This window comes from Ailuropoda melanoleuca, chromosome 5 (genome assembly GCF_002007445.2).
Source record: "Ailuropoda melanoleuca isolate Jingjing chromosome 5, ASM200744v2, whole genome shotgun sequence".
Classification (NCBI taxonomy): domain Eukaryota; kingdom Metazoa; phylum Chordata; class Mammalia; order Carnivora; family Ursidae; genus Ailuropoda; species Ailuropoda melanoleuca.
Genome location: NC_048222.1, coordinates 100,852,829 through 100,924,917, shown reverse-complemented (window position 1 = coordinate 100,924,917; position 72,089 = coordinate 100,852,829). Strand labels below are relative to the sequence as shown.

Below are 72,089 nucleotides of genomic sequence, written 5' to 3'. Positions count from 1 at the left end.
TTACAAAGGTGTTTCAATCAGCTATTGACAATATAAAATAGCATATGGTTTCATTAAGATTCACTTGAAAGATTTTTTTTAAACACTGAAGTAGAGTTGGGGCACCTGGCTGGCTCAGCCAGTTAAGCATATGACTATTTATTTCAGCTCGGGTCACTATCTCAGGGTGTTGAGATTAAGCCCTGGGTCAGACTCCATGCTGGCTATAGAGCCCTGCTTAAGATTCTCTCTTTCCCTCCACTGTGCACTTGCTCGCTCGCTCTCTCTCTTAAAAAAAAAAAAAAATTGAGGTATAGTTGACACAATGTTACATTAGTTTCAGGTGTAAACAGTGATTCAACAAATTTGTATGTTCTACTCTCACCACAAGTGTGGCTGCCATCTGTCATCATACAACCCTATTACAATACCATTGACTATATTCCTGTGACTTATTCATTTCATACCTGGAAGCCTGTATCTCCTACTTCCCTTCACCCATTTTGCCCATATTCCCACCCCTCTCCCCACTGGCAACCACCACTTTATTTTCTGTATTTCTGTGTCTGTTTCTGCTTTTTATTTGTTTATTCATTTTATTTGGTTTCATATATAAGTGAAATCATATGGTATTTGTCTTTCTCTGACTAACTTATTTCACTTAGCATTATACTCTCCATCTATCTACAATGTTGTAAGTGGCAAGGTCTCATCCTTTTTTCACGGCTGAGTAATATTCCATTATATATATATATTACTTTTACCCACTCATCAATCAATGGATACTTGGGTTGCGTCCATATCTTGGCTATTGTAAGTAATGCTACAATGAAAGAATTTTTAAATTCATAAACCCTCATATTTGAAAAATGTCTTAGAAATAATCTACTCAATCTCCTCAATTTACAAATTAATAAATGAAAGAGCAGAAATCTCAAAGATTTATCAAGGCCATACTTCTTTTGGGTAAATAAGCCAAAACAAAACAAAACAAAAACAAAAACAAACAAAGGAAAAACCCAAAAACAACCAGCCATGTCTCTGGTTGCTAATTTAGTGTTTTTCCACTTTAGTCTGTTATTCCAATCATTGTAATAATTTTCTTCATTCACTGTTGCAGGAATTTACAAAATGGTCTACTTAAAATGGCTTTGTGATTTTGTTTTCCATTACGTAAATGACTACCATTCAAACTGTCAACACTCTCATAGAGTAATTATTGACAAAATTAAAAATCTCCACGTAGTAGCTGTCCTTAGCAATGGCTTACCTACTTATAAGTTGTAGTATATAGAACCCAATTAAAATATATCCCTCCTATATAGCCTCCTATATATCATTATCATCATAATAAATTACCATTGAAAACTTATCATCTTCAGAATATAGTCAATTTATTTAAAGATATTTTTTTGGGAGTCTGTATGAAAATTTTAGCTTTGAGAATAATATTGTCTATGAAGAGAGAACTGATTCTTGTTCATTGTTTCAGTGACCTGAAAGAATTAATACTCTTGTATTTAGCCAACAGGAAAAACATTATGAATCAATATCTTAGAATATAAGAGTAAGAAAGGATCTTAAAGAATATCTTGGCCCAATTCCCTACTATTAATGACAATAAATTAGGCCCTGAGAGGAATGTATAACACTCGGTGCTCAACACTAGCAATTTCATGGGTTGTAGTTGTTGCTTTTCCTTCTCTTTCATTAAAATAGCAACACTTGCTGTGGCCCAGTCTTCTTGTCTGGCAGAAATATAATCATAAAAAAAACCCTTAGGATAGCACAAAGAAACTTCTCCACTGCTTCTCTGACATGTCTTTCCAGCCACATATCCCACCCTTCTATGTTCTACTAAGGATTGCTTTAAAGTTCAACATGAGGGCACCTGGGTGGCACAGTCAGTTAAGTGTCTGCCTTCGGCTTAAGTCATGATCCCAGGGTCCTGGGATCGAGCCCCACGTTGAGTTCCCTGCTCAGTGGGGAGTCTGCTTGTCCCTCTCCCTCTGCCTGCAGCTCCCCTTGTTTGTGCTCTCTCTCTCTCTCAAATAAATAAAATCTTTTTTAAAAAATTGTAAAGGATAACGTTCAGCATATTTTGAGGAAATTATTAACCTTAATAATAGAAGCACAAAGTTGTACAAATATGTAAATATTAATTGTTCTTGTCTTAGGTAAATGTATCTTAATCTCTACGATTTTTTAGGAGAAGGTATATATGTAGGTGCCCAAAATACTGTTGCCAAAACTTAAAAGGTGCAAGGGTAGAAGTGGGGACCAGTAGAGTGCTTATTGCATTAATCCAAGTAAGAGGTGATGGCAGTTTGTACTAGGGTGGTAGCAGTGGACCAAGACAGCCTCAAGGAGTTCTCAGCTTGACTACACTGGAGACAGGCTTCTTCCCGGCTCCAGTCCCACATCTCCCTTTTCTTAGAACATTTACCTTTGAAAACTCATAATTACAAATTATTTCACTGCCCTTTTGAGATGTACTTCTTTTAAAAGCTTCTTGTTAGTTCTATAATCCAAAAATGTCTTTCCCTAGGATCTGAGAACCATCCTTTGAAATGAAATCAAGGAAGATGGTGTTCTTATCTTCGAGTTTCCGTGGATAGGAGCCTAACTTTGGGGATGTCTTGTTCCAGGTTGTAAAACTACTCCTGGTCATAAAGATATGAGAAAGTTTACTTTTCCTTTGAGTAATGCATGCCAATTAGCCAACACAGGTGGCCTACAATCCCATCCTTTCCACCCCAGCTCTTAACCACTCTCCAGCTCTGTCAAAGTTTTGAGCTTAGACTGAGTTCTAGACTCTTTTCTCTAAAAAGAAAAGTAGCTTTGAATAAAATCTTCCTTACCTGTTTAACTTCATCCAGTGCAATTTTTGCTTTGATATAAATGTATCATCGGGTACATTTTATTTTATTTTTAAGATTTTATTTATTTATTTGAGAGAGAGAACAAGAGAATGGCAGAAGGAGAGGGAGAAGCAGAGTCCCCGATGAGTGGGGAGCCCAACATGGGGCTTAATCCCAGACTCTGGGATCACAACCTAAGTTGAAGTCAGATGCTTAACTGACTGAGCCACCCAGATGCCCCTCATTGGGTACATTTTAAAGATAGAATCTTCTGATGAAATTGATGTGGAATATAAGAAAAAAGGAAGGGTTAATTAAGAGAGATGTCAAAAGAGTCAATGCACAAATGGAAGAATTAAACTGTCATTGACTGAGATGAACACTGTGATTAGGGCGTATGTGTTTGGGGGCTGAGAAGATCAGTTTGGGATATGTTGAGTTTGAGATGTCTATTAGACTGTATAGTAAGCAATTGGATGTTGACTGTGTGAATCTGGAGTTCAGAAGGGAAGTCAGAGCTGAAGATATAATTGTGGGGGGCCTTCAAAATACAGAACATATATCAAATCAATAACTGGATATAAAAAAGTGTGGATAGAGAAGAGAAGACTAAAGATTGAACTCCAAGCATTACTTCAGCTGGTGGTTGAAAAAAGAATTGCCACTCTAACTGAGAAAGTATGGCCCAAGACGAGGGAGAAATCCAAGAGAGGGTAGCTCTGGAAACCAAGAGGAGAAAGAGCGAATGATCATCGCTGCCAGATGTCGCTGAGAAAGTTAGGTGTTGAATTAAGAACGGATCATAGGATGCAGCAACTTGGAGGTCATTGATGACCTTGGCTATCACCATTAAATGGAATACTGGGAACAAAAGCTGGATTGGAGTAAAGTAAGGAGGATTGGGGGAGGAGCTTGGGAAAAGTGAATCTAGTAAGGAGTTTTGCTGTAAAATTGAACAGAGGAATGTGGCAGTAGATAAATGGAAAAATAAGGTCAACAGGTTTTCTGGGTTTTATTTGTTTCTATGTTAGGGATGAGACATAAAAGCCCAGTTACATTGATGGGAATGAGACAGGAGAGAGAGTTTATTGATGACAGTGGAGAAAGAGACAGGAGGGAACTGCTAGGCAATGCGGTGATATCCCTGAGTAGATGAGACGAAAGAGAATACAGGGCCTAGTGCACAGGATAAGAACTGGTCAGTTGATGAGGAGTTTCATCTCCGTAACAAATGGGAAGGCAGACATTTCATCTCAATAATAGGAAGGAAGGCAAAATATATGGGCGCAAAGCGCTGGCATGCATGAAGGATGTGGTAAAGGGAGTTTACAGAAATTTTCTTCTGATTGCTTATAATTTCTGTTTGACGGATTTTTTAAAAAACCCATAGCACTTTAAAATATGTTATAGGGGAGCAGTAATTAGGGAGGTTTTAGGATATAAATTTCCTCTCACTTATAATGTAAATTGTAGATCACCTTGAAGAGTATTTCCCAAAGATAAATTTTCACTTAATTTTAATGACACATCTGTGATTTATTCGTGGAACTCTCTCTTCTTTACCGACAATAATAAAAAAGCTGTCATGCAATTTATTTCCCAACATTTCCATTTTTTACCTTTATTCTATTTGCATTTTTACTGTTACCCTTCATACTGCAGACAAAAAGAAGATAGACTACCTTATCTCGATACAAACTACATTTCAACAGTTTGGATTTTAGCCTATCAATCCGTACACGAGGCAATTGCATTCTTTTAATTGATATGAAGAATAGTATTGTTGTATCTTTGAAAGAAAGTAAAATTAATGTTTAATAATAATAGCAATAGGAGCTAGCATTAATTAACTACTTACTGCTACACACTTTACACTTACATGGATTACATACATTTACAAGGATTACATTATTTAATCTTTACATCAGTAAATCTGTAAGTTAGATACTATTATAATACTCATTATTTAGATTAGGGACTTGAGGTTTTAAAAGGTCAAATAACTTGCTCGAGGTCATACTTATTAAGTAACAGAACTGGGATTAGAACATAGATATTCTGGGGCGCCTGGGTGGCACAGCGGTTGGGCGTCTGCCTTCGGCTCAGGGCGTGATCCCGGCGTTCTGGGATGGAGCCCCACATCAGGCTTCTCCGCTGGGAGCCTGCTTCTTCCTCTCCCACTCCCCCTGCTTGTGTTCCCTCTCTCGCTGGCTGTCTCTATCTCTGTCGAATAAATAAATAAAATCTTTAAAAAAAAAAAAAGAACATAGATATTCTGACTATTCTCAATAACCACATTAGCCCTACAGGTGCCCTAAGGGAAGAACTCCACCTTTTCAAACTGGTTCAGTCTACATGGGTTCCTCGTGGTAGTGTTATTGGCAGAACTGTGTGTTGGGGGTAGGGGGTGTACGTGTGTATGCTTATGTTTGTTAAATGTGGGTAGTTATGTTCTCATATATAGTTTCTATTTATAAGTGCATTTTCAATGGTTTGGAAAACATCATTTTTTGTTTTACACTTTCTACTTGTTTTTTTGTTTTTGTTTGTTTTTATTTTTTTTAATTTTTTTTTGAAAAGATTTTACTTATTTATTTGACACAGAGAGAGAGACAGCCAGTGAGAGAAGGAACACAAGCAGGGGGAGTGGGAGAGGAAGAAGCAAGCTCCCAGCGGAAGACTCGATGTGGGACTCGATCCCAGGGTCTGGGATCACGCCCTGGGCTGAAGGCAGACGCTCAATGACTGAGCCACCCAGGCGCCCTTGTTTGTTTGTTTTTAACACAGCTTACTTGAAATTGGTTCTCACAACATTAGAGGAGTCCTTTATATAAAGATTTTTATTCAACTATCCAGGCATCTCTTTAGCTGTTACAGAAAGACATCACATTCGTATCAGTCAGTCTCCAGAGGAATAGAACCAGTAGGAGAGTTAGACAGATGATGATAGATAGATAGATAGATAGATAGATAGATAGATAGATAGATGATAGATAGATAGATAGATGATAGATAGATAGATAGATAGATAGATAGATAGATAAGAGTTTTTGCGCTTAAGACCTTCAACTGACTGGATGATACACACCACATTATCAAGGGTATTCCTTATCACTTGAAGTCAACTGATTGTTCATTCAGTTTTCTCACATAAATGTTAACGTGAACATGTGTGCATGTATTGATAAGGAATGTGAGATCGTTTTTGTTAGTTCTCTTACTTTTTATTTAACGCCAGCCTTACTGAAGCACTCCTGATGTTCCTACGCTCGTACCATCTGCCCTGTCTGATGCGTTGTTAATTGGCCCCCAACCCTGAATTTTTGCCCAGGCTCTTATTTTTTTGTTTGTTTGCTCTGATTGGATTTACTGCTTTGCATCACTTCCTTACTACATGAACCAAGTCTTAGCTGTGACCCCAAATTATTGACTGCAAACTTGTCTCCAAGCATCTCTTGACTTCTAATCCTATTCTAAGATGCGCACCTCCACTGGTCCTTTCTTTTAAGGATGTGTGTCCTTACCTATCACCTACCGGCACATCATTCCCAGTGTTGGCCCTAATTTTCAAGTTGTCCTCTTGGTACTGTCAGTTGGATGACTCATGATCCAGTGCATATTTTCCTTGCGTGACATTAGCGCTGGTCACCATGACTATATTAATTCTCTTAGACAATTAGATTGTAAGGTCCTGTTTTGTGTATCAGTACATCCTCTAGAATATTTTGTACATAGTAGACATGCATTATTTATTTGTTTAATTGAAACTGCAACAAAAATAATAGCTTTATAGGAAGATATTGTTTGTCTTTTAGATTCTGTGATACACTGAGTATGCATGCAATTTACATGCCAGTTAAACTGTGCCTAATTAGTCCCTGTATTTATGGGATCAGGGAATCCTTCTTGAAACTTTTGCATGCTGGTCAAGAGTGTAATCTATGTTGAATCACTATCTCCTACACCTGAAACTAATTTAACACTGTATGTTAAGTATACTGGAATTAAGATAAAATTTTGAAAAAGAATGTAATCTATACTACTTGACCATTAAAAAACAATACTAAAATTTATTGAATACCTACAATGTGGCAGACAATCTGCTGAATGCTAGGAATTAAAAAAAAAAAAAAAGACATAGTCTCTGATTGTAAAGAACTCAATGTGTAATGGGAAACAGATAAGCCAGGTCTTAATAACCATGAGACATTATACAATAAAAATTGGAGGGAAGTGCCTTCCAAGCAGAAAAACAAGACAAAACAAATCAAAACACAACACAACAACAAAACAATAAAACAACAACAACAACAACAAACAGCATAAGAAAATGTTCAGAAGAATAAAGAGCATGACATTCTTAGGGCATGGAAATCAATCAGTATGGCTGTAGGGTAGGAAGAAGGAGGAAAGTAAAGAGAGATGAATAATTCAGATTATGAATTCAAATTATACATGACCTTGTGTACCCTGCCACAGAATTTAGAATTTATTCTAAAAAATAGGCACTGAATAACTTTACCTGTGGGGCAACATGAGCAGACTTGTATTTGACAAATATTTTCTCTGGGGCAGGTGGGGAGAATAGATTGGAGAGGGAGATTGGAAATATATATCATAAGAGCCCAAAGAAACATTATAGCAATGGAGAAGTGGACTGATTGAGGACTAGAAAGATAGTAGCATCCATTTGACTTGGAGACCTATAAAGCATGACGGAGAGGGAGCAGTTGGTGAGGCATTTGAAGTATCTGGCTTGTGAAACCTGGAGGCTATCATGCCAAGTTATTCCCTGAGATAGTAATTGAGAAAGAGAAGGAGGTCTGGGTCTGTCTTGTGATGGTAGGTGAGGAAAAATGGGTCTGAGGAGAGATGGGGAAGAAGGGAAGAAAGTGTGAAGGAGAGCTGATCTTATAAGACATGGGATTTTGTATGGGCCTTGAGATAATAGGGGAGCAAATTTGCCATCCCAAAATATGTTCTTTGGTATGTGGAATGTTTTAGGCTGGGCATTTTTTTAAAAAGATTTTATTTATTTGACACAGAGTGAGAGAGGGAACACAAGCATGGGGAGTGGGAGTGGGAGAAGCAGGCTTCCTGCCAAGCAGGGAGCCTGACTCGGGGCTCAATCCCTAGACCCTGGTATCATGACCTGAGCCAAAGGCAGACACTTAGGGACTGAGCCACCTAAGCGACCCTAGGCTGATTATTTTTAAGAAACAGAAGCCTCAGAAAGAACCTTTGACCTTCCCCCTCACTGCCTAAAAGAATTTAGATATAGGGCTTGCCCTGGGAAGTGAGCGGTGGCCACAGATAACTAGTATAATGTAAATCAGGGGTGGTAGACAGGGAGCGATTTAGCAAAATCTGTTTGTTAAAATTCCTATCTTGGTCCCATTGTTACTGTATGGCCCAGCAAATGTTTGTTCACTCTTTTCTCCTCTTTCAGTGAATTGCCTTCTTTTCCTTTGAAGTCCCAGACTCTTCCACTGTTCCCCTTAGCTGAGAACGGCATATAAGCCTCAATTGCCTGAATGCCTGTGAGCCTCATATTATCATGGAGCCCCCCCCACATACATAATTAAATTTGATTTTCTCCTGTTAATCTGTCCCATGTAAATTTAATGCTTAGGCCAGCCAGAATCATAGAATCACTGGCAGGAATTTCTCAGTATCACCATTCAAAGTTCGTATTTCAGGTAGCTCTCCTCCTGTCATTCTAGAAACTTTGCGCTGCTGTTCCTGCCTCCACAGATCTACATCATTTGGTCCTGAGGAGTTGGCCCCTTCACTAGCCAGCCGTCTTCTGCCTGGTCCCTGCCCCAGCGAAAGCACGCTCCTTCTCTGCAGAGTGGCACAGTGGCCCTGCCTTTCTCTCCCTTGACAGTCTGCTCTCTGCTATGCTTCCACAGTGGGAAAGGAGCATTTTATCTTTCTTCTATTTATGGGGAAAGATTTCCAGAGTAAATCTGGTCTAAAATTGGCTTCCTAGTTGCATACTGCGCTGATAAAAAGGCTCTTCTTTATGACACCCTGAAATATTACCTCTGGCCGCAGCATGGCGTTTCACTACTTACACACGCCTTCAAACCTGCCTTCTCACTTTCTTGTAGGAGAAGATTTCTATTCCAGCTAGCGAACCACGTGTCACGGGGGTGCGTGGAGGCGGGGGTGGTGGTGCTACTCATTATTCGAATTGGGATGGGTCCAGGCAGACAGATGATCCTGTAAAAACATGATTGCATCACTCAGAAGGCACAACCTAAGGAAGTCATGCTTCCGGGAACGTTGCCACACTGCTTAATGAGCTTCAGCTCGAACGCCTGGCCGCAGTTTGCAGGCCGGCACACTCTTTCATTACGCCTGCGCAATGCGCGTGCTCGCGCTGTGGGATTCCACGCAGTCACCTCCATCACGCGCTCTGTAGTTTGTTTCCTCAAATCTGCCCGTCTCCATTTTTTATTTCTATTTTTAGCTTCCCTGTCCTTTTTTAATTTTTTCTGTCCTTTCCCTTTTTCCTGGACTTTTTCTGTTATCTATTTTTGCATTTATAAAAGCATGGACTTTCTTAAATGTCCGTATGAACTCCAAGACCACCAGGTAAAAATATAGGAATAAATACAAAGGCTCCGTATATTGCTAAGGCTTCACAAAATACTAATATAATCTCTGTAACAAGTTTATGATATCAGGGTACTTCTATTTCCCCCATTTTACCGAGGTAAACTGAAAACGAGAGGGACTAACAACTTGTTCAAGGTCACATAACTAATAACAGACAGGATTGAAAGCTTGTTCCAATACACTTTGGAAGATGATTTGTTGATCCAAGAAGCGATGATTGAGTGCCTTGGTGCTAGAGATAAAACAGTGACAAAACACACCAAGTCACTGTTCTCATGGACCTTACCTCCTCTTGGAGTATTAAAGAAAAATTGCAGGGGACAAAATAAACAGGCAAGGAAGTCTTTATTCAAGGCTATTACAATAGAGGAGAGAGACTGAACTCAACAACTCTGAAACAAGGTGGGAGAGATTTTAAGCACCGAATGAACTAGTCGGAAAGTATTGGAGGGCATTAGGGGGTCAGTGTGATTAAGCCATTTTTTTTAAAGTAAACTCTCTGGCCAATGTGGGCTCAAACTCATGACCCCAAGATCAAGGGTCACATGCTCTACGGACTGAACTGGTCAGGCACCCCATAAGCCATTTTGTTTTTTAACTGATACTTGTCAAATTTAGGCTTCTGCCCTCCCACAGACTGGGAAATAGGGTGCAATCTTCCTTGATAATTATATCTCAAAAAGATAGCTCATAGTTCCTTGAGAAGGACATTTCTGGGTTGTAAAACTGGCAGGAGGCTGGGAGAAAACTTAAAGACGAAGAGAAGGAATTTCCAATAGTAAGTTTTCTAAAGTAAATGCTTTAAGAAAAGAGAGGTCAGAAGTCTATTATCAGGAAGAAAGCACTCTAAAGTTTAGCCAAGCTGAGAGGAATATTAAGTTCATCTTGATCAAGGGATAAGTAAAATACAGTAAGTGTAATATCAAAAAAATAAGGGTGCTGGGTTGGAGATGCTATTTTACATGATTTATATGACTTTCTCCCAATTTGTTCCTAGAATAAAGGTCTTAAGCCCCCAGTTCCTAACTTAGTAGAGGAACTAGTTGGCATTAGGGAAAAATATCTAATGTCAGAAATATCACAACTGACCTGGTACTTGCTAGAAACATGGTGCCGGCTGGGTCTTCTGGTCTAGCTCTTGATCTCAGGACTTTTTTAGCCATTATTCCTAATGTGCGTCATTAATTGCAGGCACATGACCTGGCATCAGCAAATAGGCAATTCTCTTCTCCCACCCCAAGTTTCCAGACCCTTTAACCCAAAGGCCTGACTATAACCATGTGATGGATAATGTGGCCACATCCTAATTTTCCTGAGGGAAGGCTTCCTCAGTAACGTTAGCTTCCTCCCTTTCACCTCTTTTAAATCTGGCACATTTGCCTAATAATTCTAAACATGAAGTGTTCATATGTTCCTTTTTCCTGGTTAATAGCATTACACATGCAATCTTCAGGGACAAGGAAGTCACCTCAGCACCTCAGGAGTCATCCCCCACCCCCCCACACTCCTTGGATAACCAAGGAGACTTTTCAGCAGCTCATTAGCAGAGGCAGGAAAAGCAAGTGGTTAAAAAAAAAAAAAAAACAGATTTAACCTCTAGCAGGACTCCTCTATCCCATTATATGGCCCCTAGTATTTTTATGTTCTTGCAAAAATGTGGCAAAGCCTTGACATTTTGTAGATAAGAAGACTGAGGCTTAGAGATTCTTGTTCAAACCACATGAGTGTTAAGCAGAAGAGTTGAGATACAAATGTAGGTCATTCTAATTCCAAAATCCGTGTTCTTTGCAATTTTTATTTCCACTGTTACAAGCTACTACTAATCAACTTTTATTCTTGGGGATAGGGGAGAATAACCTAGATTCTACGGATTTTTCCTCCAGGGAACATTTACGTATCTACAGTGAGATCAAAACAAAACATGTAAGAAATATTATTCTAGCCTGTTTTAGAGTTTCTCATGAAGTTCAATAATTATTACAGAGTTTTCTATTCAAGTGTTCTTTCCAGGAATAGATCATTAGGGAAAAGGCTAAATGGTATGGATGATTCATATTTATTTCAACATTAAAAGGAGCTGTTTTACTAGCTTATTACTTCCCTTTGCGGATTCATAGACTCAATCAGCTTCATTCTCTTTAAAGATAAGAATATTGCAGAAAACAGAGAATAGCACAGGGCAAATTCCAGTTAATTTGTAGAATATGAACTATTTCACCTCGTGTTGGTTGTTTGCTTAAGAAAATTTTTTCTGATTAAAGAATTATAGTTTAAAGTGCAGGAGTAGATTTTCCTTCCACATCATTTCACAATTTATCTCTTTTCTCTTTCATATCCTTATACCATAAGGCTGATTCCAGTCTTGACTTAGGGAATAATAGTTGATGCTTCCCTTTGAAAAACTAACCCATGCTTTTCTGTCCTTCGACTTCTCAACCTAGAATTTATTCTGAATATCTCAGAATATTCAGACTACATCTGTAGAAAAGTGGGTTTGAAGATTGAAAATCCAAGACACAGGTGACAAGTGCACTCACAGAGATGGGAGTGTGGCTGCTGTGTTCCTGTTGATGTTCTGTCCTGCTACTGTCATGAGCCTTCTGAGGCCATGAGCCCTTCTCCGTTTCACTGGCTCATTCCTGCTCAGATGGGAGGCGAGAGACGTGAGAACATTAAGGTCCCATGTAACAGCACAATTCTCCATCACAGCACCAGCTAGAGGGAAAGTGTGAAAAGTCCCCATCTTAGGAACTATTTAAACATAGGTATTAGAACTGTACATTTGAAAGGGTGACCTGGGGGTTATAGAATTACATTATCTCACAGGGATAAGGGGGCATAAAGGACCACATAGTTCACTGCTTGTCACACTTAGAATTCCCTACGAATCATGCAGGGATGATTGTGGCGCACTGTTTTAGATTGTTGGATTCCTGTGTCCTATCCCAGTAACATTACGTTTCTCTGAGTTGCTAACAAGCTTCCTGAGTATTTCTTAGTTAGCTCCGAAACTCAAAAAGGATATGAGTAGGTGGTTAAATGGCGCAAGGCACCTATGAAACCATGGAATTCAAAAATGACAACAAATAATTCCTGAATGATAATTTTCATCCTAATAGTCTGGGTAAAACCTAGCCAGACTCTAACTCTTTTACAGATTAAAAACCTATTCTGTTTTCTCCTAAATGGTAGGATTGCAACCTGATTTGATTTTGCCTCTCGCAGACGTTCTGTGTCTGTGTCCCTGGGGAGAGACAAAAGGGCATGGAACAGAGGTCGTCGTACAGGACAACTCCTGTCATGGAAGGTACCTTCGTCACTCGGACTTGAGGCAGATACCAGTCTTTAGGAGGTAATGGAAAATTTGCTCCCAGAGTCACTACTGCCTCTCCCATCCCAGTTCATGACAGAGAGCATCTGAGAAGTGAGGTTTCCCTCGTGATTCCAGTATAGATGAAATGAAAAAGGATGGCTTTCTACCAACTCCTGGGTAATTAATTTAGTCTAATGTGTCTGTTCTAGCATCCAAGGACTACAGTAATAGGCGCCATGTAAATATACAGATAGCTTGAGAGAGCCCACTGTATTCAGACAATCTAATTACTGCTCTGTCCACCCAAAGGTAACAATGACTTAAAGCTCTCATTCATGTAAACTACTAGTATCTTACATGTTATACCAATTTTTAGTATTTAATGTACTTTTTCATACCCTTTGAAGAAGCTGGTGCTTAATGAACTTATTAAACTTGTTTTCATGAGCTTAACATGTAGGGTGGGTCAGAGTCAAGATTTAGATGCAAGCCTTGAGACTTCAAATGTAGTTTTCTTTAAAAAATAGGAGGGCAGGAATGCCTGGGTGGCTCAGTGGGTTAAGCATCTGCCTTCGGCTTAGGTCATGATCTCATGGTCCCAGAAACAGGTCCTGCATGGGGCTTCTTGCTCGACTTCTCCCTCTGCCTGCCACTCCCCCTGCTTGTGCTCTCTCTCTCTCTCTCTGACAAATAAATAAATAAGTCTTTTTTAAAAATATAAGGGCATATGTTATTAGTGTTTCCAGATTCCTCAGTTATAGGGGAAATTTAAAGCTCTGGTCACAATGAAAAGGTTATTTGGCTCAAACCCTTACCCAGTTACAATAAGACTGTGAAGTCACTCCTACCTCTCATCGGGGCTTGGCTCCTCCTGAAAAATACTCCACAGTCTCCTTTCTCTGGTTACAGTTCAGGGACAGCTCATTGGATGTAGCACTAAACCCTAGGGTCTTCATATGATTTGTTCTCTTTAGTAAATCTCTCATTCAACAAATGTGTATTGAGGATATACTAGGGGCTAGGCATGGTGCTGAGAACAAAACCAGGAAAAAGAAGAAAAGAAAAAGACTTCCATGCCTTCTTTGAGCTCACAGTAGAGTAGAAGATTCAGAAAAGCTACAAAAGATAGTATGCGTTGGATATGGGATATAGGGATATTTCAGGTTGAGATGGAAGCACAAAGATAAACAATCAATCCAGGCTGGCATTGCCAGGGAAGACTACTCAGAGGAAGAATTTTCTAAGCTGGTCCATAAAAGATGAGTAAGAGTCAGGTGGGTAAATGGAGATGAGATGGAAAGAAATTTCCAGTCCAAAGGAAGCAGCAAATTAAGCAAAATTAATTAGTTTACTGTCCAACTCTAGATGAGAGACAGATTCTTGGTACTTCCTATTCTGTCATCTTCCCAGAATTCTTTCCTGTGCTCATAGGTATTTGCACAAAAGAAATGAAAACGTATTTCCACAAAAAGCCTTGAACAAGCATATTTATAGCAGATTTATTGATAATCATCAAAAACTGGAAACAACCAGATGTCCAATGGGCATCCAATCGACAGTCAATGGATAAGCAAGTGTTGCATATTCAACAATAGAATACTAGTATTCTAATATTGAATAATATTCTACTCAGCGATAAAAAGCACCAACTGATGATACGTGTAACGACATAGATGAATCTTAAAAATGTTATGTTGAGTGAAAGAAGCAAGGAATGAACAAGTACATACTATATATTTCATTTTATATATAATTTTGAAACTGCAGAAATTAACCACAATGATAGAAATCAGACCAGTGATTGCGTGGGAGGCAGAGGGAGGGTACTGGCTGAAAAAGGACAAAAGAGAACTCTCTGGAATTATGGGTGTGGGTGTCAGGAGGGCATGCATTTCTTAAACTGATTGAATGATAATCTTAAGATATGAGCATTTTATTGTATGTACCTTATATTTCAGAAATCATTTTTTTAAGTTCACTAAAAATCACCCCTGTAAATTTTACTTGACCTTGTTTATCAGTTGATTTTTGAAAATACATGTGTGGATGGTAACCATCCATGAATTGAAAACACTAAAGGGATCAAAATATGATTTTAAAGTTTGAATTCAAGTCATTTAATATGTTTCATTCAGGTCCCACATGTATAAAGCTGAGATACTGATATTAACCAAACTCACTGGGATGTCTGGAGAATGAATTAATTAAAGATCTCTAAAATACTTAGCAATAAAGGCAAATTATTCTTTATATGTTATGTAGTTTAATTTGACGTGTAACATGAAAAGCCATCATTATTTACCACGGTTGTTACCATAGTGTATGTTTCACTTTATCTTCAGAGTGGTAAGATTATGTAGGAGACAGGTAAAAGTGGGGACAAGTCATTGTTACTTTGCATAATTGACATTTGGTCATCAAAGAATTTTCTTGGAGATAAATTTGTGTAAATATCATAGTATTTTGGTTATTATAAATAGGAGACCATTGTATTAAGTTGGACAGTTGGGAAAGGGGGAAACATGCTTCACTGAGCAGGCAGCAGATGGGCAATGACTGGAAGCTGGTGGAATTAATAGAATATTTGGCAAAGTACCATTTTGTAGAGAACTAAAGGACAGAGCTGTCCTGAATAGCAACAATGCTTATCAAGCCATGGAAGAATATAGAGAAGCTTTAGATCATGCCAGAAAGCAGAAAGGTAAAGAGGATCAGGTATGATGTAAACTGTAGGACACATTGAGGTATTGCCCAATTCCTTATGAATTACATTCAGATAAAGCAGATATATCTGGAGATGGCTGCTTATGCAAATAAATATTTAGAAATAAAGACATTTTCACCTACAATAATCCTGAAAATCACTCCAGTTTCTAAAAGGCCAAATACAGTTGGCAGATATATAAACAAAGGAATATTAGGAGGAAGGACCTGACATTTAGTTTATTTACACAGGTGACATCACTACGTATCATCAAGCCTGTCCCTGGATATGACAAAATTTGTTATTGCTACATTACAGTTCCAAAAGTATTCTTTAAAAACACAGTATGTGCTGGAACAAAGAAAAATTCCTTGTTCCAACTCTGCTGACTCTGTTTTCTTGGGCAAGTTATTTAAACTCCCTGAGCCTCAGTATCCCCATCAGTAAAGTATGGATAATGGTAGTGCCTACCTTACAGGTGTATAGGAGGATTAATGATAAAATGCATGAAAAATATTGAGCAGAGTGCTTAGATTAAAGTGAGCATCTAGTAGGTATTAAAGTCTAATATAGATATAGACACAGACACATGTAATTATAAGTATTTGGGAAAAGAAGATACCAATTTGACGGATATACATCAAACGTCACTTGTTACTTGTGACAGAGACTGGCTGAGGATTTATCAGACATTCCCCTTTCCTCCTGGGTCTTACAGCTAGCTGACCTGTGCTATCCTCTCCCCAAGCAATGTGATGCCTGGTCCTGAGTTCCTACCACTGGAATGTGTAAAAGGGATATCCATCACCACTTTCAGGTCGGGCATATGAGATCCTTCCACGAATTTCTCTACATGTGCTTTTCACCTCTACCAGCTGCATTTTGGAGCTCACTCACTACAGGATAGAAGACCCTGGATCTCTGACTTCAGGGACTGAGGACCACCACCAACCACCATCTCCACCCCCCACCCCCAACCCTGTTTTTCAGATTTTTAGGTGCATTAAGAATTACTTCTGTTGCATTAAGGCCATTAAAATTCAGGACTCCAGGGGCGCCTGGGTGGCACAGCGGTTGGGCGTCTGCCTTCGGCTCAGGGCGTGATCCCGGCATTGTGGGATCGAGCCCCACGTCGGGGCTCCTCCGCTATGAGCCTGCTTCTTCCTCTCCCACTCCCCCTGCTTGTGTTCCCTCCCTCTATCGCTGGCTGTCTCTATCTCTGTCGAGTGAATAAAATCTTTAAAAAAAAAAAAAAAAAATTCAGGACTCCATCTAGTGGAGTAGCTAGCATGATTTGGACTAATACCCCAGTACACTAATAAATATTAAATGCAAATAGTATATAAATTATGGAACATTGGCTTCACCATTTTGCTGTGTGTATGAATAGCACAAAAATGTGTCAGTCAGAGTTTTGTTTGGTTCCAGCTCGTTAAAAGCCTGTTCCCAGCAGCTTTAAACACCTAGGGGTTTAATCTCCTTACAAGAACATAGGTCAAAAAAAAGAAAAGAAAAGAACATAGATCCAGAAGTAGTAGTTATTGCCTTATTTCGGCCGCCAACGTGCCTGGGAACTTCTTGCTTTTCCTGCAATGTGACTACTGCAGCTCACACGCTATGCTCAAGACAGGAAGAAAGTAGAAAAGCCCCCTCATCTGTCTCCTTCTATCAGAAAAATGGCAAGTTATCTAGACTTCTCAGCAAACATCAACTCAGATTTCAGGGGATTCTGCCAGTGTGTCCTTTGTCACCACGAGCCATAGGAAGGATGCGAAGCTTCTATATAACCAGATACCTTGCTGCCCTCGACGTAATTATGGTTCTGTTATCAAAGGAGAACGGGAGAATAAGTTAAGTAAGTGACAATGTCTGTAATTCGTAGGGGTAATAATGAATGCCAACCTGTTAACTTTTTGGTTCCACGTATTTGTCTATACGGGGGATTAAAAGACCCAGAAAAAAAATCAGAAAGTAGTCTCTTTACCAAATGCCAAAAGTTAACAGAAATAACCCTATCTATGCAAGGGCTATATGTAACTTCTGCTTCCACGTGGAAGACCACTTGCTGCATGAAAACCCAGCCGTGTTCAAGCGGTTGGCTCTAACTTTCATGACACAGTAAGAAACAGATAAAAACATAGATGTGTACAAATACTTTTACAATGATGTGGGGAAAGAAAAAAGAAACAAGAAATTACTTACAGAAGTTTTCTGGGTGAAACCCTCCAAGTCTTCCATATACGGACTCATTCAATCAACTTTTTACATTTCAATTTAACTTCGTTTTAATTTTTAATGAATCAGATAACAATCTCCTTGTTTTGTTTATGTAATGGCAGTTGAGGAATACAGTAGCTTCTTTTTTTAATGTATCTTGCCCGGAGTTTCTAATTAAGCAACTCTCCTATATGACTCATAAGTAAACCTTTTACCCAGTCAAAAACATCTGGAAGCCACATTTATATTTTTATGACAGATTTCACTTGCTGTCATGACTCATGGATGATAATAATTATCATTTATTTGAAGATTGACATTTCCTTCCTTTTCTTGATGTGGGGGTAGTTTAAAGCTGAGACATTCAGCAACTAATGGAGATTTTGGTGTACTATACATGAATTCACAGTAGTTATGTGTTCTGTTAATTTTCCTTGCAAATGTTTCCTTCAACATAAAAAATAATTGTGGGGGCGCCTGGGTGGCTCAGTCGTTAAGCGTCTGCCTTCGGCTCAGGGCATGATCCCGGCGTTCTGGGATCAAGCCCCGCATCAGGCTCCTCGCTGGGAGCCTGCTTCTTCCTCTCCCACTCCCCCTGCTTGTGTTCCCTCTCTCGCTGGCTGTCTCTCTCTCTGTCAAATAAATAAATAAAATCTTTTAAAAAAATAAAAAATAATTGCGTATGGGTATATTTACTTAATATATTTTCTGTAATTACATGTTAATATATGAATTATAATTATTTAAATGAATTTCCAAGTAGACATATTTGTTACCTAGGGAATTTTATTCAAAGCCATGCTTTTTTTTTTTGTCTGTAAATATTCTAAATAAACATTCATGTTGCCAGCCTTTATGACTGGTTAATACTTTTTTTTCTCTTTTTTTTAACGTGAGGGCAGAAATGTGTAACATTGACCTAAAAACCTTGACAGGTAACAAATCCTCACTGTATGTAGGCATTGAATTTTAATTTTATTACTCAAGACATTTTTTCCTTATTAGATTGTGCTTGCTGAGGGGGGAAATACTAATATTGTGTGAGTGGCATAGATAATTCTCATCTAAATTAGTTGTTTTCTGTACTGCCTAAAAGCACATGAGACATAATTCTTTTTCATTTTTGTTAAATAATTATTGTAAATAAGCTATTAATTCTCCATCTTAAAAACAAATAAACCCAGCCTTGACCCCACATCCCCTTCAACAATGATACCCACTCCCATTTCTCTGTTTCTGGTTATAGCAAAGCATATTGATAGAGTGGTGTACACTTATAATTTTATTTCCTTTCTTCCCTCTTTCTCCTAACCAGGTCTTCATCCCATCACTCTGTTGAAATCTCATTTTCAGGTTATACGGACTTCTGTTTTACCAAACAGGTCCATAGTTAGTCTCTGGTCACTTGATCTATCAGAAAGATTTGACACTGTGCATCATTCGTCACTGGAAACACTTTATTCTGTTGATTTCCAGGGAACCCACCTCTCTTGGATTTGCTCTTACCACACTGGCCCATGTTTCTTAGTCATATGGGCCGTGTCCTTTTGTCTTTTTACCTTGAAATGTTGGGTCACTCTGGGGTCTGGGATTCCCTTTCCTTCTTTGTTCTATGCTCACTCTCTAGGTGATCTTATCTAATCCCATGACTTTATACCATACCATCTGTATGCTGCTAACACACAAATTTATATTTCTGGAGCTTCTTTCCTTTGATTTGAATATTCAAACTATATGATCTCTCCTTTTGGAATTAGTATTCACATAAAAACTCTTTGCTTCCCTCCCAAACTTGATTTCTGAGTGTCCCCAGTTTGATAAATGACACCACCATTTGATAAGGGACACCGAGTTTGATAAATGGCATTTGATTCCATTGTTCAGCCCATTTTTTATTCTTCCATTTTTCCCACACCCTCCTCCAGCCCATGAGAAAATTCGGCAGCATCTCCCTCAAAACACATCTGGAATTTGATGATGTAGCCCTTCCTTCCACCACTATCCATATTTCTCTGCAATAGCTTCCCACGTCTATACTCTCACCTCCTAAAGTGTATTGTCAACCCAAACACCTAAGGAAACTTTCTATATCCTAAGATCTTGTGAAGTCACTGTTCTCAATTCTCCAATTCTATACTATGATACTCAGAATGAAACCAAAGACTGCACCATGCCCCATGAGATCGACAGTTCCAAATGCTGTTCTGCGGGTACTAACATGGTTTCTCATTCACTCTTTTTAGGTTTTTGCCTAGAATTATTCTCTTTAGATAGACCTCTGAAAATCCTTCATAGCTTCTATTAGCTTCTATTATTCTATCTCCTTAACCTGCTTAGAGGCTATTATACTAAGAACTGATGGACATTACATTTTATATGTGCTTGCTTGTTTGTTCAGTGTTTCTCTTCCCTTCTAGAATATAAACTATATGAGGGCAGGAACTCTGCTTGATCCATTCAGGCATACTGTATAACTAGACTCACACTTGGCACATCCAGTTCACTTATGGGGCTTCCATATTCTATAAAATCATTAATATTGCCAAAATCATTCCCCTATCTCAGGACACTGCTTTCTCCCTTCCCTTTGAACTTTTTAATTAAGCTTATCCACTTAATATTGTGCACATTTTCTTTCTTCTTTAACAAAAGGAAACATCGTTGAAAATTTTGTCTCCTGAATCTATAACTAGCATGAAGAAAATGAGTTGACCTGGCCAAATCTTTGTTCTGGAAGAGTCACAATTTTGGTTATATATTCTGACACATGAGACCCATTCTTGGGGAAGGGCAGAGCTGTGGGTCCAAGATGTTTCATCTGACATCAGAAAAACAATGTTATTATTGATGAGTCTGAGTGTTTAAGGTTGCCTATCTCAGGCTTGGTTAACAAAATTAATTGCATTTTCCATATATATTTAAAAACATTAATTAATAGAGAACATATTAAATAGCAAACTTGTATAACATTTCAAAATAAAATATTTTAAAATTTAAAATGACAAACTTGAATTCTTTTTCTGGTCATGACTTTTTCAAGTCAGGGTTTAGGTATGAGGTGTCCAGATGCAATCCTGATCAAGACATTTAAAGATAATCTCATCAAACTCCCAATAATCCCAGCAGACAAGATATATTATTAATATCGATAGATGATAAAATATTTTTAAAGTTTTATTTTTCTGAGGAGGGAGGGGCTGAGAGGGAGGGAGAGGAAGAGAATCTCCAGCAAACTCCCTGCTGAGTGGGAACCACACATGAGGCTCCATCTAATGACCCTGAGATCATGACCGGAACCGAAATCAAGAGTTGGATGCTCAACCAACTGAGCCACCCAGGTGCCCAGATAAGATTTTCGAAAAGATTTTCATGCCTTACAAATTGGTGATTATAATTTATACCAACTTGATTGGTATAAATAAAAATATTACAATTGGAATTATATTTAAAGAACTGAACAGACTTCTTTCATTAATATCTATCAAGTTAAAATTTCTTGTGACAAAGCAAATTAACTTTTACTCGTATTTTCATGTTTTTTTTTAATATTCTTTTTTTTTTAAAGATTTTATTTATTTATTTGACAGGGATAGAGACAGCCAGCGAGAGAGGGAACACAAGCGGGGAGTGGGAGAGGAAGAAGCAGGCTCATAGTGGAGGAGCCTGATGTGGGGGCTCGATCCCATGACGCTGGGATCACGCCCTGAGCCGAAGGCAGACGCTTAACCGCTGTGCCACCCAGGTGCCCCCATATTTTCATGTTAAATACAGTATATTAAAATAATCATGGAACTCTGATTTGCAGAATGGCACCCACAGTGTTTGAATGGTCAGAGCAGTGAGCCCACAGCTAACAGGTGTTACTAAAATCTCACACAAACTATGAAGTCCGCATATACCTGGAGACAGAACTGTGCCCTCCAGGAGACCCCACCTGACCTCCAGGAATTATCCAACTTCCACTTCTACCTCAGCCATCCACCAGAGTTGTGATTCCTGGGGACCCAAGAAACAAACTCCCCCAGCTACAGTTAGCTGTTGAAATAGATTACATAGGGTTGACGGTCTTTGGAGTCAAGGTAGAGGAGTGAATTCCACTGTTCTTCACGGTGTAGCAATCTGCAGGTCCAGAATGGTTTACCTGCAAGCCTCCTTGTAGCACCCTTCTAGAAACACGTTTGAAGCACTTTATAGTTGGAGCTCTGCCCCAAGCCTCTCCTGACTGCCCTGACGAAGAGAGACATAGTTGCTGCATCCACGCTACATCTGTGGCATCTGTGCTGCTGTTCTTTCATGTGCCTTGACACGGAAGTTTGGAATTTGGGGGAAAGAAAACAGAACCAGGAAGACTTGCAGAGCTGTTTCATTTGGACCTCACAGTATTAATGCTGAGTCTTGTCTGTTTAGTTGATGTAGTTGTTCATCTAGAAATTCATTGAATGTGTAAAAATATGAATTCTGTTGCTGAGAAAGAGCTATGCTCTGTGGTTTGTCATGATCTTCAGCCCTCCTTTTTCACCTGTTCAATATGGAGGTCGTGTGGTAATTGCACTTATCAACATACTTGTAGAGTTCAAAAGAAAGCCATATTTTTTTTAATCACGTCTGTTGAAAAACTAGAAATTAAATGTGATTTAGAGGTAAGGAAGAAAAGGTGGATTGCATAGGCAAGGGTGTCCTGCCTCTTCTCACATGGATACAACCTCTGTGCAGGGCAACATGGCAATAGCTTTCGTCGTTAAAATGCACGAATCTTTCGATCCAGGGATTCCAGTTGTCAGCGTTGTCGCTATGACGGTGCTAAGCCACGTGTAAAATGATGCGCCCGTGATTCTTCTCTCCAATATCCTGTGAGAAAAGCCAGTGAAGGGACTGGTGCAGACCTGACCTGATTAAGACACAGTGGCAACCAAAGACACTGAGAGAGATTACTTGGCAGGTATATTTTATGGTTAAATATCTCAAGTTTGGGGGCACCTGGGTGGCTCAGTCGGTTGGGAATCTGCCTTCAACTCAGGTCATGATCCTGGGGTCCTGGGATCCAGCACCACATCAGGCTCCTCTGCTCCTCTCTCTGCCTCTGCCGCTCCCCCTGCTTGTGCTCTCTCTCTCTCTCAAATAAATAAATAAAAATCTAAAAAAATACAATAAAGAATGGATGAAAACATTTAAAAAAACCTCAATGTTTTTTAAAAACTCCATAATAACTGAAATTGTTTCCTTCAATGACTATCCAGCTGTCTGGGGCAGAACACCCCCACGGGCCCAGACAGCTGACAGCTCATCAGCAGTTTACCCAAGGAGAGGAAAACATAGGTCGCATTTCCACATGGTTGGTGTATTTTCTTTCCTCCTTTTTTCTTCTTTACTTTTCCTCTTATATAAGTCCTGTTAGTCTTTTTTTTTTTTTTAAGATGAAATCAATTTATTGATTGGCTTCCCTTGTATACAAATAAAATAGCATGTTAATGGTAATGTAACTATTTGTCTGATTTATTATTTGACACTGTAATACTTGCAAAGGATTGGAAATAAATTGTCTTTTAAAAGGGAACAGTCCAAGTAAATTATCAAATATCCATGTGATGTAATGGCATAAAACTGTAGATAAGAACAAAGTATTTCTATGTGCATTAGTCTGGAAAGTTTTCCAAGGTATAAGCACTGTGCAGCTATGGTACATGTAGGGTGATACAAAGAACAAATAATTGCATGCTTTTAATACATATATAATATATTATATATAATAACAAAAAATAGTAATAACAGTTGGCTTTTGGAAAGGGACCTTGGTGTACTCTTTTATTCCTTGTTAAATGGATCCTGTACCTTAATTCCAATGTGTGGAGTTTTTTCTACACCATCAACAAGAAAGTCTGCGACACCAGCCTAGCGTTCTACAATTCCACTCAATTCGGACACTCTGTACCCAGAGAGCATCAGATTCCACAGGTTAAGAGTTCCGTCCCACATGACTCCCTGACCCTCTGAGCCCCAGCCCCCTCCCCCTCAGATGCCAGTTGCAAACCCAGGTTATTTATCACCAGTGCTTCTGATTGGAGGTTCCCACAGTCTTCTCCTTGGGTTCCATTAATTGGACAGAGTGGCTTATGGAACTCAGAGAAACATTTTACTTACTAGATTCCTTGTTTATTATAAAAAGATGCAATTCAGGAACAGCCTGAGGATTGAGAAAGAGATCCATAAGGCAGGGTATGGGTATGAGAAAGGGCGCTGAGCTTCCACGCCCTATCCCTGTGGGCTACTCTCCCCAAATCTGTGTTCACCAACCTGGAAGCTCTCCAAACCCCATTCACTTGGGTTTTTATGGAGGCTTCATTACGTAAGACATGACTGATGAAATCATCCCCCACTGTCAAAGGATTGAACCTCCAGCCCCTCTCCCCTAAAGTACACAGGGGTGGGTCTCCTAGCAACCAGCCCTCTTCCTAAAGTACAGTCACCATGTTAACATAACAAAAGACACCTAGGTTGCTCTTATCACTTAAGAGATTCCAAAAGTTGTAGGAGCTCTGTGCCAGAAGTGAATACCAAATATTTATTTCTTATTACCACAGTGTCACACTTGTGAATCTAGTACTTTGAACCTACCAGTTGTTAGTTCTGGAACCCAATACTAAGTTTGTGTTTGTGTTTTGCTTAACAGAGATCTTCACCCCTGGCTGGTGTTGAGTCCAGTTACACTGGACACGGCAGCTTGTTCACTGCTTGATGAACAAGCAGTTTGTATATGGGACGATCAACATCTGGTAGCCTTGTGGAGATGACAAGGACAAGCTTTAAAGGTGTAACTGAGTTCTAAATCTAGTAATTAGATACAAGTAGCCACAGAGTGATCATACCCTCCACTCACCAGAATGAAGGCTCACTGTTGAGTCTAGTTTCAGCATCCACACTTGGCATATATGAATTTAAGCTTTAGTTAATAGATTATTCTACCAAGATTCATCCTGTAGACTGAATGAGCCAGTGAGCCCTGGGCTTGCTATCTTTCCCCCCTCCCACCATCCCTTCCTTCCTCCATGCCTTCTTTTTTAATGTTGTTGCTGAATATTACCATAGGAAGGATACCAAGAAAGAAAGAAAAGAGTTCTCTTGATAGGGCTCAATCTATTTAATTGTAAATGTTCGAATATATGAGCTTTTCCAATTTAATGCAGTCCCACACACACATACACAGAGAGTTTTCCATTTAAAAAATTTTTGTTTTGTTTTGGACTGAAAAAATGATGTAATATTTAAAATAAAATTTTAAGCTATTTGCAATAGTTATCATACTCATTTTAAAGCCATTTTAACTATATATAAAGAATTTATATAATTTCATCATATAACAGGGTCCTTGTTCGTATATGTACTCTATAGTCATTATAAACACATATGCAGTCTTTTATATTCTATTTTTAACTTGCTCTTTTATCAGCAAAGAAATATTCATCCAGACCCCACTGAGGAAGGAGAAACACCAAGATGTATAAAATATTGTTCCTGTCTTCATAAAGCTCTTATTTCAGTTGGGGAAGTACATACTTTCATCTACAAAGGTGAGACCGTCAATAGCAGTTGGTTAAGGAAAGGAAACGGTGTAGAAAAGAAAGTAACGAAGTTACCCTGGGTACGTGTAGGATGGTAGGGATCACAGTGGATTTTCCCCAAAGGGAACCCATGAGCACCACAGGTTCATTAATTTTATGTACAAAAATACAAGAGAATGTTAATCAGTCTCAGAAAGGGATTGGTTTTATTCTTTTTCAAACCAACAGATTTTTTTAAATTATTTGACAGAGAGACGGCAAGAGAGGGAACAAAAGCAGGGGAGTGGGAGAGGGAGAAGCAGGCTTCCTGCTGAGCAGGGAGCCCAACTCCGGAGCTCCATGGATCCCAGGGTCCTGGGATCATGACCTGAGCAGAAAGCAGACGCTTAACGACTGAGCCGCCCAGCTCCCCCCCCAACATCTTTTCTTATTTTGCACGATTATTGCAATTCTACCAAGAACTGTAATTTTGATTTAAAAGCTTAAAAAGAACCCTAAAGCTTATCTCAAAAATTAAGTGGGCAAGAATATCCAAGGGAAAAAAAAAATCTTGAAAGGAGGAGCTATTAGCTAGTGTGGTTGAAATGTTGCTTTTCTACTCAGTGTTCAATCTCGGTTTAAGCCAAGCAGCTAAGACATACCTCAAAACTGTGATTGAATCAAGGATGTGTCGTCCAGGATGAGCAAGTCGATCTGATCAGACCCACGGAAAGACGTATCTTTAATTAGGGGAGAAGTTTTCTCTATATCTATCCTATAGATGAATGAGTAAGCATTTTGTTCTGTTGTGCAGTTTTTTTTGAATTGTGGTAAAATACACATAAAATTTACCATCTCATCCATTTTTAAATGTACAGCTCAGTAGTGCTAAGCACACTTACATTACAATGCGGCCAATCTCCAGAACTCCTTCCATCTTGAGAAACTGAATTTCTCTCCCTGTTAAAAGACTCCCGGTCCATGTCTTAGAGTTCCCTGGCAATGATAAAAAGGTTTCCAGTTTTGTTTATGAAATTTCTTTTGTTTATCTATAGTGCTGATGGGATCTGACAAAGCAATCCATGATGTCTTTCCTTTCTTGCACACGCACTGCAGCGAGGTTCATCCTCAGAGTGAAACCTCCTGGGTCACTATCTCAAGACCTGTGTTCCGCAACCTGTTGGCTTTCCTGACATTCTTTTTTTTTTTTTTTTTAAGAGAGACAATGCAAGTGGAGGGGGAGTGAGGGGGCGGCAGGGGGAGAGCCAGAGGGAGAGGGAGAGAGAATTTTAAGCAGGCTCCACGCTCAGTGCGGAACCCAGTGCAGAGTTCCTCAAGACCCTGACATCACAACCTGAGCCGAAATCAATAGTCCAATGCTTAACTGACTGAGCCACCTCGGTGCCCCGCCTGACATTCTAATACCAGATACAAAGCCTTTAACGAACTCCTTAAATATTATGATTTTTTTCATTTTATAGATTTAATGAGGTCCACCGTCTTGATAACAAGGATATTGACTACAAGAATGTTTGCTGTATTGTTACTTACAATAGTAAACATTTATAAGGAAACAAATTGCCCAAAATAGGTTAAATTGTAGTTGCAGCATCAACGATTATCAGAAAAAGCATAATAGCATGGAAATATGCTCATTATATATTGAGTGAAAAACTCTGGTAACCAAATATATATAGAAACTCTGGAACAAGATATATATAGAAATAAAACATATGTATACATGCATGTATTCAAACTTTTTTTTATTCTTTAAAATAGAAAATGAGATCAAACTGCATATTTGGTTACCCAAGTTTTCCACTCAACAATATATATATTGTTATGTGTGTGTGTGTATATGGTGTATATAGTTATGTGTGTGTATATATGTACATATGTTATGTGTATGTATATGTGTGTATATATGTATATATATGTTATATGTGTGTATGTTATGTGTATATATATATGTATATGTGTTATGTGTGTATATATGTATATATATGTTATGTGTGTGTATATATATTGTGTGTGTATATGTGTAAATATATATATGTTGTTATGTGTGTGTATATAAATATTGCTATTTGTGTACATATATGTATTATATATGTTGTTATGTGTGTGTATATATATATATTGTTATGTGTGTATATATATGCAAAAAGATATATAGAAATACAACACATATGTATACACAGGCGGCATGGGAGAGAGACAGAGAGACATAGAGAAAAACAGAGAGATAGAGGAAACTGTATCTCTATTTTCTTCACTCAGTTTAATTCCAACTGCAGGAAAAAATGCACTGGAAACTAAAAGGTGGAAGAGTACAAAATGTTAACTATGATTATTTTGGAGAAATGGGAATGTGGGTTATTTTTGCTATTTGCACTTTCTAATTATTTGATAATTTTGTGATTACATTACCTTTGTAATTTGTGTAGGATTTCAAGTAAAAGAAAAGTTTATATCCAAATTTTCAATCATTTTTGAAAATTTTTCAGTCATTTCTAGTAAAAGGTGTATCAGCATATGATTATTTCATCTTTTTTTAAAAAATTCTGATGTAGTTAGCATACAGTGTTATGTTAATTTCAGGTGTACAATATAGTGATTCAGCAATTTTATACATTGCTCAGTGCTCGCCATGATAAGTGTACTCTTAATCCCCGTCACCTATTTCACCCAACCCCTCACCCCCCCTCTGGTAACCCTCTGTTTGTTCTCTATAGTTAAGAGTCTGGTTTTTTGTTTTTGTTTTTTTTCTTTGTTTTGTTTCTTAAGTTTTACCTATGAGTGAAATCATATGGTATATGTCTTTCTCTGGCTTATTTCACTTAGCCTTATACTCTCTAGGTCCATCCATGTTGCTGCAAAAGGCAATGATTATTTCATTGTTAGCCCACAAATAAAACTCGTACCACATTTTCTGAAGTTATGAAATGAAATTTGGCAGAATCAGAAAATAATATCACCCAAAAAAATAAATCTTGAATGATTAACTTTAATTCAGCATAACATGAAGTATGCTACTAAAAAGCAGACATTAAGTACATCTCCTCAAGTAATTCTTAAAACAACAGCCTAAATTTAATACCAATAATTTAGTTAACATTATACAATTACATGTAACATGTTTCAAAATAATCGAATCACATGAAATTTTAAAACAAAAAGAATTCAGGGAAGTCTCCAGTTAAGCATTTACATACCATTAATTATTCTGCCAGGCAATGTACCTAGGAAGCAGGGCAATTGATAAGATCTCTGCTTCATGTAGCATGGAAGCATATGGGTCTAAATACCTGTTAATACAGCACTACTGAAATTAGAGCCAAAATGACATCAGGAAAATGTGTTTTCTGTACTAGTTTATTCTTGGGAACTACTTTGACTAACATGCAATTTCTCCCATTTGTTGAAATTCCTTTTTTCCATTGTATCTTTGCCTGTGACTCAGGGCTTGAGAAACTTCAGTCCTCCCCCACCCGTGAAGCCGTAGTGCAGGTGCCCAAAGAGCCTTGATCTGGTGGAGTAATGGAGAAGGCATTGGAAGAATAAGGGACATCTGAGAGGATCACAATGAACCAAGTTGATAATGACCATGGTTACCAAAGTTAGTGTGAAAAGTTTTATGGGATTCTCAAAATTGTGGAATGGTGGGCAGATTACTAGAAAACTGGACACCTGATCTCTAACTCCAGATTCTTATGGTTAGTGGTATGGGCTTGGGCGAGTCAAAGTAGTCTTGTTCAACTTAGAAATAGGGTTTAGGCCACTTTTATTAAAGTATTAAAACCCTTCCAGATGCAGTTTTATCACTCAGGTAATACAACTGTGGACACTTAACTATTATCAGCTACTGCTTTGGCAACAGTGAAAGACATCAGTTTTAATACTATTAAAACAATAAGTGAACCACTGATATTTTCAAAACATGATGCAATACATACGACTGAAAAATCGTTATCCTTGAACAGGTCTTATCTTCTTAAAGAAAACTGTCTCTTCCTTCTGATCTAAAATGCCATATAGTTTCTTTACTTATGTAATAGTATTTTTTTGGTTGTTATGGAAAATACATTGTGTATAAAATTTTATTTTTTGTACTGATATGTAAATTTCTAGGGAAATTGTTTTCAGTAATGTTTTAAAATATTAATTAAGTTTTTATCTTTACTTTGAAGTGTCTGGCATTCAAGTGATGAATACAACTTACAAAACTAGTTTAATATGAAAACTCTATAGGCTTTTAGTGTCCTTAATTTTTGAATTTGAATTCCCTCTTATTATAAATTAATGAAAACTGGATGAGCAAATGTATATATTGATATTTGATATTTTTAAGGATATATGGGGAACTCCTACCCCTTAAACAGACAAATACATTCAAGAGCATATTACCAGGCTGGATTCACCCCTTCGGATCTCAGAAAGTACATAGTGCTTTACTTTCACCCAGCTTCCAAAACTCAGCTTTATTTCTGTTGCAGGAGAACAGAGGATTTCATTCAACTAGATAACTGACCAGCACGGGTTGCTGTAAACAGGAGTAATACATTATCATAGTAGGACAAATTTCCCCATTTGAGGGAAATGACCTGTTGGGTCTTTGCAAACACCTCAATTTCTCTTTTCATCCTACTTCACAAGCAGTGCTAAGAAGTTAGTATTTAGATTCCTAGGAACTCCCTAATACAGATCACCTCCGTATTCTCCTTTGAGTGTTAGACTGGCCAAGAAATAACCATTATCAAATAACCATATCAACCCCCCCATGCTAAACTTCTTCTCACATACATGAAGTGGAGAAATGCAGGGCTCTTAACAGTCAAAAAATGAAAACAATGCCATGTGCTTTATATCAATTACTAATTTCATTCAGTACTCACAACAGCTAAGAAGTGATAATGGCAAACCACTAAATATGATAATGAAGAAGAAAATAATTGGGAAGTTTAAGTCAATATTTAATGTGAAATTTAGGACACATACATTTATGATCTCATATCCCTGATCTTTTTTCCTTTTACTTCCCTGGAATTTGCAAATACCTTTTTAGCTCTGAATAGCTAATTCGATACCATAAACAACGATTCATTCTGGTAGGCACTATATACATATTTGGTGAAAAACAGAGGAGCTAAATCCCATGTTGATAATACACATTGATGATAACAGTTCCAATTTCATGAAGTATGTCCTAGTTCCTGGCAGTATAAAAAGTCTTCTAGTTTTATTTATAATTTTAAAACAGATTTTAAAACAAATTTAAAACTTTCTAAGAGGACTGATGTGATCTTAGAAAGTGATCCACAACGTCTTTCTTACCTTGCACACGCACCACAGCGAGGTTAATTGTCCGAGCGAAACCTCCTGAGTGACTCTCTCAAAGCCTATGTTCCATGGCCTGCTGGCTTTCCTGACATTCTAATACTAGATAGAAGGCATTTGACTAAATCTTTAAATATTATGGAATCTTCTTTTATTGTATAGATCTAATAAAGTTCACCACCTCTAATAACAAACAGATATTTCTTAAAGGAAAGACACTCTCCAGATAACAACACATGATTTTAGGATCTGAGAGGTAAAATGTGTTTGTAAAGTGGATACAATACAGAGCATAAAAATGAGCATATTGCTTCTAGAGGGGAAAAGACTTAATTCTAATCCCGACTCAGTCACATGCTAAATGTATGGCAAGTTATTTCTCCAAGTCTCAGTATTTTTTATCTGCAAAATAACACCTGCACTGAATAGTTGTTTTAAAGATAAGAATTAACATTTGTAAAGGTCTAGCAGAGAGCATACATTAGGTGCTTAATAAATAGTAATTATTTATTCTCATCCATCATTGCATTGCTTCACTGACTAAAGCAATATTTCAGCTCTGAGCGCATACACTTAGTCTGTGATAAACTAGCTGACCAGTTCAAGTATGAGTCCAATTAATATAAAGATATGCAGTGATCAAATAAATAAAGATTCTTTGGGCGTTTTCTACAATTGCCTTCCTATACAGCTATCTACTAAATATAAGCTGTAAGACTCTGGAATAAGCTAAGAGACCAAAAATTGCCTTTATCACCTTTATGGCTTTAGTTTGGAAAAAATTATTAACGGTGATAATGCCTTGAATTCTCGTGGAATTTTCATAATTATTGCGTGAGTATATCACTACCAAGAAATGGATTATTTTTTTGGTACCACTGAAATAATAAAGTGACACAGAATTTAGAAGACAAATTTCAGAGGTCTACTCATTATAAAGTGCCTATGATTGTTACATTAAGTCTGGGACAGCTATAACTCATATTAAAACATAAGACAAACTTTTAAAATAAAATGCCTCGATGATTCGAGGTCTACTGCACTACTGCCTCACCTCACTGAGCTCTAACCTGCACAGTGCAGGTGCAACGGCTCCAGCTATAGGTCAGTTTTAGAAAAAAACAAAACAAAACAAACAAACAAATATATATATATGCATACCCCCAGTGACGATTCCTCTTAAAACCTTAATCTAGGTGCACAATCATTCAGCAATTCAATTATTTCTGTGATTATAGTACCTAGATGGTTTCCTTTTCATGCTGGGGAATAGACACACTTAGATACCATGCACGGCTTAGAGAAAGCGACCATGGATCATCTGATGGTAAGGACTGTCAGGACATGATAAAGGGCCATTCGAAGAGCAATCTGATGATTAGCTTCTCATCTGAGGCAGTTTACCTACAGTCCACAAAATGCTTTCAATGATTTCACGGATTAAACTCCAAAGCATCTTTTCCATTGTCAGTGGAAATGGCTGGCATTAATTAAAATAGACTCTTCTAATTATAACTAATTGAATAAATAGTGGCTAAAATGGTGAATTGATAAAGAACTAAATAATGTAAAAATGAGAATTATCAAAACACTTTTGAGAACACAGTTCTGCTTGGAGGGCTCCAGGGAGGAAGTGCCTCGTTTTCAAGAAAGGAATGACGCTTCTTTTGTTTTCGTTCAATTCTTTCCTGCCTTTCTTTCTTTTCCTAAAGAGAAAATAGAAAACTGTAAGTTTATATACAGATATGAGCATTTATTTTCAAATCAAGTTGCTTGCTAAAGAACAAAGTAATCTCTTATAAGACATTTAAACGTCGCTTCCTATTTAGCTGGTTGTAAAGGAATAGCTAGAGAACACTGCATATTTATAAGCATACTACCAACAGGTATTATGCACCACTTAATCACTTATATTTTAATATCAAAAGTGGTAATATAAACAAAGCTTTGAAAAATGGGAAAAAAGACCTATAATTCCATAACTCAAAGAGAATAATGATGAGAATTTAATGACAACTTGCTGAGAACAGATTCTCAGAACTAAATTTACGGGGTGCAGAGGTTGAATATGCCAAGACAACAGGGATACTTCAAAATTTTTATAAATAGTTGAAAATTAGGTCGCATGTTTCTTTGCTTGAGCGCATTTTTATTTCTTTAGCCCTTTTGTGAATTCTTATGCTCAATTACCGGGCTCATCTAACTATACGGGTATCAATGCTTTCAATGTTTAGCAATTTATATATTTTCATACGATAAAATCTTTGCAGTGAACATTTTATCTACATTACTTTTAGTCCTTTTTGGCAAAAAAAATTCGGAAATATTTCAACCAAGACAACTGTTTAAAGAGTAATGTAACCAAAACCTGTGTGTAACCAAAACCACCATCTGCTGTATGAAAAAAAAAAAAACCATAACCGATACTTTCGAAGGTCTCTGTGTTCATTTTCATCACGCTGCTTCCTCTCCACCCCACTGAGGTAACCATTGCTCTCAGCCTGATGCTTCTCATTCCAGGGCATCTCTTAAAATTTGTATTCTACACGTATTAATCCCAAAACAAGTAATTTTGGTTTGCATATTTTTACAATTAAGAGTAAAAGGTAACATGCTATGTATTTTTTGTGACTTCCGTTTTTATTCATCTTAATATTTCTAAGATCCACCTATGTGAGTTATAGCTCTAGTTCATGGATATGCCATAGAATATTCATAGAATTTCAGCATGTCAACTTATCACCATTTGTTAACCTATTTTTGTTGCTATTGAAAACATGATGGGTTTTTTTTTTTTTTTACCCACATAAAGACAATACTATAAACATCCCTGTTGGACTCCTTGTACTTCCAAGTCAAGATCTGCTCTCCGACGTACATGCCTAGGAGTGAAATCACTGGTTTGTAGGGTATTAATGTGTTCAACTTTGCTGCGAAATTATTTATTTTTCAAAGCAGCTGTAGGAATCCACCCTCCAAGCAGCACCTACACTGACTTTTTATGTGAATGCTTTAATGATTTTAAATTCAATATCTGTTCATGTTTTCCTTTCTTATTTCTACAGCACTTCTCGGTTTAGAAAAGCATCTTATCCCCGTGAGACTTGAGAGTGTTTCATTTTCTTTCAGTTCTTCTATTGTTTGGCATTTTATCTTTAATGCTTAAGTGCTTTTGGAGTTTCTATTGCTGTTTCTTTGAAATGATTTCATGCCCAAATGTCACACAAATAACTCAAGTTATAATTTCCTTGCATCTATTAATTTGTGTTACTTTACTATATAGCACATCGTTACTTGGAACAGGTTCTGAGAGGTCCTGGGGGGGGTCTATTATTTCACTGGTATTCATTCAACTGTTAAGCACTGAGATCCTACTCTGGGTCAAGCAGTATACATACTGGGGGCCATGCATAAAGTGATTCTAAAATCCAAACACACAGATTCGGTCCCTCAGGGGGTTTTCAAAATGGACAGTTAATAAACAATTAAATAAACAGACCATTTCAAATTGTGAGAATTTCTATGGAACGTATAAAAAAGTTGTTGTGATTGTTAAAGAATAAAGGGCGTACTTATGTTCAAAGGAAAGTGGATTCAGGGAAAGTCACTTCAAAGTGAGACAAGACATATAAGAGAAGCCCCTTGTGAGAGGCACTGAGGAGGAGCAATTTCAAGCAGAGCGAACAGCCATGTGTGAGGGCTCAGACAGCGGGAGACATGGGGGAGGTGAGAGGAAACCAGAGAGCCGGCGCCGCGAGAGCCAGCATGACTCAACCTGGGCAGAAGACAGGAGAGGGTACCAGAGGAGAATAAAAAGGTAGGTGAGTGAGGTGCTGTGAGGCCTGCAGGCCACGGTAACATCTGGAACACAGGTAAGAGAAGTCAACAAGTGCCACTGAGGAGGAAAGCGGAGAAATGCGAAACACCAGGGGAGCAGGGCACCCGGGGAGAAGACAGTTGCCAGAAGGTGAAAGCGACCAGGTAGAATGTTTGCGAGGTCTGGGGAATGCAGCAGAAAACAACACACTGGATGGCTAGAAGATCTGGCAAAACTAACTTTCCAGGCGTAGTTCCGGTATAATGATGGCGAAAGAGACAAGCGTGTTGTTGAGGGTGTTGAGGGTAAAAAGGGTATAGAGAACCAAGAAGTGTAAATAAACTTTTTTAGAAGTTTAGCTATTAAAAAAAGAGCAGTGAAATGTAGAACCATATCTGAGGCAAATGAGGAATTGAGAATTAAGAACTATACATCTTGGAAAGTGATGGGAATAATCCAGGAGAGAAAAATGCTGGTTCACGGGGGAGTGAAATGGTAAATTTATATTTTACTGCTTGATGGAAACAGTCCTATACTTCATCTTATTTTGAAAGTATTATCTTCCATATTCTCACATTTTTATTATACCGGATGAATTTCAGAGCCATTTTGTTTCCCTGCACACCCACCCTTCAAAGAAATGACTATGTGAGGATTACTATGAAATTTAGCATTAATCCAGGAATGCTTGAAATGTTAGTAGTACTTGCTCTTTTCATCCTGCAGCTCAGGTCATCTCTTCACTTCTCCAAGTCTCTGCTAACACTATAAAGTTTGGTAGTTTCCTTATATGGGTGATTTTTTCAAAGAGCAGCAGTATCCGGAAACCCTTAGACAGTGTTGACCCTGTGGGCTGGCTGGCTTGGAAGGGGCAGCATCTTGGTACATTATGAGGTGTCTACGATTCTTTCACCAGCACATGTATGGAATTGACAGGTGTCACAAGGAGAACACCATAGTGCAAGGTTCCCATCAGCATACTATTATTCACATACAACAAAAGGAATGAAGAGAGGTATGAAATTCTTTTCCTCTGTCTCAACATTTTGCTCCATGCTGGCTACTCCTACTAAAGCAAAGAGGGAATCTCCTTTTAGAATCCTAATTGAGAAAACAAACAAAACAGAACAAACCCGTAATTGGGTCACTGCCAGTCATTTCAGTATCTTAGAGAGAGGCAGACCCTTCAGCTAGGGAGCAGAAAAGCAGGGACAAGGCCGTGTCCACACAAACTGACTGAACAAACCACTTTTTGTCCATTCCATTCAACACGGGCAGAGAGAGAGAGAGAAACATGAAACAAGTCTGATCTTACTAGTAGGTGCTAAGAAAGTCAGAATAGGAAATAAGCAACTAATTCTCAACTTTAGTATCAATTAAGATGATCAATAAGGTCATCTGGAGGAATAATTTAAAAAAACCTTGTTACACAGCACTTTTGAATATTGTCCGTTAGAGTGTGAATTTTTTACTCATTTTCTTATTAATGGTAACTATTCATTAATCTGAGAACCAGCATGAAGAAGAGAGTCTCACTAATCTTTGGCTGTAACTTTCCACTAAAATGATAACCCACCCAATGCTCATTACTCAAACTAGATTTTATAACAAAATTTTGAGATGTCACTTTACATTAAAGTTGAAGTTCTTAGACTTCCAAATGGGGGTATTTTTCCATTCTTTTTGCAAACAAATTGCAATAAGAAATTGGTAAACTGGAGGACTAGACCTGTAACATATTGTGATTGGATGTTTTTATAAGTAGCATTATATCTGTCAAGGTTATACTACATATCAAAACAAGTTATTATCATTTTCATCTTTGACTGATGAGTTTTTGTTCTCCAGAGGACTGATTAGAATGAAAAAGTGACTAAATACTGTAACAAAACATAATGTACCTAAAGATGACTTAGTCATTAAGAACGTTCTATTCCATCTTCAAGAGTATGTGAAAATAAAACTGAGAAACATGTATGTTTAGTTGCCCTAAGTGATGCAGCACAGTTGGTACATGTTTCCTTGATAGAAGAAGAGTTTTAATTTTTCCCAGAAGCAGCACTATTTAAGAGTCTAAGGAAGCCGTCATAAATACTACCCTCCTCATTCAAACCACCCAGCTGATTTTGATCCCTTTATTTTCTTACTGTTTTTCTGCATGGAATTAGCATAAAGCCGCACTAAAAATGAACACATAAACAAGAAGAAATTCTGTTGCTATTTTATTAGGATTACATTAAATTTGTAAATTACTTCAGGGAGCACTGACATCTATAACATCATGATAAGACTGAGTGTCTCTATCCAAGAGAAGGTTCGATCCATGTTCTCAAGTCTTCATTTGTGTCCTGTGGAAGTGTTCTAAAATTTTCTTCATAGTGGTCTTCCCATTTCTTAAGTTTATTCCTAAGTGCCTCATCTTCTTATCCTATCTTTAAATAGCCTGCTTTGTGTCCTGCATGCCTCTCTAGCTACTGTTGGTTCCAAAGTTGATGTAAAAAAGTAAACAATAACAGTCAGAAATACTTTGAAAGAAGAGCTATGAAGAAAGATTAACCAAAACAGATATGAAAACATATAAAGCCCTGATAATGAAACAGCATGGTGCTGGAATATGTACAGTGAGATCTGAGATTGACCGAAGGAACAGAAAGTCAAGAGACCAACCCTAAAATCTGGGAATGCATCATATAACAAAGGCAGTACCTCAAATCAATGGATAAAAGATAGGCTATTTCATAGGATATGCGTTTGGAAAAAATAAAGTCAGAATCATATACCCCACTATAATCAAGCTAAATTAAAAGCTGATCAAATGTTAAAATGTCAAGATATTAAAGTCATAAAGTTACTAGAAGAAAAATGGGAGCACTTCATTTAGCCTTGAGTCATAAAGAAAGTTTTTCAACTACGCTTGAAAATCAGAACCCAAAAGACTGATAAATTTGACACGAGAAAATAAAATCAATTTTTTCATGGCATAAAATACTATATGCAAAGTTGAGAGACCAATGAAGCAATGGGGAAAAAGTAGTTGTGACTCCTACCAGAAAGGATAAGCTAATTTCCCTAATATATAAACAAGCTTCTAAAAATCAAGAAGAAAAAGACCAATAGAAAAATGTGCAAAGTCTATAAATTAAGAGTTTCCAAAAAAAATTACAAATGACCCTTATACAAATAAAAGCTGCTCAAGTGCAGTCCTAACCAGAGAAACACAACCACAAACTATCCCGGACAATGTGTTTAACTAGCGGATTGATGTGAACTCAAGGAAAGTTTGACAAGAATTCCTGCTGGAAAGAAACCCGACTGGATCCTAACCCCAGTGGAGCAATTTTACATGTTGTGATAGCCGCAACATGGGACGTGCTAACCACCCATATGAATGCATCGCCTACTCTTGTATAAAGTACTTATTTATGTGAATGTCTTATTTGGTCAAAAATTGATAAACATGTATATTTATAATGATATTTTAAGACAGGAAATAGTATTTTGCTTAACATCAATGAAAAAGAATTATAAACGTAAGTACACTACAACAAACAAAAAATATAAAAAACAAAATAATGGTAAGTCCAGCTAGACGTTTACCTCCCAGACTTCTTATTTTCGCTAAAAAAACACCAAAATGAAACCTTTTCCTTGAGGTCATTAGAAAGATCAAAAGAGAACTTAAAAAATGGAGTAACTTTCTCACTATTCAATTCAGTATTATTCTGTGTCATGACAAGTCCCACCTAAAATAGTCTGGCATACCGTCAGCAGCACACTTGTCAGCTCTCCATGACTTTAGACCTAAGAGTCATTGCAGAGCAAGAGCAGGTGTGACTGGTAAGTGACTGAATGTGGGGGTGCAGATAAGGAAGAATATTATCCCTGAAGTTTTAAGTCTGAGTGCTTGAGGGAATAGTAGAAGCGTCAACAGAAATGAGTAAATCAAAGACAATATGATAGACACGGGGAGAGAATGGATTCCACAAGGCAGCTTCAGGTAGAAATGGCCAGAGACAAAGAGAACTGGAATTAGGGACAGAAATGTCATGAATAAAGTGCATTCATAAGACACAGGGCATTAACAGACAATACCTACCAGCCATTTTTCATATTCATCAATAGCTTGCTTATCTTTATCTTTTTTCTCTGCTCTTTTCAGTTCTTCTCTTCTTTTCTCATTTATTTTCTCTTTCTCCTTTTCTTTGAAAAAAGCATCCTTCTTTTCATTCCTACATAGGATAGCATAGAACACTGGATGTTGGTTAAAGGGGAGGATATAATAAAGATTCCCTAATATATCTTTGCAATAATGAGATGGCAATGCATTAGTAAATTTCAAGCAAATAATCTTTTTAAGAGCCTGAATGTGTTATTCACTTGAAATCTATCAAAATAGCTCTCATTTGGGATTACCATTTCTCAACGGCTGTCAGGTTATCTTTCCTTTTCTCAGCAATCGTTTCCTCCTCTTTCTGCTTCTTTGCTCTTTCGTATTCTCTTTCCTTTTTATTTTTCTCTCTAAGATATTCCATCTTTTTCTCTTTCCATCGTTCAAAGGCCTGAAAAAGTTCACAACGATTTTCTTATTAACTGTGAAAATGATCAAGTGAGGAAAGCCACAGCTAGTCACTAATCTACAGTAGTCAGAAAAGGCGAAATGATGCTGGCAGGGACTCCAAGCCACTAAGTACCTGCAAAGCTTCTCCCTTTCTCACGGCATTTTCTTCCTCCGTTTTCTTCTTGTTTTTTTCCTCAAGCCTTTTTTGGGCAGCTATTTTCTTTGCTTCCTTTTCTTTCATAGCCTTCCAGGCCTCAAAGGATGCTAATGCTTCTTCTCTCTTAGCAGCTTTTTTCTATTTCAAAAAAATAAGAGACAGACGTGTGTGCATAAACAGATAGTGGTAGATACAGACGCACACATATAGATTGTGTTGAATTCCCTTCACAGTCATCATTTCTAGACATTGTTTTTCAAAGCAGATAACTGATTTAGAATGGCTGAGACAAGTGGATTTAGAAAATAATGTTGGCATTATTCATTGCAGTTTAAAATGTCCTTTTTTTTTTTTTTAAAGATTGTATTTATTTATGTGACAGAGATAGACAGCCAGCGAGAGAGGGAACACAGCAGGGGAGTGGGAGAGGAAGAAGCAGGCTCCCAGCGGAGGAGCCTGATGTGGGACTCGATCCCGGAATGCCGGGATCACGTCCTGAGCCGAAGGCAGACGCTAAACAACTGCGCTACCCAGGCGCCCCTAAAATGTCCTTTTCTAAAACCATTTATCAGATATGGATCTGCTATTCATGGGAAAGAACTCCTTTTTGGAAGTGTACTAAACAAATGTTATCAAAATAAACTATAATAGGCTGAGTGGTACTGCAAAATGCTCATACTAAAACATTCCATTACAAGAAACATATCAGGAAAGTTGCAGGCTTATAGAGTAAGTCAGAGTGAGGTCAACCGGCCAAGTCATGCAGGAAGCCCTGGGATCTTTGCTTTGAACCCGAGTCTTGACTGACATCAAAGCATAAAACTGTTACAAAATAAATGTAGCCCGAATGTTGAAACTGGGTGCCAGACTGGCAAAGAAGTAAGTGAGTGTATGGTAAGAATGTTATTACTTGACTGACCTCCATTTAATTCCACAGCATTCTTTGCCTTATTACTTAAAGCTAAATGACCTGAAGCCTTATAAAGAGAAACCATGCTTTAGAAGTAAAGGTACAGGGGCGCCTGGGTGGCACAGCAGTTAAGTGTCTGCCTTCGGCTCAGGGCGTGATCCCAGCATTATGGGATCGAGCCCCACATCAGTCCTCTGCTATGAGCCTGCTTCTTCCTCTCCCACTCCCCCTGCTTGTGTTCCCGCTCTCGCTGGCTGTCTCTGTCTCTGTCAAATAAATAAATAAAATCTTAAAAAAAAAAAAAAGAAGTAAAGGTACAAGCTACCTCAGCGAGTTATGAAATGACACGAGAAGGTGTCTGGCTCTGAGCACAGCCGTCTAGCGCCGCAGAAGTGCTGACGGGGACGCAGTGCACCCCTGCCCAGCTGTTCCATGCAGTACCGGGCATTCGGGAACTGAGTTTCTTTCTAAACCCATTTAACATTGGATGGCATAGGAAAGGACTTCTAGTTCCAAAGTCGGGAGGGAACTAAGCATGTTGTGGGCCACCAGGTAGAGACTGAAGAACAGGCCAGAGTGAAACAAGAGTCCAGCTCCAGTGAGTGGGAAGGATACTGGTCAAGAGCTCACGTAAGAGTTGGTCTTAAAGACACATGTAAAATTCAGGACGGAAAAGAGGAAAACTGGAGGTTCATGTCTGATGACCCTTTACGTTCTTGGCTAAGTTGTAAGACTGAAGTCAATTTTTCACAGTGAAAAGTAAAATAAGAGTGAAGAGATGGTGTCAAGTAATACTAAGTTCCTCATCAGTAGTGTCAAATCTATTCCACACACACAAAAAACCAGAAATCTCTGCGTATCTGTTTTCATGTAAAATGGTTATAGTTATATCAAACTAAAAATGTATAAACTACCAGAGAAATAAAATCAGTAATCAACTATTTTATACACATGTTATTTTGCCATGTAAAAAACAGAGGCTTTAGAAATGGTAAATACTCAGAAATTTTACTGACTTAAAAATCCAGAATATTTTCCACTTCTGTGTTTCAGAATACCTGTTCATTTTGGATCCTTAAGTTTTCACTTTCAATCCTTTTAATTCTGTGCATTTCATGTAAATACACATTTTTCTTTTCTAACCACTCCTGTGAAAACAAGAAAAATAGTATATAATATTCAGTTTCCCAAATGAATCAGAATTCTTACCCATTTCTGAAATATTTGATAGAAATTTTATTTTAAGGTTTTATTTATTTATTTGAGAGAGAGAGAGAGCACAAGCAGGGGGAGTGGCACAGGGAGAAGGAGAAGCAAACTCCCTGCTGAGCAGGAAGCCCGACACAGGACTTGACCCCAGGACCCTGAGCCAAAGGCAGACACTTAACCAACTGAGCCACCCAGGCACCCACGAAATTTTAAAAAAGCAAAACACAAAATTTAGAAATTCTATATAAACTAGTATCATTTTTCTTTTTCTGACAATATTCTAATACATAAAGATGAGCATGAGTTAAGAAAATATGTTATCTTTCTTAGTTTTAATGACAGACTTCAAAGATTGAATATAATGGCTACAAAAGTTAACATTTTCCTCCAAAATTTACAAGTACAATTTTCTAAAGTGCACTATTTTGTATAACAAATAAGATCCAAAAAGGACTTCTTTTGGAATTGTGAAAAAAATCAGGAAAGTCTTTTTCTGTGTAAGCTTAATGCAAATACAAGGCCCAGGAAAAAAATTAAAACTCTTTGTTCTTAACAATGTACATCTTAAGGAGACAAAGTATAAAAACATATATAGACCTTAACAATATTTTTGCTTTTATTGTATTTTCATAAATTGCCACGGCATACTCTCTTAAACAACTATGATCAGTTAAGCAAAGCGTGGAAAGAAATAGTTTAGTAAAAAAAAAAAAAAAACAAAAAAAAACTTTGGGTTGCTCAGGTATTATAAAAGAAAATCTTTCCCAATAAGTTCTGTATTAAATCGCCATTTCTGACAGGGTCCTTTTATTCCTTGATAAACAGGTAACCTTATTACGTGATCAGTTCTTCATTTTTTGTTAAATGTTTTCCTTTTTACCTGATAAACAGCTGCCCTTATGCTGTCTGCTCTTTCGGGTTCTGTGTTCTGTTTCTGGGAGGGCTTTTGGTCCAAGACTTTCAAAGTCCCTAAATAGTGAGAAGAGGTAGTTGTCGACAGAGGTCTCCTCATAGAACTAGATTTCTTTAAAAATTCAGAGGTCATTAATCTGAAAAGATCCAAATAAATCAACATAAAATATTACAGTTGCACCTGGTATAAGAAAAATTCATTAGAATTTCCAACCACTGTATTTGAAATTATATTGTAAATTAATTAATTATGAGTATTTTGAAAGTGATGATAAAAAAGAAAAATGAGGATAGTTTTTTCTTAGTCTACTATGAGCTTCAAACTGATTGCTCTTTCTAGATATTTGTAATTAGAACATTTTTTAAGAAAAATGGACTACATCTCAAGTTACATGGAAAAATAATATTGATAAAGTAGATTTTAAGTCTCTTGTATCATTTTGTTACAAAAACAACTCTAAATATAAAGTTAGAATAGCATCCTCTATTTCAGGATCATGGCCCATGATCCGGTTTTGTACGGTTTATTTATTTCGTAAGTTTATTGCACCATAGCTGTTTCCCTGCTACAACAGCAGAACTGAGTAGTTACAACAGAGACTGTATGACCTCCAAAGTCTAAAACATGTACTAACCGGCAATTTACAGTTAAAGTTTGCTGACTTCTGTTTTATTTGATTTATGGTAATTTAAAAGACTGAGAAGGTTTTGATTGGCATTTATGAGATAGGCGTTCATTATCATCAGTGTGAATGAAGCCATATAGAGTCTTCTCATTTCAATAAACCAACTTAGTCCATAGAACCTCCAGGCTTTAAGTACAATTTTCATGTGTGAGACAAAGGTACTTCATAGAGAAGCATAATGCTGGACTTCAGCTTTATTACTGCATATGTACTGTCTCAGGAAAAACAGAAAAGAAACTCCAGCCCAGGAACAATGTAGAGTATAGCGAACCCCTAATCAACTCCTTTTCATAAAAGAATATGATCAACGGAGGAATTTTATCATGAAGTAACTACTTCAGTCACTTCATGAGCTGGGAATTTAAAGAAAATCAAATAATACCAAATGAAATTCACTTTACAGAAGTTAAATTAAAACTGGCTTTATCGGAACGTACACTCATTAATGAGGGATAGTGACAGCTTTATTACCTGCCAGCTGCACTGGATGCTCTATTATTTGTTGACTTTTTAGTCTTCATATTTCTATCTTCAATGGTTTTCTGTTAAAGAGAAAATACCATAGATGGATTACTCACCATGACTACCAGTTAGGCTTAGAGGCCAAACAGCCAGGAAATCAATGTTTTTAAAGCATCTACTACGTGTCAAGTACAGTAGCCACCGGAAACTAATAAGGATACTACATTTTAAAGACGGTTGATGGCCATGAAACATAAAACTAAATGTGAGTCATGACGGAGATAAACTAGGGTATAGTGACAGTGACTAGGGTGAGGGGTTATGTTAATGACAGTGACCAGGGAAGGCCTCCCTGAGGTCTTGACAGCAGTGCTAAGACAAATGATGGGAAGAAAGGGGCCACATGAAGGAAGGCCTATGGAAAAAAAGAAGCAGTGAGTGCTATGAGCCTGAGAAGGGAAAGAGCTTGATAATTTTGAGGAACAGAAAAAGGTGAATGATGCCAAAGCACGGTGAATGGCAGGGAGAGCGGATGAAGATATGGTCAGAGAAGAGTCATGAGGGGTCCTGAGGATGTGGGAAGGAGTTCGCATTTTATTCTTCCGATGACGATCCAACCAAGAGACCTTAGTGGGGAGTGATGTGATTCAGACTCGAGGAAGATCCCTCAGGAGGGAGAAAGGATAAAGCCAAGGATTCAATCAAAAGGTATGTTACAATCTTACTTGTTATACAGAAATTGCCTGCTGTTATTTAGAATGCCTCTATTACATTTCTAGGATCCTGTCTATAAATTCTAGGATACCCTTTTTCTTTTTAAGGAGTAACTTCTCTACTTTACACAGACAGGATAGCACTGAAGTGAGACCACAGATGTTAAGTACATCGCTAACTTAGCCTGAGTGACTTTTTCTGAAGAAAGTGGTTAGGAACAATAAACCCAGAACATGGTTTAATGCACCTTCTCCATAAATTTTAATACAAAGCGCTAATATTCTATATTATAAAAGTCCTATTCAATCACAAGTTTTCAACTAGCACTGTTATCTTCCCCAGTAGTAAGTATACATAACCGCCAGCTAACGATAGCAATAAGGAATAAAGACTAAGTTAAAGAGAAATAAAGACTAAAAATGCTATTCCATAAATCTTAAAAATACAGTATTCTGGTACATTATAGTATAGTGACAAGTAATCCTACAGAACAAAAATCTGGTTCTCAAGGTTAAAATAATAAAAATGTTTCTGATAATAATCCTGCCCATCCATTTAAACAAGCAAGATGAGGATAAACATTTCTTAAAGATCTTCCTTAAAATTTATAGAATGTTTAAAAATGATATCTAAAGGAGTAACTTTCACTAAATTAAAACCTCAGAAATTGTCAGATAGCTGCATTTTTATAACATGAAGACCTACAGAATCTCACCCACTTATGGGTTTGCATTTCTGAGATATTTAAGAGTATATTATGATCATATATCTTTGATAATTTTTAAGGAAATACTGACTCTTATTTATTCACTGCAAACCTTCCCTGAAGTAAAACTCTACTGACTCTATTGTCTACTTGACAATATACCATTATCAAAAGATGAGTTTTCCACAGGCAATTCAGAAGTAATGTGGCAGATAAAATATTTAAAAGGTCTATTCTGAGTTTTAAGCTGTAGTATGAAAGGTATAATTTCATATAAATACCTTTGAAGACTCAGTTGCATCAGTAGATAGTAAGATACTCTGAGATTTCAACAGTGGTGCATCAACTGTTAAGTCACTCATAATCAGTTCAGCTTTCTCCTTTTCTTCTTCAAGGTCATCACTAATCACTTGACTTTCCTGGGATTTCTCAATTGGAGGAGTAACAAAGTCTATCAAAAATGAATTCTCTTCATTTTCATTTGATTTCATGTGGTTTTCAAGGAGTTCTTCATTCTGATCTATTTTGAGACAGAGTCACAAAACTAAAACTCCCTTCTGAATTAATAAGGTGGATAACAGATGCATTTGCTTTCTACTAACTGAGGATTGTTTATAAAATCTCTTTGTCTTGCAGAATAAAATACAAGGAGAGCTATTATGTTCAACTTGAATAAACTTTTCTCCAAAGTGATCTATGAAAGAGAAAATGGCTACTCAATGTACTAAAATATTTGACATACCTAATACTTAGAAAACAACATCATATTAGTAAAGAGAATGGAATAACTACCCTAAACCAAAGACACACCAAAAACTCCTGCTGATGATAAATTAAGTAAGTAGCACGGCAATATCTATTCTAGTCAAAGCTGGGGTTTCTTAGCTGGAATATGTGTAAGTGCGAGGCACACATCCTATTTACCAGAGACACAATGGGTACAGCTGTACACTCGTATACATGCAGGAGAACCAAGAATTCATGCAATTTTAGAAGAGTCATCACACAGAATAAAGCCATCCTCTAGACAGCGGTATTCCTGCTAAGATGCACTGTGGCCTCTGATACCCGCCCTTAGTAATAGGCACTAAAGGCCTACTGCTCATCCTTCCCATGCTCCAAGGGACAGTCTCAAGCTCTGACATGAGAAGATTCAGTTTTGCTATTACAGAACTGCTTCCATTATTCTGTCTCCCCTACTTTGGAATGTTCAACAGAAAGAAATCAGTCATCACCAACTTTCAGTTCTCTAGGAGCCACCTAGTGGCTAACCTTCTATCTTTACTGTCAAAGTCTTAATTCTGCTGCTTTCATTACAGCCATCTTTGAAACTTGTTTTGAAGTTAAGCAGGATTCAAAATAATTTGGTAATAGAGTTAGACCTTTTCATTTGGAGAGCACTCATGACTCAAGTATCATTAGTGGATTCTTTAGAGCTGTTAATCAATGAGTTCGGTAAAAAGAACAAGGACTGTGGAGCCAAAGATCCAAATTATGGCTCCGTCACTGACCTTGGGTATGTTTCCCAATATCTTTGCACTTCAGTTTTTCTCGTCTGTAAAATGACAAAAATTATGCTACACAGTAAGCACTTAATAAATGTTAACACACCTCAGTTCTAGAAACAGTGATGCCTTCTAGCTTGTATTAAGCTGTAAGTCACAGGACTAAGGAAAGAAATACATTGACAACTCACCCCTTACACTCACTGTGTGCTTACTGTGGCACTGTTCTCAGTGCTTTACACGTACTGTTAACTCATTTAGTTCTCATGGCCACTGTGTGGGGTAGATTACTCTTATGATCCCCATTTTAAAAATCAGTATACAGGGCCAGGGAGATTTTGCTGTTGGAACTGTGTCTAGTTCTGCATCTAAAATCAAATAGCACAGTTGGGATTAAAACCGAGGCAAATACAAACATGTATCATTCCTAACCATGGATTCTTCTTTTACAAATAGTATTCCAAACAGTATGGAGTTCACAAATAGACTAAGATGTAATAATTTGATATAACCACCTTTTATGGATGCTTTTTCTCCAGATCCTGGTGAAAAGGAATCTCCATGACTTTCTTTAAGGGGTAATGATGATAGGCTTGTTACCCATGGATCCTGTTTAAAAAAAAAAAAAAAAAAGTATTTACTATGTAAGTTTAGTTCTTAAGGTTTATGGTAGGGCAACAGCATTAGTAAGACTATTTTAAAACTCTGAAATCATCATCATTAGGAATTTGCTGCTGAAACACCAAAAGCATTAAGCCTATGGAGACTAACACACTTTACTTAAAGTCAAGCCTTGATGTCTTGATCATTAAATGGGGTCACTAAAGAGCTATTCTAGTTCTTGAATCTAGTTCTTGATATTTGTTTTCAGTGATTTTCAAAACTTTTGTTCTCAAATCAAATCTCAAATATTTAAGACACAGATTTGATATCTTTTTCTCTAATTCTTATTTCTAAGAAAGCATAATGGAGACAGTAGGCAAAAACCCTTGGTGTCAAATATTACTATTCGTCCAAATGAAAGCAATTTATAAACCAAGTAGACAGCTACTACCAAATAGACAGAAAAAGCATAGATTTCATGCACCTGAGTTGTCCTCAAAATTCTGAAAATTGTATCTGAAATGAAACAATTATATTTGTGTGTCTGAACTAAACATGTCTTTAGAGAACAGTAATCTAGCCTAAAGTTGATGGTATCATAATGTAAGAAGTTTGACTTTGCTGTATAAATAATAAATTCTATTTTTCAATTCCACAATATTTTATGGTACAAAGACAATTATTTGTCAAAAGCAATAAACAGAAACCATCTAGGAAGCTGGCAAAAGGGCAGAAACACAGGAATCTACCTTGAGACAAAGCTTTGCAGAGGAGACTGGCTAGTTAGTAGCTTTTTGCCTGAGTACATTCACCCATCTGTGCAGCTCAAGGGGTAGAAGGTTACAGCCTTACTGGACTAGCTCAAGGGAGCAGAGGATAGAGTTTAGGACAAGATCAGCCAGTAAGTTTGAAGAAGAGCTGCAGTGGACATGAACCTCAAAACTTGCATATAAAATTCACCCAAAACCCTTTGCTCATCTATGCATGGCATAGAAAAGACGTCAGAGAAGATCCTGTAAAATCACAGCAGTTAGAAACTGAAAGAACAAAGCAGAGATTTCCGTTGATTTCCATGGCAAGGGACACAGAGTTGGGAATGTGAGTCCAGCCACAATATATGCATACTAAAACACGTGTTCAGAGGAACAGAACTGAACCTAGAATCTCTACAACATATCGTTCATAATATCCTGTATTCAATCAAAAAGTTACTAAATAGGTGAAGAAATGGAAAATTGTGGTGCACATTCATGAAAAAAACAAAAAACCCACAAAAACAGTCCTCAGGAGCCAACCTAGAGATGACCCAGACGTGCAATTAGCAAACAAGGACTTTAGAGTAGGTATTATAAATATGTTCAAGCACTTAAAGGAAACGCACGCATAGAGGTTGACACAGATGGATCTTAAAGATACAAAAAATACAAAAAATACCAATGGACATTATAGTGTTGGAAACTATAATATTAAAAAGAGAATTTGCTGGATAGACAACAGCAGATCGGGGATGACACAACTGGAAAGTGAACCTGATGGCAGAGCAACACAAATTATTCAATCTGAAAAACAAAGGGAATAAAGACTGAAGAAACATGAACAGAATTTTAGAGATCAGGTGAGACATATCAAAGATTTCAGTCCTAAAAGGAGAGTAAAGAAAACTAGGGCAGGAAAAAATAACTTAAAACTCCCCATTTTCATAGAAATTATCAGTTTATAGACCATGAAAGCTCAATGAAATCCAAGCAGAATAAATGTTTTTAAAAAACCCACACCTAGGTCACCTGAGTGGCTCAGTAGGTTAAGAGAGGGGGCCCAGCGTTCCCCCCCAATAACAATACATAGTAAACTCTCTGATGAAATCCTGAAGGGTCATATTTACCATTTCGGCAGATTCCAAAAATACAGGACAGTGCCTTGATCATTCAATATACCTTTGCCGAGTGTATAAAACCAATGAATAACATGGCACTGGCTATATGGTCCTTAGCCAGAGATTATACAATTCAAAGATATGTGAATAAAACTCTAAATTCTTATGATGAAAGGTAGACAGCATTGCATAGATTCAAAGGGCAACATATTTTTTTCACATTTTGCTTTCTCTGAAATCAGATGATGCATTTTATAATTACTGGTGTATATAGATTAATTGGCAGAGTTTCCTTCTTTCATAGCAGTACATAAAATAATGCTATATCTTCGCTATTCCTTACAGTTGGTGAAGTTTTAGACTCGATGGAATACTGTATTAAAAAAAAAAACCCTTTAGATTTTTTCCCTATCAATTGCTGAAGAAAACATGTAAACACACACATACACACACATGCATGCACACAAATATTCTCTTCTTCATAATCAGATGCAAAGACCTCAGTTCAAGAGCACAATTCAGCAGTTCATCAGAAGTGCTGACCTCAGGATCGAGGTTTTCAGAGAACGATTTTTTCTCAGCTTCTAGTTGTCGGTCACTTAGCTTTGGAAGGGGGGAAGGTGCAGAACGTGCCTCCAATTCTTCACGAAGAGCAGTTGTCTTATCTTCTCCTAGCCCCTCTTTCTCCTCCTTATGGTTGTGTCTCTTCAACATGCTCCGCGGCCGAGGTGAAGGCTTAAAGTGATTGTCTGCTTCAAGGCTGCTGCTGTTTTCTGTTGAAAAATAAGCCGTTTTAATGTGAGCATATAAAACAATACCCATGACTTCAACTACCACGGGGGTGCCATCCCACTTTCCTCCTGTGCCTCTGCTCCTTGGCTCTCTGTCCTCGGGCGTCCAGAAGAAGCCCACAACCTTTCTCTACACAGAGTTCCCATAAGCACTAATAAGCAATAGCTCAAAATCAAATTTTCTTTTTTAAAAGTAGCTATCATCCTGGAAGGAGCTAGTATACTTTACTCTTGTGAGAAGTTAACTCTTCAATTTTATGAACTCTCATAGCACTCAAAAAAATAAAAAACAAAATACAACTGTGCCCAGTTTCTGCCTCTAAAAAACAGGAGGGGGGCTCATCCATAAACCTTTAGTGAGTCTCTGCTGCCAGGCACCATACACATTACTCAGATTACTGGACTTCATATTCAAGACAGTGACAATGGCCCTGTCCAAGGATTTTACAGGTTGGGCGGGGAGGAGGTTCTAAACAAAAGAAATTCCAAGAGAAAGGTAAGTTCTAAGTATGAAGACGATGTGGGTGCCGGGGACAAAAGTGCTCGCTCTCACCGGAGGGAGGAAGGAAGAACTGCATTTATGAGCTGCTGTTCTCAGAGTCCATAAAATCTCTCTGGAGTAATTAAAATTTCTCAGTGACTATTTCCATTACTTCCAAGTTTAAAACAATAATCTAATGCTGGTGTACTTCCAGCCCTCAAAATATAAGAAAGTTTTTTACATAAACTTTTTGCCTAAATTTTACCTGTTATGCATATTCATTTCTCCATTGTTCTACCGGTGTTTTCTTATGACAAAACTTCAAAACTGAAATAATCAACACTTTCCTCCTTTTTATCTATACATGGGCTTATGAATGCTGCTAGAAGATTCCATCATCATACCAAGCTGGCACTGCTATAAATGTTTCATTGCCAATTTTAGCTGTGTCCTAAACTCTGGCCAAATTCTCAAGCCATCTCGGATTCTTCCCTCTGTTCCTCCATACCCAAAGCGTCAAGATACTCTATTGATTCTTCTTGCTACATCTCTCATTTATCCCACTTTTTACCGCCCCCCCCCCGGCCCCCTCCCCGGTCAGCTCTTGTCTGCTCTTTCCTAAATTACTGCCTCAGGGGTTATTTATAAAATGAAAATCAGATCACATCGCTTCTCTCCACAAAATGCTTCAATGGCTCCCCAGCGCCCAATCCTACGGAATAAAAGCTTAAGTGCCTGTGAACAAGATAAAAGGTCTTATGGTCTTCTCCCTGGCAGCTCACGCTGCCTCGTCTACCAGCACACCCACTCTCCAACCTGTGTTCCGGAAATGCCGGGCTCTCTGCCCTCTCGCGCATGCGCCACAATCCCGCCAGCTACCATCCTTTTACCCAAGCTGATCCCTCTGCCTAGAATGTCCGCTTCCTGCTTCTCCTGACGAATGGTTGCATGTCATTCGAGCCCCAGTGTAAGAGAATACTGTATAATGCCTGGAAGAAGGTGTTGAGTCAGGTTTTTTTAATTGTGGTAAGAACACTTAACCACAGATCTACCCTCTTAACAAATTTTAAGCGCACAATACGGTATTGTTAACTGAAGGACTGGTGTTGTACAGCAGGTCTCTGGAATAGAATATTCACCTTGCGTAAGCGAAACTTTACACCTGTTGAACAGCAACTCCCTTTTGCCTCTCCCCACAGCCCCTGGCAACCACCATTCTACCTTCTGTCTATTTCAGATATTTCATACCTAAATCGTGGCTCTGACACCAGCACTGTAACCTGACAGAATCATATAACCTCCACAAACTCAGTTTTCCCATTGGTAAAATGAGGTAAGAATTCCTACTGCATAGCACAGTTCCTGATTCACAGTAAGTGCTCAGTGCACACTAACAACCATGGTAAACTTTTCCTTTCTTTCATTGTGTTTTTTTGTTTTTGTTTTATTGGTTTGTTTATCACACCCTTTTTTTTCAGGGTGGTCTCTCCTCTTCTCCATCCTTGTAATTCTAGTGGGCTAACAAGTATTTCCTCCATACCTCAGTGAGAAGGGTGGCCCACAAGGCATACCATCCCCCCGGCTTATCACTGAAACTTCATTCCCCCCGTCCACAGCAAGCGGTCAGGTCAGTATTTTTCTATTTAGAGTTGGAGGATATGCCTTTAAGGTCATGAAGCTGGAAGGATATGATTTGGGGACGACTACTGCCAACTAAGGGATGTCTGAGACAAAGAGACCAAATGACAAAAATATAGGACGAAAGGATGGAGGAACTGAGCCAGTAATAGGGGTGGGAGGAGATAGTGAGAAGGTCTGGGAATCAGGGAAGGAAGACAGAAGTAGAGAATCCAAATGACATAAAAGTACTGTTTCCAAACTTAATCACACCTAAAGAGAGGTCTTCTCACATCCATGCTCAATAAGGTGATAAATTCCTCTTTCCACAAGTTTGAGTTGAGTCATTTGCAACTAAAACTCCTGACTACGGTGCTATTATTTGTCAGTTACAACTATTCTTGCCATTTCCTCCAGGAAGCCTTCCCTGATACCCTTAGGTAAACTCAGGTGCCTACTTTCCTGTGTTCTTACTGCATCTTTTATAAAACTTCCCATTAAATTGTAAAGTCTTTGCTATGGTCTGAATGTTTGTGTACTCCCCAATTCTTAGGGTGAAATCCTAACCGCAAAGGTGATGGTATTAAGCAGTAGGAAGGTGATCAGGTCATGAGGATGGAACCTTCATGAAAGGGGATTATAAAAGAGCCTCCAGAGAGCTCCCTCGACCCTTCCTCCATGTAAAGATATAATGAGAAGTCTGAGACCCGGAAGAGGGCTCTCACCTGACCATGCTGGCACTGTGATCTTAGACTTCTACCTTCTAGAACTGTGAGAAATAGGTGTCTGTTGTTTAAAACCCATTCAGTCTATGGCACTTTGATAGAGTGGCCTAAATGGACTAAGTCTTGGAGGATTGGTACTATGTCTTTTTTATTTTTTTATTTTTTTGGTACTATGTCTTTATAATATCGTATTCTTCATTTTTTTTTAAGATTTTATTTATTTATTTGACAGAGATAGAGACAGCCAGCGAGAGAGGGAACACAAGCAGGGGGAGTGGGAGAGGAAGAAGCAGGCTCCCAGCAGAGGAGACTGATGTGGGGCTCGATCCCGGAACGCCGGGATCATGCCCTGAGCCGAAGGCAGACGCTTAATGACTGAGCCACCCAGGAGCCCCCGTATTCTTAGTTATTATCACAGTGCTTATAACACAGTGAAACAGACTGTGTTCAAAATAAATATGTATGGAAAAATAAAATGATCTGCTTATGAACAAATGCTAAATAATAAAAGCATTTAGAAAAGTGCTTGATTTGCACCAGGCTGTTCTAAACACTTCAAATATATAAACTCATTTAATTGCCTCAAACCTCTAGTGCAGGTTCAACTATTATGCCCACTTTACAGACAAATAAAACGAGGAACAGAGGTTGTGTGCCTATGGCCATAAACTCTAGTTTGTGGGATTAAAGCAAGAGCACCCTGGCTCCAAAGTTCATGACTTTAGTCATTTTCATGCTAAAATAAAAGCAACAAACCCCGTAAAAATTACTTTCTGCAATCACTACCCATGTGACAGTTGCTCAGTAAAGTGAAAGAGTCTAGTTATTGCACTTTCCACAAAAGATAAGAAGAACAAAAGAAACTTTCAGGTTCCAATATTTTTATAAAGCATGAATTGCTCCTCGGAAACGTCTCACCACATTAAAAACATTAGGCTCCAAACTTTGTAAGAAAAAGGAAAAGTCTAAAAATTTAGAAAAGGATAAAGCTTAGCTTGTGAACCACACTTTCTTTCATGAGTGAATCATTCATTTATTCATTTATGCATTAAAATACTTATTGAATTGTATATGCCAGGCACTGACCACTAATCTGAATTTTTTTCTTCAATCTGAAGAGCCTAGGAATAATGACCAAAATTTCACTTCCAGAAGTGTTGCCAAGTTTTCAGAAAAAAAAAAAAAAAAAAAAACTACATCTATACATTTTCAAAATGCTTTCTTTTATAATTAAGTATAAATGATTACCTGTTTTTGGTAATTATTTTTATGTAACACATAGTAAATTGCAAATGGCTAATGACTTTAAAAATAAGTATGCCACATTTGTGTATGGTATTTAGAATCCTGGTGCCATCTTGTGGTTTAAAGACAGTATTTCTCTATTCATTTTAATTTGTCACAGGTTTTTTTTAAAAAAGGTATTAAATTGGTGGAATACTGATGATTATCTACCATAAAGTTCTAATTATATACTTCTACCTGTATCAGTCCAACTTTTAGCTTCTGAATGCTTACATTTTCTTATTTACTTAATGAAAAGCTCTTCAGAATCAATACAAATAGGATAAACATAATCTACAAAAATAGATTTCTAAAGTCAGTGGGACTAGGAAACACTGTCTGCTCTATCCTTCCTGAAGAGTCCCCATTCATATTTCTTTATTAATGGCTCCAAGAAGTTCTCTCATACAGAAATTACTTTAAAATTTCTATAATTCTGTGTTTTTCCAATAATACCAATGAGCAAACTGTAGAATGTTCTTGGGGAAATGGTGAACTACTGGATTATTCACCAAGTTCCATTATGCTCCCTTTCCCTCCATTTTTGATGCTATTCAGTACACCGGGAAGGTACATCTCAGCAATTTAATTCTGTCTCATTATGCCTTGTGCTTATATTTTTGGTAGAATTATACAGCTTCTGAGATATACTTCAATAGATTCTCAAAACAATTCTGTAGAACAAGAAGAGCAGGCTTTATTCTCCTCCTCATGAGGACAATAAGGCCTACCCTATTTGCCAAGGTCACACATAATTATCATACTGTGGCTTTTCTCCTAGTAGTCCCTGCTCTGTTCATATCTGAAAGTCAGTGGGATTGTGGGGGAAGGAGTGGTTCCCTGATATATGTCTGAAATAAAGTTCTACCTGATGTTACCCGTGATATCTAATATGTGAAACATAAAATATTTACCAGTGGAGTATTTAATGATGATATAAAGGAAAGAGATTTTTATGAAGGTTAGTATCAACTAATATTTTTTCTATAAAACAGGAAAAAACAACTAGAAGACACCAAACCCTTAAACTTCTATGCCCCTATTTCTATGTGGTGGCCCAGGGGATCTCAGAGAGGCTGGTTCCTGTTTCACTCCATCTTTGCTCCATTGTGCCCAGAGCTCAGCAGAATTGTGGAGAAATTACTGTACTCCCAATCTCACCAGGAACTTCCCTTCAGAAAACTGAGTTTTAGTGGATTTTCCCAGGGAACAGAGAAACTACATGGAGATTCTCTTAAGGAAAGTTAGAGGCTTAAATACCAACATCAACAAAACTCTCTCCCTTCATATACTCAAATGTCAAAAAACTTTCTGGCAAATGATGGCATGGAAATGATTGTTTGAAGGACAAGTTCCTTCCTGATGTAACTAATTTCTGGAGTGTAAGATGGATTAGGAAGGACTGCATTGCAGTCCCATCCCTAAAAACAAAATTGCGGCCCAAAGGCCTCGCAAGGCTGGACGGGAGCCACAGCTGTGGATGACAAGGTACTCTGGCCTTCTATCAGGCACCAGCATAAATGCAAGACTGACATGCAACTGGACAGCAGCATTATGAGTTTTCTCTATGGTTCCATTATTTTGATTTATAACCCTAAAATTAAAAAGTTAAGTCTACTTCTTAAATATCTACTAGCTACCATATAAAGATATTTTGTGATGATCTTAAAATAAGTTTTCAAGGGGCACCTAGGTGGCTTAGTGGGGTAAGCGTCTGCCTGCGACTCAGGTCATGATCTCAGGGTCCTGGGATCAGAGCACTCAGATTCCCTGCTCAGCGGGGAGTCTACTTGTGCCTCTGCCTCTGTCCCTCCCACCACTCATGCTCTCTCTCTCATTCTCTTTCTCTCAAATAAATAACTAAAATCTTTTTTAAAAATTAAAAAATAAAAATAAATAAATAAATAAAATAAGCTTTCAAGAAATGCAATTATAGTAACGGGAATTACCTGAAGATGTGCTTTTGACTGGAAGAGTTCTGGGTTTAGGTTTCATTTTAATTTTGTCTTTTTCAATTTCCTGGTCTTTATTTTGAGATTCAGATAAGGCAGTTCCAACCATGTCTCCACAACCACCAGGTGCCATTTCTTCCTCATTTTTGGTGGAGAACACTGGCTCATCTTTCATTATGTCACTGTCTGATTTCTTGGTTTTCAAAAAAGACCGTTTTGGAGACTTCTTTTCTTCATCATCTGATAAATGGAAATCATTCATTTTTTTCTTATCTGAATTTTCATCTACTGAGGTGTCAGAAAAATCACCCAAGGAAACTGAAAAGTGGATGAGAAAAAATGTTTTCAATAGTCTCTTTTAAAGTTGTGAGGGTTATATAAATCAAAAAGATTGCCTTGAAGACTAGAAATTAATTTACAACCATGAATGGATGCAAGTAGCTCTAAAACACAGCTGACGTACGCAGTTTTTATTGGTATTCATGAAATAAAAATTTCAATTTCATTAATGTATTCAAAACATACTTATTGAGAGGGAATTGTGTGCCAAACCCTCAGCTTGCTCTGAGAAGTCATTCAAAGTTTCCTCAAAATAACAATGACATGAATATTTAAATTAGGTTTTGGACTGTAGAGCTTTTATGTGCAAACGACTTCATTATATAAAACCAAAAGCGTTGGTAAGTGGAAGAATTTTACTAGTTATTTGCTAATTATATTATTTTCCATAAAAATTTCAGTACTACAATTTCATCCATACAAGAGTACTGGATTTTACTGTGAGAAGAATAATAAAGAATGCCAACTTAACTACATAGCAATGCTGTAACCACTGTTTTGATTGTTTTCACAGAGAACATTAAAAGTTAGTCACTATATTAAAGAATATTAAATATTAATTTAATTATTAAGAATATTAAAGTATAAAACACTGAGTTTCAAGTTTAGAATTCTGTGTGCTTACACCAGAAACCCAAAATGTTAATATTTTTACATAATCAAAGGAGATCATACTAGCACTGATATACTAGGTTTTTAAAATGGAGCCCCTATTACAGCCAAAAAAATCTGATTTACAAAAAGCATTACAAAAGTGATTCTGACATGCACCAAAGTTTAGTTCTCTAGGCTCTAGTCTTTAATTTGCTATAGAGTCTCATAGAGTTGACATAGGTTGTGTCCAACATGGTTTACAGCAGACAGGAATTCTTTTATTTCAAACCTGCTATCGGTTAATTTCTATTTTCAGTATACACCATTCAGAAACAAAGACAATCATACAACTTCTTCATGAAGATTACAAGTAGCTTTTTACTCATTAAAAAGTTGGAAATTTAAAACCAGTGTATATATAGGTATTATTTTAACGTGATTGTTTTTGAAGGGATGAGCTAAACATAACTAAGGAAGCAAAAAGAGGAAAAGCGGTTTACTTTTCCACATTCACACATACCAATCTCATCACTGTCAAAGTCATCTGAGTATTCAGAACTTCTTTGCCTGGCTGAGCGAGCTGTAATTGCTTTTATTAGCTCATCCTGAAACGAAAAAATTCAAATCAATTTCCACCCAAACATAGCGGTCTCAAATTTGGAATTAATTCTTTAAACAAACAATGCTTGATTAATAACTGCTTTCAAACTCAGGTTTCATTCATATAACAAATGTTCAGTGAAGCCTACCTTATGCCATGCACCCAAGCCCTCAGACTCAATGTGTAACATCACAGACAAGATCCTTCTCCTTATGGAGTTCAATTGGAGGAGACAGGCAATATCAAATAAATAAATTACAGGGTGTAATTAGGGCGGGAGAGTAATAAGACAGGACTCAATTTAGACGGAATTTATTACAAACTGGCATTTTGGAAGAAACTGGTACTTTTTAAGATCCTTTGTTTTAGCACATTGCAGTAACAAATGTAATTAATTCTGTAAACTTAGAGGCTGAGTTCAAAATTATAGTGACTGGATAGAGAAAACTGAAATGTTATTATGTTACAACAGAAAAAAAATCATATGCAAATTTGAAGTTGCTATATAACTTAACTTTTAAAAGTTGTTTTAAACTTTTAACGTAGTAAGAACTTAGTAGTGAAGCTAGTTAAGTAGTCTGAAAGCCACACAGAAGAGTTTTAATACTGGAGCCTAAACACGATCCTCTGCCAAACCTCCAAAGGAATGTAAGGTGTACTCCTGCATTATACAGGGCCCTTTCTAGAATCGCTTCAAGTCCAACATTGTTAATACAGTGTTTACCTTTAAATTCACTCAAAATAAAAATGTTTTGAAATACTTTACCTGGAAAGTAGTCCTTTTGGTGACTTTTGGACTCTTTGTATAAGCCAAAGTTGTACTAAAAACTTCATCAGACATAATGGTTTTGTTTTTTCACGCTTTACCTTTATAAAACAGCTAATACATAATAGAAATAATTCAAACTCTGATGGTGTCTGAAATACACAAAAAACAAATCAGACGTTTTTGCATGTTTGAGAATTTCTATTATCCTTTAAAAAGTGCTAAAAAAGGCAAACAAAAAAAAAAACAAGAAAAGCATCTCATGAACATTGCGCTACATGTTCACTTAAATATGCAGAGTTCTTCTAAAGAAATATAAAATTTTCACGAGTTTGTTATCAAAAAAATTAAAGTCAAGTTGAAGTTATCCTAAAATAGTTATGCATTATTTTAAGGATGAGCAAATAAATGACCGCAACAGCTTAATATGATAAAATGTTGCCAATTAAAATACAACATCTTATTTTTCACTCGTCTTCCATTCAAAAAATATAACATTGCCCACGAAACAGCCATACCTTATTTTAAAAAGACTACCAAGGAGATCGGCAGCATAAAAGATACAACTAGAAGGACCACCAAAACAAACAAACAAAAGCTTGCGTACAGCTCTAGTGAAAGACTTAGATCATAAAGCTAAACTGCAATAGCGGTATTTTTTTCCAGTCGCTCTCCCCTCTCACAACGGTTCCCACTGGGCTAAATAAAACAAAACGATGCTTCCATGGTAGGCAGCATTAAAATCACTGCACGAATGGGCCCGTGAATTTTCTCGTGCTCGGAGTGGAGGCCTGGGCCTCGGCCACCCCGCCGTCCGCCGCCCCGCCGTCCGCCGCAGCGCGCGCCCAGGGACCGCTGTCGCCCGGCCGGGTGGCGCCCGGGTCCCAGCCGGCTCCGCACTGCACCGCGCCGCCCGCCCGCCCAGCTCCCTGCACTCGCCAGGCCCGTGCACACGGAACGCTGTCCACGTCCTGTTCCTCCGAGACCCCCCAAGACCCGTGTTTTGTACCCACCCCAGCCGATCCTGCGGTGGGCTCCTCGCTACCCTAAGGACTGAGCCCCTGGCCTTGAGCAGAAACCTCTCGTCCGGACCCGGGCCTGCCGTCTCTCGGAGACTGGCACTGGACTGAGCATAGGGGAGGGACTAAAAGCGGAGACAGGAGGCGGTTGCTAGGAAACCGCGTCTCCGGAAGGAAGTGACTTCCCTACCGCCAGGTCTCTCGGGTACCCGACACCTCTCTTCCGCCTGACGCGTTGCTGAGGCAACCGCCCAGACGAAGGAAATGACATCACCCTTTGGGTCCCGGGAAAGGGGTGCATTATCGTCTACAGTGCTACAGCTGTTGCCTAGGAGATAGGACCCTCCCGCTCCCACCCGGAACAGCGAGCCTAGGCTTGCTCTTGGAGAGAGAGTCCTTATCTCCACCTGCTGCTTGAGCCCAAGCACATTTACAGTTTTGCCAGAGTTAGGATATGAAGTTCTGCTAATCGGAATAGTGTACTGACGGAATAGCGTACTGACAGATGGAACAGAATAACTACACAGTGTCATTTGCAGGCTAAGGAGAGGACCTGCTCCATTGAATCCTGGTACTCCTTCCCAATACCCGTGTGATGTCAAGCAAATAATGCTCCAGTTTCCTCTTCTGGGAAAATAATAATAATAATAGCTACCTTAGAGGCTTGCTGTGAGTACTGAATGAAATAATGCAGGTGGGATACCTGCAAGAGTGCCTGGGATTTCATTCAGTCAATATTGGATACACTTTTTATGCAACTCAGTCACAAAGGACCTGGAAAGAAGTCATCCCTTGTCGACACAGCTTAAAACCATTCCAAGTGTTTCTTTAATGTAAAGTTTCCTCCTTTGTATACGAGGTGGATAATCTGGTTAAAATCAAACCAGTCAATAAAATGATCTCAGACTGGAAGACCACATGCTGCTGAAGTAACCAAAATCGACATTACTTAATTAGCCTAGGGAATCTATTTAATAAACAAATGACAAAAACACTTCTTTAAAGACTTCAAAATAACATGGATTTCTATTTTTTTTAAACATTTTATTCCTTTACTTGAGACAGAGAGCAGAGCAGGGAGGAGAGGGAAAAGCAGTTGCCTGGGAACAGGGATTCCGACGTGGGGCTCATCCCAGGACGCCAGGATCATGACCTTAGCCGAACGCAGTGGCTTAACCGACTGAGCCACCCAAACGCCCCTACTATTTTTAATTTAAAAGATATTTAACCCTAGCTAAATTGGCAAATGAGTTCATTGACTAGTAATTAAATTTACTCCAGGTATTTTTTCCCATATCTCTAAAATTTATTTATTTTTCAGTTATCCAACATTTATAAACAAATCACACTGAGATATGTAGATTTAATAAATAAATGAATTGAAAACTAAATGCACATAACAAGAATTATGAAATTTAGTTAAAATTATGCTTTTAGTAACATATATGACATTTACAATTCAACTTTTTCAAAACTGTGTTTGGTTCATATCAACTTGTTTGGAAAATTCAGTTTGATCAACATTTGCTTAATTTTGATGTTTTCAAACATTTTTGAGTGAATCATTGCATGAGACAAAGATTTCCCATTCCTACTAGTTATTGTTGACTTTCTAATTCATATAAGTTATTAATAAACAAGCATGATTCCATCATGGTACCTTTGCCCACACTGAGAGGACAGAATCCACATCGTCCTAATACGTGAAGTCCTAATGTGTTAATGTTTATATTCATTCAAAAAACTCAGTTCATTTTTTACCCACCTGGCTAATTTTTCATTTAGATATGATGTAAAAAAATAAAATTCACAAAAAATATTAAAGAAAAAGCCTTTAAGATCCTATCTTTTCTATAGAACACACTAGATTTTTATTTTGAACTTAGTACAAAATAATTACTAAACGATATCAAGCTATGCCTTACAAAGCTACAGTAAACAAAGGCAATTAACCTGAACTCAACTGTATTTCTACACAAAACCTAAGCACAATATTTTTCTACTATTACCTTAAGCAGCAGAGTATTACGTACTTCACCAATATTTTCGGGTAGCTTCAGTATATGTTAATAATAACAGTATATGATACCTGAATTAATACTATGATTCTATGTAACACAGAGTTTGCAATAAATGCATAATTGTTGAATGAACTCATGAATAAACAAATAGCATTTTAAACTGAGAAATAATTTTTGAAACATTCCAAAAGGCCACATATACTCAATTAAAAAAATAAAAACACTACAACACAAAAAATTTCAGTAGCTTATGTAACATTTTCTCTTTATTTTATTTTTCTTTTTTCAAATATATATTTGATCTCACACGTGTTCATTTAGCAAATATTTTTTGAGTTTATGCCCTTTTCATTTCTCAACCTTGCCTTCACTCAATCATTCATTCACTCAGTACTCGCATATCAATAACATTCTGGGTCGGATCTGGGGAGTTCAAATGAAAACCAGACCAGGTCTGTGCCTAGGGATCTTGTAGATCAGAGACAAGCTGAAAGGTTGGGTAGGCACACGGTGATTATACATTGTGCTAATTTCTCTGTAGAAGTATGGAGAGAGAAGGTCTCAAGAGAGAGCAAAGGAATTCTTCCTGGAGGCACTACAAAGTTTTCACAGAGAAAGTAAGTGTCAGTTGGTTAATGAGTTTAGGAAATAGGAGGAATCAGAAGTATATTTTAAGCAGAGGAAATGGTCTATGAATATGGAGTCTATCTCATTGTAGATTTAAGCATTTGCACAAAGTGACAGTGTGCTGCCTTTTGGGTCACAAGGGGAGTGAGAAGAATTATTTCCAATCAAGAAGCAACTGAGGAGTGACTCTTCTTCAAAAGTTCCCTGCCCTCCCCTTAGCAGGCAAATTATTTATTGTCCTGTGACTGGCAGCACAAGTTAGAGACAAAGAAGCTTGTACTCACAGCAAGCCCTGGGTGAATGAATAAAGCACCTGTCTTGCATTTTGAGACGTGCATTACAAAAAGCAAATTCTCATAGATATCAATTGGTAAAGACTATATATACATTAAACACAGAATGCACATATCAGAAGAGAATAAGAGTAAGCGTCCAAGATGCAAGGGCATTTCTCAATACCAGTGCCAACTTACGGGGTGAGAATTTCTAGAAGGAAAGTGTTGAAATCTGGAGGAAGCCAGTGATAACCAACTACACTGATTAAAAATGTTTATCAGCTTCTGATGAGTGAAGGAAACCAGCCATTGTTAGTCTATTATTCCAGCATGTCTAACGTAAGATTTTGAGACTCCGATAGGTTTGAAAAAATACTATTCAACTTGATAATCAGGTGGTTATTTTCGTCTGTGAAATGTCAGACAAGACTAGTTTGTTATATTGACTTTATGATGTTACTGGTGTTTTAAGAAATCTTCAATTTTAATAACATTTTCATATATACAATGACATTATTCTTACTTGGGAAGTTGAGCTAGTGTGTTCTTTCTTTCCTGATCTATTAGCTCACACTGTATAAAATAGTTTTACATGTCATTTCTTCCAAGTGTCACTCCCTCTTTCATCTACCTTTTTGGAATTCCTCAGCACCTCCCTGCTTTGTGCACCTTCCCCTTAAGACAAATCTGGTTTCAGGACAGAAAAAGACAACTATTACTGTTTTTGCACAAAAATTTTATGAGTTTTTGTGGAATTAAGACGCAGGGTTGAGGACAGCCCAGGCATGGCATTGCTCAGTTGGAGTTTCCTTGTAAAATATCACGCCTTTCAGGATTTTCAAAGAAAGAGGGGCCAGAATCCAGATGTAGGTAATGTGAATAAAACAAATTCTTCAACACTATGGAGAAAATCTAATTTTGCTTTAGCATTGGACTCCTGCGAGAACGTAATTTTTCCTTGTTTTTCTAAGTAGGGAAGTCTTTTCCAGAAGGTGAAAGAAATCCATGGCATGCATTAGTAACCTACTTCCAAAAGATGGCAGCAAAAGATTTAGCACCTGGGAATGTAACAGGAACATAATCATTAATATTTAGGGGATATTTTATTATGCTTAGAGTGATTAAAAATTAGATTAAAAAATACACTACCTTTAAAATAATTTCATAAAGATTTTTGAATGATCAACTTTTCCCTTATATTAAAATGTTAGGAATTTAGCTTAATGTGACAAGAAAATATTTTTTAAATAAATACTTTTAAAAGACTTGCATAACTGCTCATACCCCAAAATTTCTCTACTCTCCTGAACTCAGCCATGGTTATTGTTAATAGTTAGCATTCTTTTCCTTACTACTCTTCCTATTCACATAAAAATGTCCAGGTTACATGTATTCTTCTATAACCTGGTTTTTTCACTTAAATATCCTTTCATGTTAATTAAAATTGGAATTGTGCGTTACTTTACGGTTATACAATTATGGATATTCTAAAATTACTATTGATTGCTCTTTAGATTGTTACAATTTTTGTGATCAGCCTTGAATAAACATTGTGACATACTTATTTATTTTGAATAAAATCCTAGAGGAGGAATAATTGGGTCAAAGTATATGTACATTAGCTAGCTTTATATTTATTGCCAAAATGCCTTCCAGAAAGGTTTTTAGAACATAAGCAATAAGAACATAAGAATAGTGTTCACCAAAATTTATTCATGAGTTAGATACCCCTACTGCTCCCTATAAGATGCAATTTTGTTTGCTAAACTTTTCTTCTCATTTTATTCTGTGTAACTCCAGGGTTGATTGTCTCTTTTCAAACATTTTCGTGTATTGGCACCAAATAAAAAACTACAGATCAAGTAAAAACATGAATATAAAATATTTTCTTCAGTTTTTAAAAGGAAACATTAACGGTTAAAGAAATAAAGGAATTATTTTAGAATGTAACAGGAAAATATTCTTCTGGGGGTAAAAATAAAACATTTCAAATTTCCTTGGTTCCATAACTATTATTTCTAGCATTAGGAAGGCGCTATTTAATATAGTGCTCTTAAGGACAGCCATTGGGTCACGGAACTAAAAATAACATAAATTAAAGCTCTTCATGTTTAAAACAGGCAATGATGAATGCTAAGGCATGACTAAATAGTTTATGTAACTTCAAAGGCACTACATTTGCCCAATCAAGGACTCAATTTTAGGCATTTTATATACATATACTGTAGCCAAACTTAGAATAAATGTTCATAAAAACTTTCTATTATGCAAGTTTCTTAACCTTAAAATGAACTTTTGTGATTCCTGTGTAAATATATAAGGTGAGGCTTTTATTCCTTGATTTGGATCCAAATGTCAACCTTTTGTTTTAAACAGCATGTCCATACAACCCGTAGCCAACTGACTTTTTCTATTATGGAAAAAAAATAAAGAATGTACTCTAGAAGAATCTGATGCAGACAACTTCTTCTTCTCCGCCCCCCCTCCTTCGTCTTCTTCTTGCATACTTATTACAATGTCTCTTTTCCTTCTATAATTAAGGTTCACAAAATTTTCCCTTTAAAACAGCCAACACTATGTTAGATAAGATAAATTTTCCCTATTAGCTACCAGTGAATCTCAGTTTTTCTCCCTGTTTTTATTATGTTGGTTTCATTTTACATTTTGAAGTGTTATGTATCAGGGGTTGGTAAAGGGACATCTAAAAAGTTACAGATAGTACAGACTTTATTTTTCTTCTCCTTCTTCTTACCATTTCTTTTCTTTCTTTTTTTTGAGAGGGCTAATATTGCAAAATCTAAATCTTTTGGAAGTTTGGACTCACTTTTTTAAAAAGGAAATCTCACTGTTTCAGATGGAGTGAGACAATGAAGTAATGGGACATGATTTCGCATCTGGTTTATGAATAGCAGTTTTAAAGTTAATATTTGAGAATGTTTTATATTCTTTTCTTTTAGACAAAGCAATTCAAGAACATTATGTCTCACTTAAAGAGTTCTACTGTCTAAATGAACTGTGCCACCCTGCAAGAATAAATTAGAATCCTAGAATGCCATGGACATAATAACATAATTCTTGGTATATGAATGCCTTTGACAATATTAAGAGAAAACACCTGTTGGAATACTCCCAATGACATAGATGAAATACACCAACATCCTATACATGTTTTCCATTGTTAGACAGCTTTAATTTTCACAATTTTATTCTTCATACTTAAAAGTGTGCTATCCTATTTTATATACATTGATTCTAGTTCTGTTCTGCAGAATTTCAGAAAATAAATCTAATCCTTCTTTCACATGACAAAACTTCTATTTTAGAAAGATTTACCATACTCTCTCCCCCTATTTACCATTTCCCTTTACTGCTATTTTCTATAGTTTCAAAAACCCATGATCATCCTGCTTGTTCTTTTCTGAACCATATTATTTGATTTTGTCCTTCAAGAGTTGTGTCTAAAGATAAGCAGAATAACCTAGATGTGGTCTAACTTATGCAAAGGAATGATTCCTTTTTAAGGTCTGAAAACTGCTAACAGCCTGAGGTTATGTTGCCGTCTTCCTAGGAGATGGCTTCCACTGTTGGTTCATGTTGCGGACTTGTATTCAACCAACTGCTGTGATTTTTTAGGTACCATGTGATTCAAAAACAGTCTTTTAATCTAAATGTAGGATGTGATATTTCCATGTGTTAAATACCATTGTCTGATTTGTGGCATCTCTTTTCAATCTTTCCCTCTATAGAAAACTTCTTGAATTCTTATTTTGTCATCAAGCATAAAATTTTTCACTTTTGTATTATCTTTACATTTGAAAAGGATATGTACATGGTAAGGATATGTACTAAAAATATCATTAGAACATTTAGTTTATCCACATTCATGGATGTCTTTCTAAGCAGGGTTAATGCCAAGTTCATTTTGCTATTTCCCCTTTGACGGTGGTCTAGAGAAATGGAATCCTCGTCTTTCTCCTTCCTAAGGCAACAGTAGCAACATCAGGTGTCCCTTACATTTGGTTCTCTTGTCCTTCAGTAGCACTTCCCAATTGCAGTTATAATATCGCTTTATGTGATGGGCTGTTAATAGGTTCAGTAGTCATGTAATATGATTGAAACCTAAAACATCGTATAGAAAATCATAAATGACCAAGAAATGTTTAATTGAATGAAGCCTCAATAGAAAACACCCTATGTATTTACTATAATCTGGAATTTGTCATTTCTTTCTGCTGCAATTTAGTGAGAATTGCCTTTCCTTTCTAAAAATTCCTCAACACTATCTAGTAAGAAGTTGCTATGACTGAGGTCAAAGAGATTGCTGCCTGTGTTCTCCTCTAGGATTTTGATGGTTTTCTGTTTTACATTTAGGTCTTTCATCCATTTTTAATTTATTTTGTGTATGCAAGAAAGTGGTCCAGTTTCATTCTTCCACAGTTGCTCTCCAGTTTTCCCAACACCACTTGAAGAAACAGTCTTTTTTTTCCATTGGATAGTCTTTCCTGCTATGTCTCTTGAAGCAAGAGAAACAAAAACAAAATAAACTACAGGGATCTCATTAAGATAAAAAGCTTCTGCCCACTGAAGGAAACAATCAACAAAACTAAAAGACAGCATTTGGAATGGGAGAAGATATTTGCAAATGACATATCAGATAGAGGGCTAGTATCCAAAATCTATAATAACTTATCAAACTCTACACCCAAAAAACAAATAATCTAGTTTAAAAAGGGGCAGAAGACATGAATAGACATTTTTCCAGAGAAGACATCCAGATGGCTAACAGACACATGAAAAGATGCTCAACATCACTCATTACCAGAGAGATACAAATCAAAACTACAATGAGATATCACCTCACACTAGCAGAATGGCTAAAATTAACAACACGGGTAAAAACGATCGTTGGCAAAGACATGGAGAAAGGGGAACTCTCTTACACTGTTGGCGGGAATGCAAACTGGTGCAGCCACTCCAGAAAACACTATAGAGGGTCCTCAAAAAGTTAAAAATAGAAATACTGTAACACCCAGCAATTGCACAACTAGGTATTTACCCAAAGGACACAAAAATACTGGTTTGAAGGGACACATGAACCGTGATGTTTATAGAAGTATTATCTACAATAACCACATTATGGAAAGAGCCCAAATGTGCACTGACTGATGAATGGATAAAGAAGAAGTGGTGTGTATATGTAGACAATGGAATATTACTCAGCCATAAAAAAGTATGAAATCTTGCCATTTGCACTGACATGGATGGAGCTAGAGAGTATTATGCTAAGTGAAATAAGTCAGAATAAGACAAATACCATATGATTTCACTCATAAGTGGAATTTAAGAAGCAAAACAGATGGGGGCGTCTGGGTGTCAGAGTCGTTAAGTGTCTGCCTTTGGCTCAGGGCGTGATCCCAGCGTTCTGGGATTCAGCCCCACATCAGGCTCCTCCACTAGGAGCCTGCTTCTTCTTCTCCCACTCCCCCTGCTTGTGTTCCCTCTCTTGCTGGCTGTCTCTGTCAAATAAATAAATAAAATCTTAAAAAAAAAAAAAAAGAAACAAAACAGATGAACATAGGTGGAAAAAAGAGAGAGAAAGGCAAACCATAAAACAGACTCTTAACTATAAAGAACAAACTGAATGTTACTGGAGGGGAGGTGGGTGGGGGTAGGAATTAAATGGATGATGGGGATTAAGGAGGGCACTTGTTGTGTTGAGCACTGGGTGTTGTATGTAAGTGATGAATCACTAAATTCTACACCGGAAACTAATATTATACTGTGTTAACTAACTGGAATTTAAATAAAAACTTGAAGAAAAAAATTCTCAACACTATTATATTTAATATATTTAAAATTAATATAGTTAATTTAATTACACATAATTAAATTATACTTAATTTAAGATGATTTGGGAGGACAGAATGACACTGCAAAAAATTACTATTACCAGACATGTCAATGATTGAACTATTTTAAAAAGAGATATTAATAGTTTTATTTTAGCAAATAAAGAATTTAAGCATAGAGTCAGAATGAAAACAGAAATAGTCCTAATAGTTCTAGGATTAGTTAGGAGACATTGATAGACTAGGCTGAGTAAATTTCAAAAATGTAAGAATTTTTTTTTCGAGTGTTACATATGAATTATTCCAAATCCTAGGATAAGCTACATTTCTATTACAGGAAACACCAATAGACATGCTTCCATTTATTTTATTTTTTAACTTTAGACATTTGGTTATTAATGAGAATATTTATTTCTACTTGATTTTATGGCTAGACTTTTGTTGCACGAACATAAACATACACACAGACTTTCCTAGTTTTTGAAGAGGATTCAAACTATCGTTGAATAAGAAAGCTTTTGTCACTTTGGGCATTGCTTTTATTTTTTGGAGTTAGATTTTGCCCCATTCTATCACACCACTCTCACCATAGTTATCCCAATAAAATCTCAACCATATTTCCTGTTTCCATGTCAATAGAAGGCTACATCTTGAAAAGGGGAATAGAGGAGTACTTTTTTTTTTTTTTTTTACCACTTTCAGTGTGAATAGAGTTGGGGGGAATGCAAGGAGAACCACAAGGTGGTTGCTGCTGCTGTTGTCAGAAAGTTCACAGAGAACTGGTGGAACCAGCAGAGTAGTGAGATCATGCACAGGAAACAATAAACGGGAATGGATAATTGTCTCACCTGTTCAACAAATCAGGTAGAAATTAAATATGGCTGGGGCACCTGGGTGGCAAAGTTGGTTAAACGTCTGCATTTGGCTCAGGTCGTGATCCCAGGGTCCTGGGATTGAGCTCCACACTGGGCTCTCAGCTCCAGAGGGAGCCAGCTTCTCCCTCTGCCTGCCACTCCCCCTGCTTGTGCTTTCTCTCTCTCTTTCTGACAAAAAAATGAATAAAATATTTTAAAAAAGAAATTAGATCTGTCTGTCCATTTCTAAAATGGAAGTGATAAAAATATATACAGAGTGGAAGAATATGAAAACCAGGGAGTGCTACATAGAAGATGGAAAGAATGAAGCACAGGGCAGGGGGAGTAGAAAGTGCTTTCAACCACATCAGTGACTGTGTGCAAGGAGGGGCAGCATTTTCCAAACTGTGAGTGTGACCCACTAATGAGTCATCACATTAATTTGATTGTAATCAAGATTAAAAAGAAATTCCTGGCATAAACTAGATTAGAATAGTACAAAAATACAGACATTACAAACTGAAAAAGTATGTGCTATTTCAGAAAGCCTGTATTCCCACATATACAATGAATATATTACATATGGAAAATATACAACAAATATCTATAATATATTACATAATATACAAAGATAATATGCATAAAATAGAAATATACATTTATATTATATATACACATATGTTGAGGTGGTAGAATAAAATATATTTTTTTACAGTAGATACGGGCAAAAATTTTGACAGCCACTGAAATATTGAATGCAGTCTGCTCTTTTAGGAAAGAGAATGGGAGGAGAAAGATAAGAATATCTTAGTTCTTATACAACCTGGAAACCAGTTTCCCCAAAACCACAATACTTAATTTGTCGACCATTACTGGAAGACAACTCCAATTTGTATGATGGCTTTACAATTGGAAATGGACTAAGCACTCTAAATAACTAATCTTGCAGGGGTCGATACAATTAATAGCATCAAAAATGTGAACAAAAGTTAGAGAAATACAGAACTCCATGACTGCACACCTGCTTCCAAGCCCGCCCTCCCACTCTATTCAGGCAAACCTATGTTTTATTATTACACATACACTGTGTTTTGGAAGCATCTTTTAAATAGAAATGTCATTTCTTCCAATCCCCCCACATGCCATCATTCAAAACCCTTTCCCACATTTATATCCTCTACCAAAACTTTCATAATTAACCAAATACAATGTGATAATTTCTCCCCGAGTATCCACCTTTATTCCTCATGGTCCAGATCTTCAAACAGAGAGGTTCCATCATTTGATCTCTATTATATGTGGGCATTTATAGAAAAAGTAAAATAATTCTTTATATAACTTCTATGGGTGCAGAGTTAGGGATATTGTGTGTTCTGTGTGTGTAGATATGATATAGATCTTATATAATTATATGTCTTTTTACTTAAATGTTACTGCAGATAAGGGTTGCATTTATTTTGATTTTGGTATTTTTTAGTGGAGAGGGATGAAATTTGTTTAAGTCTTTCCCAAGGGCAGTGCATGAACGTTAGAGAGTTTAGCTACTTTTAGATTCTGGTAAGGATAGCAATGGTGCTAATTTTGTCCTGAAGAACAGATTGTTTCTTGAATCAGCTCCCATAACTTCTTTCAGTAATCTTATTCCATATCTTTTTCAACATATTTTATGATTTTTCTTACTATGCTCCTCGAATAGCGCAAACTTAGACTACTGTGTAATATATTAAAAGTGCATGCAAATACGATATTCAAAACAGTGCAGAGGGGCACCTGGGTGGCACAGCGGTTAAGCGTCTGCCTTCGGCTCAGGGCGTGATCCCAGCGTTATGGGATCGAGCCCCACATCAGGCTCCTCTGCTATGAGCCTGCTTCTTCCTCTCCCACTCCCCCTGCTTGTGTTCCCTCTCTCGCTGGCTGTCTCTATCTCTGTCAAATAAATAAAATCTTAAAAAAAAAAAAAACAGTGCAGAGGACACTGTTTCAACAATTGCATGCATATGTGTTAGAATAAACCTGTGAACTCACCTCTCCTTATCTTCTTTTATCCTGGCTTTTTCTTATTGGCTTTTGGGTAGAATATTGCTCTTTCAGTGGGCCAAGAGAATTTACAAGATTAAATTGGATGTTTATGATTCAAAGATGGCATTAATTTTTGACATTCCCTTTAAGTTTACAATACTCTTATTGTTGGACATGTATAAATGGCAGGTAAATAGAGAAAAATAAATTTTTGAAAAAATGAATCAAAATGTATTTTAGAAAGGAAAAGATCAGAAACAAGGCAATAGGCAAGGTTGGAAATCAACTCAGTGGGGGAGAGAATGTTGATTAATTACCAGGAATAATGCTGCACAGACCACACTCACACCTGTGGCTCTGCTCACCAGCTCTGTATTGTAAATCAGTGGGCATCCAAATCAGAAATTTGCTAGATGCCTGTTAAAACTAGGTATAAACCTATCAAATTCTATTCATTTATATGAGCAGCTCTTAGATTTATGTACCATTTTTGTGTCCTTATTCATTAATTTCTTCTATTTGCTTATTAAATTTTAATCTTCTGTATTTTTTGTTTTTTTCTTTTTATAATTTTTTTGGACTTTTGTTTCATGTTTTCACTTTTTTCACAACTTCAATTTCAATGTAAATGTTGAAAGTAGATGTTGCAAGTTGGCACTGTGTTCATGTGTCTTGCATAGTGACATTTTATCTCTTTCAATTTGTCAATTAAATTTGGGCAATAGGATCAGAACTCTGTGTTAAAATCCTGGCTCTTCCACTTAATAGCTTTGTGAAGTTGGGTAAATTATTCAATGTTTCTGTAGTGTCCTTCTCTGCACAACAGAATAAAATGGGAATACCTATCTCTGACTGTTGTTGAGAAGATTAATAAAGAAAACATGTAATACATTTATCCTAATCCTAGAGTCCATGATGGAACTGTGACTAGGTATTTATATGTGATATAGCTCCCAGTTTTATATCACTTATATGTTATATAATGTATACTATATGTTCCAGATAAACTTCTCCTGTCCCTATCATATATGTGTTCTATAATACATACTGTATGTTCTAGATAAACTCCAGCTGCTCCTTAATTAATCAAGATCAATTACTCTCATGTTTGTGTGCTGGCAAAAGAAGCCCAAAATGCCCAGGTCACAGTCTCAACTTCTAAATGGGACCACTGTTTTATCCCCAGGAGGAAGCATTACTCTTTTGGGAAGCAAGACCTTTGCAACGGACAGAACCCACCATTTCAGAGATGAGAAGCACAGAGTCTTCAAGTAACTCATTAGGAATAACAGTAAGACAAGGCTTTTCTACTTTCCTGCTTGTTCCTGTGTATCTTTGGGAGAGCTAGCCCTAGTATCTGTACCAGTTTAATGCATGTGCTGCATCATGTGGGAGAGCACCCAATTCTAACCAGTACAGTAACTGAGATCCATTCAACCATAATGTGAGGCCAGTTGCTTCTGAGTAAGAGGGAACATGATAATAACCAGTGATCCCATGGGGTCAGCGTAGTGCATCACTTCTTTCTTCTGTAAAAAGTGTTCCTCAGTCAAATGCAGTTTTCTAATGGATACCATGATGGTAAATATGCCA

The 72,089-nt window shown here is 37.3% G+C and overlaps 1 protein-coding gene across 4 annotated transcripts; it reads right to left on the bottom strand.

Annotated features, from left to right (window-relative positions):
• Nucleotides 1-30,185: 30,185 nt before the first annotated feature.
• On the bottom strand, nucleotides 30,186-58,979 carry MAP9 (microtubule associated protein 9). 4 transcript variants are annotated; one of them, XM_002924337.4, is made up of 14 exons: nucleotides 58,846-58,979; nucleotides 57,833-57,984; nucleotides 56,986-57,070; nucleotides 55,530-55,850; nucleotides 49,226-49,455; nucleotides 46,722-46,815; nucleotides 44,983-45,221; nucleotides 43,291-43,361; nucleotides 42,102-42,270; nucleotides 41,071-41,160; nucleotides 39,079-39,240; nucleotides 38,801-38,946; nucleotides 38,484-38,616; nucleotides 30,186-32,276 (listed from the first exon to the last, which is right to left on the bottom strand). In XM_002924337.4, the coding sequence occupies exons 2-14, from the start codon at nucleotides 57,905-57,907 to the stop codon at nucleotides 32,154-32,156; spliced, it is 1,938 nt and encodes a 645-aa protein (XP_002924383.1). In that variant the 5' UTR covers nucleotides 57,908-57,984; nucleotides 58,846-58,979; the 3' UTR covers nucleotides 30,186-32,153. The 4 variants fall into 4 exon arrangements, with proteins under 4 accessions (XP_002924383.1, XP_034517373.1, XP_034517372.1 ...); XM_034661482.1 differs by having other exon boundaries at nucleotides 49,316-49,455; XM_034661481.1 differs by having other exon boundaries at nucleotides 55,530-55,772.
• Nucleotides 58,980-72,089: the final 13,110 nt, after the last annotated feature.

Coding starts and splice junctions, on each gene's coding strand:
- MAP9 (XM_002924337.4), bottom strand. CDS start 57,907: ATGTCTGATGAAGTTTTTAGTACAACTTTGGCTTATACAAAGAGTCCA. Junction 45,222..46,721: donor AGAAAAAGCATCCATAAAAG/GTGGTTATATCA, acceptor GTCTCAAAATAG/ATCAGAATGAAGAACTCCTT. Junction 38,947..39,078: donor GAAAGGGAGAAGCTTTGCAG/GTACTTAGTGGC, acceptor GAACTTTTTCAG/GCCTTTGAACGATGGAAAGA.